At 51.7% G+C, this 68993-nt stretch overlaps 1 protein-coding gene across 1 annotated transcript; it reads left to right on the top strand.

Annotated features, from left to right (window-relative positions):
- Nucleotides 1-14019: 14019 nt before the first annotated feature.
- Usp53 (ubiquitin specific peptidase 53) lies at nucleotides 14020-68288 on the top strand. Its single transcript, XM_027952329.2, has 16 exons — nucleotides 14020-14197; nucleotides 30520-31177; nucleotides 38427-38519; nucleotides 40897-41031; nucleotides 42495-42608; nucleotides 42679-42761; nucleotides 44754-44859; nucleotides 45322-45468; nucleotides 46172-46321; nucleotides 47715-47877; nucleotides 49043-49198; nucleotides 50275-50421; nucleotides 51452-52166; nucleotides 53097-53173; nucleotides 63581-63677; nucleotides 65319-68288. The coding sequence occupies exons 2-16, from the start codon at nucleotides 31034-31036 to the stop codon at nucleotides 66205-66207; spliced, it is 3216 nt and encodes a 1071-aa protein (XP_027808130.2). The 5' UTR covers nucleotides 14020-14197; nucleotides 30520-31033; the 3' UTR covers nucleotides 66208-68288.
- The last annotated feature ends 705 nt before the right edge of the window (nucleotides 68289-68993 follow it).

Below are 68993 nucleotides of genomic sequence, written 5' to 3'. Positions count from 1 at the left end.
GGAGGGGAGAGGAGGGGAGGGAAGGGGAGAGGAGGGGAGGGAAGGGGAGAGAAGGGGAGGGAAGGGGAGAGAAGGGGAGGGAAGGGGAGAGGAGGGAAGAGGAGGGGAGAGGTGGGAGAGGAGGGGAGAGGTGTAGAGAGGAGTGGGGAGGAGGGGAGAGGAGGGGAGAGGAGGGGAGGGAAGGGGAGAGGAGGGGAGGGAAGGGGAGAGAAGGGGAGGGAAGGGGAGAGAAGGGGAGGGAAGGGGAGAGGAGGGAAGAGGAGGGGAGAGGTGGGAGAGGAGGGGAGAGGTGTAGAGAGGAGTGGGGAGGAGGGGAGAGGAGGGGAGAGGAGGGGAGGGAAGGGGAGAGGAGGGGAGAGACAGGAAGAGGCAAGGAAGAGGAGGGGAGAGGAGGAGAGAAGTGGGGAGAGGAGGGGAGAGGAGGGGAGAGGAGGGGAGAGGAGGGGAGAGGAGGGAAGAGGTAGGGAGAGGAGGGGAGAGGAGGGGAGGGAAGGGGAGAGGAGGGGAGGGAAGGGGAGAGGAGGAGAGAGGAGGGGAGAGGAGGGAGAGGAGGGGAGAGGCAGGAGAGCACTGTAGGGCAGAGGTGTCCTGCGTGCAGCGTGGGAGGACGTAACTCTCATCCTCTGGACTGAGAGTGGACCAACCTTTAAAGATGGCTACAAAAAGCATGTCCTTAGAAAGCAAGCAAGTGTTGTGTTAGTACCTGGCCTCACTGCAGAGAAGTTGAATAATTTAAAACATCTTAGGATGCATTTAAAAATATTTCTTGATTTATACATAAGTTTTGGGTTTTTTTTAAATAACAACATTGGCATCTGTGATAAACTTATATGTCTCTATTGTGTCATATTTTGCTTATTTTATTCTTAAAAATTTTAGTCTTACTTATTGTGTCTTCGTGTGTGTGTGGTACTAGGATTGAACCCAGAGCTCACCCACCTAGGCAAGTGCCCTAACATTGAGCCACACCTCCAGCCCCTTTTATTCTTTGAGGGAGGGCCTCCCTAAGTTCCTGGCCTTGAATTTGAGCTCCTCCTGCCTCTGACTCCTCTAAGGCCCTTGCTTAGCATCTGGATGGCCACCTTAAGTGACAGCCGCCATTTTAAGGACAAAGTTCCGCTTTCCCACCCAAGGGCGTTCGTTACTTACCTCTCCCTGATACCAACTCAACCCTAACCACCCGCCTTAGGCCCTGATTCCTGAGCCTGCCCCATAAAAGTCCCAGAACTCAAGCCTGTTTTGCCTCTCTCCGCTTTAGAGAGATGGCCTTTATTGCCAGCTCTCTGCCTGGTCTCTGTCTCACTTCTCGCTCCCCGTCTCTGGCTCCTGGCTCTCCCTTCACTCACCGCCGCTGGATCTTCCCGTGAGCCACTGTGCCCAGCTGTTATGCGTCCGACGAAGCAGTTCAGTTCCTTATTGGCATCTTGATGGGTGATGTCAGCGTGTCGTCCCACGTCTTCCCCAGTAAACTGCGGGCACTGCCTTCTCTGCCCTCCTGGAAGGCAGCCGCAGGACATGTCAGCTGCAGGGAAAGCCCGGGGCATCGTCAAGGGCTGTCGAGGAGGCTCTGCGGGCTTGTTAAAGGACGGTGGAGAGGGAGACAGAGGCTCACTCTTGCGCTTCTCCCGCTTCTCCCGGCTGACACCTGCGGAGGTGCCAACACCGATGGATTCAGAGGGGGCGTGGAGGGCTTCTCCATTGGCCTGAAACCAGCTGAATCTCTCAGTCAGAGGAACTTGGAACAGCGGGAGCACGGTGATACCTCTGTCTGCCTGCATTTACTGACATGGGACGTGGAGAGGGGACCAAGGCACGACAGTGCGTGCCCGCACAGCTCTGCCCAGGAGGACTCCGTGCACGCCTTACATGCCAGCTCCTTGGCCATCCAGACTGTCCCCTGAGGAGGTGCTACACACAGGCTCAGCTTCAGCCTCGGGAGGAAGACCCAGCCTCGGGGAACAGCCTCCTGGAGCGAGGCTTGTTCACAGGGAAGGAATTCGGAGCATCTGGCTCCAAAGCACAGGCTCTGAGAACCCGCAGTGCCAACTCCTCTTCCTGGAAAACCCTCGGACTCTGACCATCCGTGACCTGTACACAGATCATTGCATCTGTCACATGTAGACAAGTGATTTTATTTTATTTAGAAACATAGTTTTAAAAATCTCTAATTTGGGCAAATGTAGCTACAAACCGAGAGACCTTGGCACCCCCAGCCCAGGCACCCGTCGGGGTGCAGGAAGTGAAGTCAGAGGACAGCAGCTGCCCACCCCACGGCCTCCTGCTTCCCGGCGTGGGAAACGGAAGGAAAGAAGGGACAGAGGGGGGAAGCCAGGGCAGTGATAGCCAGAGGCCGAAAGGGGCCACCAGCGTGGGACACATGGGAACAGCCCTCAGGCGAAGAAGGACACTCTGTCTCCACCTGGCATTCGGCACGTGTCCCTCAGGAGGGTTCAGCTCCTCTTTCCTGAAGCCAAGGTCCTCCACACCTTGGCAGGACTGAGGAGCTGGGCAAGGGCCTTCAGGTGGACTCCAGAGCAGGGCCAGTAACCAGGCGCCAGCAGAAGACCACCCTGGCCCCAGCCTCTGCCTCCTGAGACCACTCTCCAAGTTCCTTCTTCCCACCTCCATCAACATCTGAAAGGTCAACCAGTTCCTGGTTATCTCAAAATCAAGCCACACGTAGACAATCCTACTAGTCCAGATCACCACTGGTGGCACCCATTTACAAGTTTGCGTTTCTTAAGTGGACACATTTATAAGTGTTTCGGAAGTGTGGAGTGGAGGCAGCCAGTCACTCATGCAAACTCTAAAACGCAGGAAAATGTCCAGTCCTGAGTTTGAACTTTTCAACCAGGGTACAGCTGTACCAGCAGACTTATTAATTCTGGGATTCCCTCACTGCTGCTTATGCAAGATAAAACTTGCGTGACATCACTGCAAATTTTGGACACAACTACGCTCCATTAGGCCTAGGAAAGTGTGGCTTTGAATACTCCTTTTCTCCATGAAAAACATATTTGCCCTCTTGGAGCTCCACCCCGCCCTGTGGAGGAAGGGCAGCTCACTCTATCAGGGATGGAAGGAGGCCAGGCCTGTGCCCCAACCAGCAGGGAATTCATGCCAAAGCACTATGCAAATATTTAAAAGAATCATTTTAAAAAGTATAATGCTTTATAAAGCTTAATTTTATAGAAATAAAAAAGAAAGCAGGTAAAATTGTGTGAGCCTTTCAACAACTTAAAATGAAATGTTATTAGACTGTTAAATATGTATTCCTATTTGGATTCCTTTAATAGAGGAGTTAGATTCTGACCTAGGATATAAACTTCCCCCGGCTTCTCAACACAGTGTGATCCTCCCTGGAAGATTCGGTAAATATGACAAAGAGAGAAAGGCAAGAAAGTAATTTCTCAGAGTTTGAAATCTGGATCCAAATAAAAATGTGCTTATTGTTCTGTGTTGTGTAGTGTTTTGAAACCCACTTCAACAGCGTCTCAGGCAATAGAGACGTTTCAGGAAACAGGACAAAAAAGTCAGGGAGGAAAAACCAATTCAGTGTTGTTCCCTAAACTGCTGACTGGAGATTTAGCCAGACACTGCTGGCTCACAGCAGAGCCCAGGGAGAGGGCCGGGTCCTAAGGAGGCCAGGGGAAGCAGGCCGGAGCAAGCACAGTCAGCGCAGGCCAGGCGGGCTCCAGGGTCGAGCCCCGCCTTCTGGCCTCCGCAGGCAGCCTCCGCCTGGAGGGCACACACAGGATGCTCCCCTCAGTCTCTGCCCTCGGTCACCAGCAGAACACACGGGCCCTGTGACAGAGCAATTCTGCAGAGGTATAGAGAGAGCGGGGAGCCAGCTGACCTCCAGGGAGGGTGTGGCAGTCAGACGGGGCCTCAGGAAGACCCAGTCCAGAAGCAGGGCACTCCTGTGTCCTCTGTGCCTGCCATTTGCCAAGAAAACAGATATTTGTTAAATAAAAGTATCTGAATTAGTGGATAACTAGTGATAAAAGAGAGAGAAAGGAAAGCCAAATGTGAACATTGGCCACATTTCCTTAAGAAATACTCTCCTACTTCTAATGCACAGAAAGAGGGGTAAGCATGTTGTCAACTAGTTACAGCAAGTTCCTCCTCAACCGCATCAAACACATCAGAAGCGTTAAGGTGTTAAAACCGTGGTGCTACACCAGAGCAGTACACGTTCCACTTCGGCATCACAGGGAATGCCACGTCCAAGATGCATATGTGTGTGCCTGTGTGGTCACGGCTGATGCCACAGTCATGAAAACGTGCGAGACCACGCTGTTTGTGCAATTCCACACCCTGCTGCCTACATAAATCCACTCTTGCTAGGATACAGATATGGTAGGGGATAAAGAGTCAGTTCTACTTGGCCGAGTGCAACCCACCAATGCTGTGTTAATAGCGCTGCAAAACACTCTCTGGTTTAAACAAACAATCATTTGCTTAGAACCAAAGAAGTTGAGAATTATGAGTTATCGTAAGACATTCTAGATCAATCTTGTCTCCAGAATGCACATGAAATTGGAGAAGGCTAGAAGCCAGCCACCTCTAATTCCAGGCCTGACGGCGCAGACAGCCGGCTCCTGCTCAGGCGTGCCCCACCGTCCCACTCTGCTTCAGCCTTGTGTGGAGCACACTCAGCCGATGACCCACACCTCCCCTGCCGGCGAGCCGCCAGCGATTTCATCTCTACGTGCGTGGACAGAGATGTGGCTTTGCATGATGGGTATGTGGCGTTCACTCACCACAGAGAAGGAGAACTGTGGATAGGACAACACAGGCAAGATGAGGAGCCACGGGCCAAGTCCTGTGGGCAATGCTAGGACGCCTACGCGACCACGTCCACAGGTTCAGATACTGTCGGGGTGTGTCCGCAAGAGTCTGGTCCTCAGTGTGGCGCCAGCTTTGCAAGGGGGGCAGGTGGAGGCAAGGGGCCAGGGCGCCTCCTCACACAGGGGTCATTGTGGTTCCGGGTTCCAGTTAGCTCCCGAGGATTGAGGAGTGGCCCTGCAACAAGGTGAGCTGGCCCCGAGTCTCTCTGGCTTCCTGTCTAGCCAGGTGATTCTTCTTCCCGCCCCACCATGTCACCTCACTGTGACACCACTGTGATGCCGCCAGTCACAAGGCCTTCACCAGAGGCTGAACAGACGAGGCTGCCTGATTATACTGTTAGCACCAAAGCCAGGAGCTAAATAGACCTCTTTTCCCATAAATCACCCAGCCTGAGGTATTTTGTTATAGAAATAGAAAATGAACTAGTACATAAACCACACCTGATCTATTTTTTCCTGTCTGGATGGAAGTAAATTTCCATTCTGTATGAAAGAGAAAAGTACACATTGCTCCTTCCAGGGAGACCTCTTGCTCCCTGTGTTTCAGACTACAGTTGTGTTTTGTTTAGGGGGCTAGAAAACAATTTGCTTAGCTATGATTAGCCGCTTTTTAAATGAAATACAATAAAATATCAGAAAATGTGAGTCACAGGGAGAGCATTTCATGAAGTCTTTGAACTCAGTTTTACACATGTTCACGTGCAGCAGGCGGTGGTATCAAGCACCCTCCTCCATGAGGGCTTCATTCAGGACGTTCAAACGTCCTACTGTCTGTCTGGTGCCAGTGGCTGAGATCTAAATGTCAGCACTGTTTTCAGCCACTGGCACGGCTTCTTCCTATCACAGTAAAACTATTCTAATTTGATAAAGAGAGTCATTCAGAATTAAAAGAATCTGACCCCAGCACCACACACACACACACACACACACACACACGCACGCACACACCCACACACACATGCACACACACCCACACACACAGAATTTGAAACATTGACAGAACAAAACTTGTAGAAAGCAATTGAATCAGAAAACTTTTATCTCAGAATGCACAAGAAGACTTTAATGCACACACCAGGGATATTACTTGCCCAAAGTCAGTTGTTGTTTTCCTGTGGGGCTAGTCTCAGAGATAAGAGGATGAAAGATTCGGGAACCCAAGGAGTTAAAAATTAGAAGTGAATTCAACAGGTCACTAAAGTTCTTCCTGCCAGATGTCAGTACTTGTTTGAAACGTTCCCATCACTGAATACTTTCCAGCCACATTTCTACATCACTAAACGTGAAGTCGTCCTTCACCCTTTTCCTTTCGACTGGGAAGTGAACTTCAACAAGGAAGCTCAACGTGGAAGCCCCATGTCCAGAGAATGGGCTCCAGGGCAGCTTCGGGGTTGGACTGTCAGCCAGTGGCGCTGAGCACGAGGCACTGTGTGGCTCCTCCAGGGCACCTCTCCTGGTCCAGGGTGGGGCAGGGGCACTCCGCTACCCAGTGACTCCCATTTACTTCTCATGTTGAGGCAGGGTCTTGCTAACTTGCCCAGGCTGGCCTCAAACTTCAATCCTCCTGCCTCAGCCTCCCCGAGGGGTCACAGGTGTGGCCCCTGCAGCTGGCCCACTATCGCACTTCTGACTTTCACAACCAAGTCTGTCTGAGATGTAGTGTGTGTGCACGTGTGCTACATGCGTGTACACGTCATAAAAGCTCCGACTTGCCAAGAGGTGTGAAACTGAGCTTGGTAAATCTCGATCACCTTATGTCCTTCATAACGTCAGAGTACCACAGATACCACAGCTCACAACAACGAGATCCCGTGGGCCATGCACCCTTGCCTGTCCTCCGACTAGCACGTGGGTGCCACTGAGTCTGTCACCGTCTCTGGATACAGGAGGACGGGGACTGCGCTTTGGCAGAGTCCCTCGTGAAGCTTCCTGACCCCCCAGGGGAGAGTTTCCTTGAGGCACGTCCAGGTGCTCAGGAGTCAATTCCACCTGGTTTTACCAGTGTCCACCGCCAGCCTGGAGACCCTGCTTCCTGAGCGCAAGTTTTCTCATCTGTACATCAAGGGAGGGAGGGAGGGAGAGAGAGAGAGAGAATTTTTTAATATTTATTTTCCAGTTTTCGGCGAACACAACATCTTTGTTTGTCTGTGGTGCTGAGGATGGAACCCAGGCCGCACGCATGCCAGGCGAGCGCGCTACCGCTTGAGCCCCATCCCCAGCCCCAGCAGCAAGGGATCTTAACAAGTAGGTCTCTGAGGCCCTTTCCAGTTCTGGAGTTATAAAGCTCGTTGGTAGAAGATTCCAGACAAGTGATCCTCCCACCCGACGTCCTGGAGCACGGCGTGATGGTGAAGGCCTGCCTGTCTCCGGCCTTGGCTCCAGGGGCTGCTGGGACAGCCAGGGCCTCTTGGCTCTGCCCAGAGAGCATGCTGAGGGGACATGTCTGTTCCCCAAGGGCCCCGTGTGCCCACAGCTCTGGAGGGTTCACGAGGTCGGGCTGCTGAGGAAGTGGAACAGTCTGCGTGCAGCACTTAGCTCCTGACCCCGACCAGGGCCAAGCAGCTCCTGCAGAAGGACACTGCCCCTCAGAGCGTGCAGTGTAGAACCTGCAGTGCAGCCCACCCCTCGGGGACTGAGAGAGGGGGAGGGTCACTCAGCGGCCCCAAGAGAGAGGAGAGCCCCAGACTCCTTCTGTCTATCGACCCCCGCCCTGGCCATTTCTTTCATTCTTTCTCTCAGAAAACATTGTCAGGAAAAATCTAAAAACCATGCAAATAGATGCCCACAGTGGCTGCTGAGTGCCCAGTCCTGTCAAAGCCATCCAGCTGGGGTCCACTGGGACACCCTGCTACCCAGAGGGGAGGAGGGGGTGGAGGAGCTGAGGGCTGTGCTCCCCACACCAGCAGTGAGCAGCCCTGGAGGAGGCCGAGCCAGGTCTGCGCATGCTCCGAGCTGTGCTTTCCAGGTAGTCCTGTCAGCGGCAGCCCTGGAGCCAACACAGGAGCGCAGCTTCCCCACACGTCCCTCCCTGGGAGCTCAAGTCCCTGAAGGCACCACCCACCCTAGCTCTTTAAGTAGGAGCAGTGCGGTGGGAGCATGGGGCACAGGGCCCGCCCGCCCAGGACACTGCGTGAGGCAGAGGGAATCAATGAGGGAATGAAGTGGCCGGGCACCATGGCCACCGTGGGATCCTGTGGTCTCAGGAGCTGGGGCAGGAGGATCACAGGTACCAGGCCAGCCTGAGCATCTTAGAGGCCTGTCTCAAAGAATAAAGGGTTGTGGCTCAGTGGCAGAGTGCTTGCCTGGCAGGTGCGAGGCCCTGGGTTCATCCTCAGCACCACATAAGACTAAATAAATAAAATAAATGCATTCTGTCCACCTAACACTACAAAAAAATTTAAAAAAAAAAAGAATAAAGAGGGCTAGGGATGGGCTGGGCTTGTGGCTCAGTGGTAGAGCGCTTGCCTGGCAGGTGCGAGGCCCTGGGTTCATCCTCAGAATTATAGAGAATAAAATCCATGAACAACTAAAAAATAGTGCTGAGGATGTGCTTCAGTGGTAGAGAACCCCAGGGTTCAATCCTGGAACCAATTTAAAAAAAAAAAAGAATGAAGAAGGTTGAAGATGGAGTTGCTTGTGCCCTCAGGCACCACGTGGTTGTGTCCAAAACACTAATGGCCTTAAGGTCGAGGAAGCCTGGCTTCTATCAGTTAGAAACTCGGTACTTTGAATATCCACTTGTGTTGGCTAACAAAGCAACAGAGTCAAAAACACTCTGAAGTGACCTTATTTGGACTGTCCCAGTAAGGACGACTGTTGGAACTGTGAAGGAGAACGCCCGCAGACACACTCCAGCTAACTGCAGCGTCTGGCTTTGGTTTCGAGAGCTGGATTTTTTTTCCCCCAAAAGTTGACAGCACAGTGCACCTTGAGCTCAGTCACGCAGAGGTGCGTGGAGGTTGTCCCTGCGCGGGCAGAGCCATGTCCGTGAACACAGGAGAGCCGCCATGAGGGAGCCTGTCTCGGGGCCGCCTGGGGAGGCACGCTGCAGCTGTGACCCTGGCCTGAACCTCCTTTCCACTGGTGGCTTGAGATCAGAGCCAAAACTGAAGCGGAAACAGGGGCTCGTGCATATTTCTGCTGTTTTGTTCTAATTCCTGACACTTAACTCACTTTAATTCCCTGTAATTCTGATTTTTCTTATTTATGCCTAGTCACTATTTTATATGATATGCTGGAATTTAAGAATTTTATATGAATAAATGAACGAATGAGTCTGATATACATTAGGTCTTCAAGGTTTTTGAGAGAACAGATGATTTTTAGCTTCAAAACACAAGATATATGGGGCTGGGGTTGTGGCTCAGCGGTAGAGTGCTCGCCTAGCAGGTGCAAGGCCCTGGGTTCGATCCTCAGCACCACATAAAAAATAAATAAGTAAGTAAAGGTATCGTGTCAACTACCACTAAAAAATATCTTTAAAAAACCTCAAAGTATATTTTCGATGTGAAGTCGTGTCTGGTGGAAAGAGAATAAACGGTTCTGTTGCTGCAAAGATGATGAGAACGTCCTACCAGTCAGGTAGAGAAGTCTTAACGGAAGTCGTGGGCTGTGCCGAGGAGCTTGGGCCTGCCTAGCTGGACGGTCCTCTGGGGACGGAGACTGGAAGCGGGTCCTGGGGCCGATCCTCCAGAGAAGGGGAGTCTGCACCCCACGAGGCCCAGCTCCCTGCACCCCTCAGCAGGTAAGCTGCACACGGCTTCCTGCAGCGCCCTGCCGTCATCTGTGACACAGGACGGATGACCATGACCAGAGCACTTTGCCCCTGCAGCTGCTTCCATCTGGAGCACCACCGAGGGGCATCGTACCTAAGAGCTGCTTCTCATCCCACTTTCATAGACCAGAAAACTAGGACGTTTCAAACTCCGATGACATAAGGGACGGGAAGTGGTCCGAGTCGACCACCAGCAAGCACTGCAGAGGCCACTGGTTCTGCCACAGCTGGCTACCAGCGGCAGAGGCTCGGGACTGGGACTCATGGCCAGTGGGACTCAGTCAAGCTGGAGCTGGTTCAGATGAGTTTGACCGTCGATGTCTAACAAGGTGCCGTGCAGCAGGGCTTCCAGGAGACCAGGCAGCTCCCCACAGAAGGCCAGAAGACCTCAGGACTCCTGTCTCCTTCCCACCCACCTCTGCCTGTTCTTTGAGGCCAGCTGCTCCGCATGGCAACGCACACTGAACAGCAGCTCTGGGCTCACACCCACTGTGCTCACAGTCCAAGAGAAAAGGTGCCTTTTCTAAAGGTTCTGACTTGGAAACCTCTGTGAAGGAGGCCCATGACCAGAAGCAGCTGTGTGCCAGTCCCAGTACCCAGAAGAGGGAGAAATGCCCCCCTGGGGGTCACAGCTGTGGGTAGCAGTGGGGTCTGTCACTACAGCAGGAAAGACAAAATGGTGTATGTCCACAGTAGAGATTTTCTTAGTTGAAAGAACTGAAGCATATGCATGTTCACCAGATACTTCCAAATATATTTGAGAAATAGATTATCTGATGTGCACACGAAAACTACATCATGATTTAATTTTTGAATCCTGTTCTCCTTCCTTTTCTTCCTGCCCAATTTTTCTCACCTCCTGGACAGATCCTGGTCACCACGTACCTCCACCTGTGGTTTCTGCTGTGAGGCGCTAGGGCCAGCATGGAAGGCACGTGGGGCCCAGGGTGCTGCTGGTCACGGCAGCCCTTCAGGGCCTCACCCTGCTCTCTTGGTAACTGGGTATTGTGATTTTACAGAAAAAAATGAAAGAAAGTGTTATCAGCAAGCTTCCTTTCAGAAACCTGTGGTAGATACTGACATGTTGAATAAGGCATCAGTGGGTACATGTGCCACTGGAGTCGATGTCACAGGTGAATGGCACGTCCCACGGCACCACTGTCAGATGGATGATGACCAGGAGTCATCTTCCCAGAGAGAGTGAACAGTGGCCAGGTGGTCACAGGTCATGGCTGCGGCCTGGCAGAGCCCAACGGGGTTCCAGGGCAAGGAGGCTTTCCTGAGAAGCTGACGCGGAGCAGGGGGCTGTCCCAGGACCGCGTGGCTCAGTCTCAGCTTGACGTTTGGGTTGAAAGATCCTTGGCTGAGGAAGGTGCCTTGTCTGCTGTAGGCTGCTTGGCAGCACCCTGACTTCAAGCACAGCAACTTCCCCGTAGGAGAGGAGATGGCCGGCTGAGGGCTACTCAAGGACGCAGGGAGGAGGACACACAGCACTCAGCACGGGGTGCTCAGGAAGGGCAGACCCTCAGGCACTGCTGGCCTGGAAGCAATTCTGGATTTCATTCCTAACTCAGGTTACGTCCTGAGCGGTTTCAGGTGGGAGTGACACGTCCACCCTTGAGACCACTTTGCTGTGAGAGAAGGATTTAAAACCACGAGGATCAGGAGGTTCGGATTGGCACGTCATGGTCATGTCTGAAGTAGATTGAAAGTGCAGGCTTGACAAGAGCAGCCAAGGAGGAGGAGGAGGACGGCCAGAGAGGAGGACATCAGGAAGAGTGAGGTGCCGTGCCCGGGAGGGCAGCTGTGGCCGCGGTGCCCTGGCAGGGGCATCCCAGCATGAAGGCGCCTCGCTTGCCTAAGGTCCCCCTATGCTTCCCGACATCTGCCTCCACAGGAATCACGCCATGATTCCACAAGGCCTCCTCCTCCCCCTTGCCCTGGCCCCTTCACCTCTTCCCCAAGCCTGGCTCTTCCAATCACATCTCTTCCTGGCTGCCTTCAAAGACACCTGCTTCTAATCTGCAAAGCTGGAGCGTCCGCAGAAGTCCTCTACAGCAACTCTGGCCACACAGAACTCTCAGAGTCAAGAGAACTTCCACCTTTCCCCTCTCCCCACACAGACACATGTGTTAAGCCTCTGTGCCAGGCACTGGGCTGTGCCCTAGGACTGCAAGTTAAAACGAGGCTTGGTCAGGAAATACTCGCTGGCCTCCTCACTAATACATCTGGAAGAAAGGACTTTGCCTGGTGTCTAATCCCAAATTGGCCCTTCAGCCACTGCTTCTCCCTGCTGTATATCACTCGGCCCCACCCGGCTCAGTCAGGGCTTGCCACACCTTCCACTGTTGCTTCGCTCCTGAAATCACTGGTTACAGCTCTTCAGAATGGAACACTGTGCACCAGTCATTAGTGGGAGGCTGGGTCTAGCCACAGGGCAACATGCTTCCCAAAGTCTGAATTGTCATCAATCCAGAGTAGCACTAAGAGGCCTGGGGCACATCAGTGCTGGTTCGTGAACTCTGCTGGATGGCAGCTGAGCACACTGGAATGTTCTTGGCACTCCAAGGAGGTGAACTCCCTTTCATACCTCTGCTTGCACGGGGTACAAAGATTGCTCTTTATATATGTGGGTCCACCCAGTCAGGAGTTACTGAATCAACCCCCAGGCATGTCCCTCAAGGACTGACAGTAACTCTGAGAGGTGATACATTTTACGTCTACAATGTGATCTTTCTGGGAGCAACTGTGATCTAGTTAGCAGCACAGTGTCAATGTCCCATCTTTTCATCTGCTTCAGACTTTACCCTCTATATGCCTAAATTGCAGAGAACTGGTAGAAAGTTTGAAACTATATGATGAAAAAAGTGTATAGTCAGGATTTAGACAAATTGTTCATCCAGGAAACCTGAAGGTATGCGTCTGTAATCTCCAATGAGGAAGGCAGGTTGTGAAAGGCTTTATTACCCACAGTTCATATTATTTCTCAAGAGTAGAAGTGGCGATTGCTGTCAGGCACACATAAAAATGATCTAGTACAGTGTGACTATTACAATAGAAGTAAGTCCAAAAGGGGTAAAGGAAGGACAAGTTCTGAAAGGACCCGTGGAGGAGGTAAGCACTCAACCGAGACTCAAGGAACTGAGAGAACCTGCAGGATGGAATGGTTAGTGTGGAGTCCAGGGGGAAGAACGGCAGATGAAGTCGGCAGCCGGGGGCCAGATCATGAAGAGCCCTACCTGTGATGGGTGGTCAGTAAAAGCTCTGGGCAGAGGAGCATCATCATCCTATTTTTTTTATCGCAGAAAAACCATGAGGGGAATGTTGGTTGCAGTGAAGAGGGGCTTAACTGTAGGACACAGTGTGACTATTCCAATAACGCAAGGGATGAGTCAGAGGAATGATAATTGAAAGATGGAAACACTGAGTGGAGATTGGAAAGAGGGGTGGATCTGAGCCACTTGGGGAGATGAGTCAATAACACTTGCTATTAGCATAGAGGGATGAAGATGTAACGGGCACTGGTGGATTTCTGACTTGGGCATCAGGGTGCCATTATTTGAAACAGGGAATGGACTTTGGGCTGAAGATGCTGGACAGGTGTCATCAGCAAGAAGTCATGGTGAAAATGCCCAGGGCCCTCTGGGACACCAAATAAAGATACTGTTGCCTAGAGGGGTGTGGCCTGAAATGGACAGGGGAGTCCTGCTTGCACAGGACAAGAGCAGAGGAGGTCCTAGAGGGAGAAGAGTGCCCAAGCAGACCTAAGGGGCAGTATTAAGCAGCTTCAGCATGTAGTACTGGGGCTAAGGTCACGTGGAAATGGACACCACAAGCAGGGGCTATGGAGCAGGAAGGGAAGCATTAGGGAAGCAGAGAACGCAGGCTTCCAAACGCCGGGGAAGTCCCTCTACAGCTGTCACAGCTCCAGGACAGGGCAAGTCACCTTAGGCGGCTGGAAGGACAGCAGAGCAGGTCCTCCCCCCAGGGCTGTAACAGCTCCCGGACATGGTAGGTGCTCCCACAGTAGTCTCCTTCGGAGTCCAGCTCAGGGAGGGCCGCCGCCTCTTCAGTTGCCTCATCCAACCGCACCAAGTCCCGACACCAGGAACCGGGCGTGGGCGTGCCAGGGCGAGGGGCGGAGCGACGAGGTAGGCGTGGGGAGCTTGGAGGCGGGGCGACGCGGCCGCTGCAGACGTCCGGGACAGGGCGTGGGCGGGGCGACGTGGGTGGGCGGGGCGGCGCGGCGATGCGGACGCTGGGAACGTCACGCGGGCGGGGCGGGGCGCCCCTGTGGGCGGGGCGAGCGTGAGGGGCGGGACCCCGGGGTGGGGCGAGCCCGGAGGGCGGGGCCGGCGCTGGGACCTGTGGGCGCAGGTGTCGCTTCGGCGGCAGGCTGTGCTTCAGCGCGTGCGCAGGCGGCGGGCGGCGCGGGGCGGCTCCGGGAGACTCCGGGAACTCCGGGAGGCAGAGCGGCTGGTGCGGTGCGGTGGGCTCCAGCGGCGGCTCTGCGGGACCGGGGCCACGCTCCACCTGCGCCTCACCTCCTGGCGCCCGGCTCGCGGCGCTCACGGTAGGTCTCAGGACGCGCCGGAGAGACCCGGGCCCGCGGGACGCTGGTCTGGCCGGGCCCGGCCCGCAGCCTCGCCCTCCCTCCCTCCCGTCCTCCGCTCCCGGGCCTCCCCGGCCTCCCGCTGGCGGGTCGGGTCCAGCCCTGTCCGGCCGGCAGCCTCGCCCTCCCTCCCCACCGTCCTCCGCTCCCGGGCCTCCCGGGCCTCCCCGGCCTCCCGCTGGCGGGTCGGGTCCAGTCCTGTCCGGCCCGCAGCCTCGCCCTCCCTCCCGACCGTCCTCCGCTCCCGGGCCTCCCGGGCCTCCCCGGCCTCCCGCTGGCGGGACGCGGTCCATCCCTGTCCGGCCCGCAGCCTCGCCCTCCCTCCCCACCGTCCTCCGCTCCCGGGCCTCCCGGCCTCCCGCTGGCGGGTCGGGTCCAGCCCTGTCCGGGCCGCAGCCTCCTCCCGCTGGCGGCCGGCGGCGCTCACCTGCGTGCGGCTCGCACAGGTGCGGCGGCCTCGAGGGCGTCCGGTTCCGCGGCGGCCAGGGCCTCTCCCTGCGCCGTGGGCGAGGTTCCGCGGCTCCCAGGGGAGGGGGTGTCGCTCCCGGGGGATTTCGGGGCCATTCTGCTGCAGTCGGCGTCCTGCGGTTTAGGAAGTTGAGACTGCGGTCTGTCTGGCCGTCCTTTTAAGAAGCCTTGCTGGTTTTCACCGCTTAAAAGGAGTAACCGAGCTGACAGTTCTGATTGAGATGAACTTCTGCTTGAGTAAACTGATGCTTACTTATTCAGCTTTATTTTTTGCCCTTTTCCATTCCACGATGATGGTGTAGGCTGCCCAGAAATTAGAAGAGAAAAATGAGCAACACTTACTCTGCAAGTAACATAGGCTTTATCTGCTGTTGTAAGAACTTCAAGTAGATTCACTGTAGGTAGGACTTACAGTCTGAAAGACAAGATTTTTGTGTAATATTTTAGAAGCTTTTGAAATGAGCTATTTTAAAACAATCTGTGGAGGTTTGTCATTACTGGTCATAAGCTGTGAAGGTGATTTAAAAGTTCATGAGTCACACTAACTGGGAGTTGGGTAGTTCTACAAGTGCAAAAAAGAAGAGACCAGGAACAGGTCTTTCCTTCTCCCTATGTATTTTCTTAAAAAATGGTTTATTTCCCTGAAAGATGCAAAAAATAGTTTTTTAAAAATTCCTCTTTTAATGGTATCACACTTTTCTACCTAGTTTATTCTTTCCCATAAAAGTCATAGTACTCTTAAGATTTCAGCATGTACTGTGACTCAAGATTTTTCACATGGTTTGGTTTCAAATGTTACACTGTATGTGTTCAAGAAATACAGTTTTGGTACCCATAGCTTGGAAGTTTGTTTCAGGAAGACACATTTGCAAAGAACTGTTTAGCTGGGTGCAGTGCTGTACACCTGTAATCCCAGTGGCTTGGTAGGCTGAGGCAGCAGGGTCTCAAGTTCAAAGCCAGTCTCAGCAACTTAGCTACTCGGTGAGATCCTGTCTCTAAAGTTAAAAAAAGAAAAAAGAAAAGGCTAAGAATGGGCTCAGTGGTTAAATGCCCCTGGGTTAAATTCCTGGGTACCAAACAACAACAATAACAACAACAAAAACACTTTTTATCTGTTTTAAGAAGCCAAGATCAGAGTCACTTTCCTGCTGGGACTTCTTGGAACCTTCTGAAATAGGGGAAGCATCCCTTTAACTCAGCTTCCCCCAAATGAATTTTTCTTTAGAGTAGTGGGTTAAGCTATCCTACAGAGATATTTAGCTACTAAAATACCTGCCAGATACTGTGGCTGGACAGCCTTAACTGAAGGTGCTGCTTAATTATAGACTTAGGGAAAGCTGGGCAGCTCCGAGTTGCACCAGGAGCACTCTGCAGCTGGGTTGGTGCTCCTGTTTGTAGCCCTGGTTTCAGGAAGGAAGTTAGATACGATGGACATCATCTTTGAGGAGCAGTATAGATGTTAGTGGTAATACAAATGTAGCATTAATTTACCGTTATTAATTTGGTACTGATAAAGTGATTTTAGAAATGATTTTAGTATATGCACATAATAGGAACAAGAGATGGCTGCAGCTTTTCCACATTTAAAACCTTTAGGGCTACTTAAATGTCCTGACCTTGGCAAGCTGTCACAGGCTCTATTAATAATAGGAATTCTAAGATCCTACATACACGGAATGTGTAGGCAAAAAGTATTTGCACTTTTTACCATTTAATTCAAATCATCTATCAGTTTGCCCATGATTACAACTGTGGTCATTGGTCAGAATCAAATTTTGATATATTTGTTTTTATGTGTGACCTGATGATTTGTCCTTTTTTTTTTTTTTTTTTTTTAAACCCTATGAATCTTACTTTATGCATCTAGAAACATTGTTCAGAGGAGGCCTTCTTGGACCACACAGTGTCTGTGTCAGGAGCAAAGGCTATAAGCTTTGGCCTGAGGTTGAAGAATCTTTGTTCTATATGGAACTTCAGAAAAGTTGCTTCATACTTGTAATTCAGCAGAAAACAAGGCTTTATTGCAACACAAATCACATTTCTCTATCTTTGCTTTAATGAACAAAATAGTTATCTGGGATGTCATAATATGAAAATAATTACGTTAGTTTTCTAATTTATACATTTTGACCTGCAAAGAAAAAAAAAAGGAACTTTTAAGAATATTGTTCTTTTGGAAGTTATTTCTTATCTGCTGTGATTTTCCAGGCTAGCAGTTTATGGAATGAACGTCTAGCAACCCACTGTGGTGTGCTAGGCACAGTGGGAGGCACGAGAAATTCAGGTATTAATAGGACAATGGAATTAGTCCTGAGTAAGAATCCTTCCTTCTCTAAGTCTCATCTCTGGCTGTTCTCAACCTTCCCAATTACATTGAGCTTTTGAAGGTAAAAGGGTCTTTCCTCTTCTACCCCGGCTGTTGTGGGATTCTGCTGCCCCTGTTGCAGAGGGCACGTTACCTCTCCTGCTCGCCTCTGAACTCTGTGTGTCCTTTGTCAGAGATTTATCCCATGTTGCGGCAGAGTGAGGACAGCAAGTACAAGCATCTCAAGATAGGTGGACTGTGGCTCCAGGGGCCAGGGACATGGGGCCGTGGCAAGCAGGGCCAGCACTGTCTTTCTGATGTATTAGCTTCTGACGTTTCAGTCACTGTCCCTTTCTCCTTAGTCCAAGAATCTTGTAAACCTTGATTTGAAATAGTAAACAGAATGAAGTGAAGGTTTCCCAGACTTTCATTTTGTAAGTTAGGGTCTTGCATATGTTAAATTTTCTTAAAGTGAGATAGTTCCGTGAACAAAATTGCTTATATCTACTGAGAACTGCTTACACATTTTAATATCAAGAAATTGACACTTTGTTGAATATAGACTTAAAGCTATAGTTAAGTTTGAGATTTAAGGAAATGGAGAAAGATAGAAAAATGAGACAAAATATAATACAGCTCTCTTTTCAAATCTTTGGGTCTACTGTTAAACTCATTATGCATTGAAGATAGCATTGTTATGATCAGCTCATGTTTGCTGAGTGCCTCCTGTGTTTGGGGTGCTCGTGGTATTTTACACATGGTTTGTGAGGGTCATAGTAACGGTGGGTACTTTCCGCGTGGAATGTGATCCCGGGTGAGGAAGCTGTGGACGTGTAGTGGTGGAGTGGCTGGGCAGGGTGTTGTGTGGCAGGAAGCCGTGTCAGAGGGAGCCTCAGTCGTGGGGTTGTGAGGTCTGTGTGGGACATGGGTCCAGCTTGTCAGCCCACTGGTATTCTTGCCATCCGATTCTGCTGTGACCATGCCTACACTGGCCTCCTGCACTGTCAGCTAGTGCCCACTCCCAGCAGCCTCCCAGGCTTGGGTGGGCAGGTTGCTGGAGCCCCGAGTCCCTCCTGTGGTGTTGCCACGGAGCAGGTGTCTGCACCGCTGCCTCCTCAGTGGAGCCCAAGGCCCAGCTGCTGGGCGACGCTGACTGCCCTGTGCCTGCGCCTGAGTGCCTGCGCATCCTGGCAACACTGACTTTGAGAAGGTCTGTTGGAGATTTCTCCTTACCTCCTGAGCTTCGTTCAGTAACTGTCTGCAAGTACTTAGCCTGTGCCGTGTGTTGTGCTAGGTGCTGGGATTTGCCTTATGTCCTAAGAGGATTGAGCGGAGAGGCAACAAGAAACGAGATCAGCTAGCTACATAGGAAGGTGCCGAGCAGCAAGAAATGTAAAGTGCTGGTGATCGCGAGCATGAGGGGTTGAGCATGGTGACCCCAGTTTTGAATAGGTGGGCTGCATGAGCTTGTAGAAGAGCGAGGCTCAGGGAAGACATAGTCCAGTCAGCGGAGTCGCACTGAGGCTTGGGGCTTGCTCATTGTACTCAGGAGTGACCAGCCTGTGGCTGGAGGGGAGAGTTCCACGTCAGGGAGGTGGGAGAGGCTGGAGGCATAGGTGGCGGGCAGAGGGATAGGGCACCTGCAAGTGAATGTCTGAACCCTGAAATTCACACGTTGATACCTAATCCCCAGGGCAATGCTATTAAGAGGTAGGGTTTGGGGGGTGATTAGGCCCAAAGGTGAAGAAAGCTTCTGAGCAGGATCAGTGTCCTCAGGAGAGGCTGAGGAGCCGCCCATCGCTGCCCACCGTGGTCTTGCACCTCTGCAGCCTGCAGAAAGGAGGGCAGTGGATGATTCTGTTGTTCACAGTAGGCCAGGCTGTGGACTCTTGTCATTGTAGCCGGGATAGGCTCAGTCCAAGGTCTTGGGGGGCTTACTTGTAAGGCTGTTTGGGTTTTAGTTGGAATGTAAGGGTCCTGAGTGCCAGGTTTTGAGCAGAGGAAGGATGTCCTGGTCTAATTTGGAGGCTTTCCTTGGTGGCACCTAGGGTGGACTCAGATCCTAGGTGAGGTGGAAGCTGAGAGGAAGTAGGCATCTCTCCTGGCAGAGCAGACAGGACCTGGTAGACTAGGTGCCCACTGGGACTGCAGGGAGTCAGAATCTGACCTGGGAAGATGGAGTTGCCCCCGTGGGTTGAGAGCCAGGAAGAAGGCACCTGTGAATCAGAGCCCAGTGCTGAGCCTCGTGCAGGCAGAGGAGGGGCTTCCTGCCACAGAGCCTGCTCTGCCAGGGGCTCTGGCATGTCCTCGTGGTGGGCTGCGGGGCTCCTGCTCCTGCACACACACTCCTGCCCCTCTGTTTCCAGCAGAGGTCAGGGAGAGGCAAAAGCAGTGGGAATAAAGGGCAGTTCTTATCCGGCTCACAGAAATAGAGCCCAAAGTGGAAGACATGGGACGGTACCTAAAGTTCTCTTGTTTTGTTGGTGGTGCACAGCACTTTCCTTATTTAACGTTATTTTCTTGCTTTATCAATTCCCTAACATGTTTCTCCACTCCTGAGCTCCTGGAGCAGCCCTGCTTCTGTGTGTCTGACTTACTCCTTCATGCTGTAGCCCCTCAGCTTTGTGAAAACAGAGGCGCCTCGGTGACAGGGGCTGCACAGCACTTGAGCTTGCCTCAACTCTGCCTGCTCCGTCCACCTGCTCTGGTTACCTGAAGTGACACCTGAAGTACTTTACCAGCAGGTGTCGGCATAACAGTGGCAGGACTTTTGTGACAGGTTTGTGAGGACACAGAAAGATACAAACCCACAGGATAAAAGCAGTAATACATTATAGTTTGTCATAATTAAAAACTTTTCATCAAAGAACTCTTGAGAGTCAGGGAGACATAGAGCCTGGGAAATAACAAGCAGGAGATTTGAACCCCCTTCCCCTGGACAGGTGACCTGAGTGGCACACGCGCATGTGTAAATTGCTGGGAACCAAGTCACGGTGTACATGCGTGTTCTGGTTCCTGTGAGTGGTGTTGGAAAGGTGGACAAGGTGGACGGTGCAGCTGCCACTCATGTGCGAAGGTGGGGCTTAGGAGAAGGAGATGCTCAGAAGCTTGGGAAAGCACCTTGGCAGTTTCTGGGAGCGAAGCATGCACGTCACCTGGCAGCCCAGTAGTCCCAGTCCTCGGTGTTGCCCAGGAGAGGGGAGAGCACGGACGAAGGACGGGGCCTGAGTGTGCATGGCTGTGTGCAGGTCTGCAGGTCAAGGGATGGATGTGTTGGTATGCCCACACAGAAGAATGGCGCTGTGAAATAAAGGCACGGAGAGCTGGCGATCTGTCCAGCAAATCCATGAAACAAGTTGTATCCCAGTGCTAGAAATCAAACAAAAGATGTCATCTGTGAGATTCTAGACAGGTTGAAATGGTAGGGACGGAAGGCAGATCGGTGTCTGCTCGGGTTGGCTGTATTAGTTTTCTGTTACTGTGTAACAGTGACCACAGATTTAGTGGCTTAAAGCGATGACATTATTTCACAGTTTTAGCAGGCCAGGCTGCTGATGGGCTCACCTGGGTTCTGGGCTCTGAGCCCCACAAGACTGAGTGTCTGGAGGGCGGCCTCTGAGCTCGGTCAGGGAAAATGCCTCCAGGTCCAGTCGCGTTGCTGGCCTGCAGGTCCCATTGCTCGTGGGCCCCAGGCAAGTCTTTGCTCGCTGTCAGCCAGGATCTGCTCTCTGGTCTAAAGGCTGCTCCATTTCTGTCCTGGGCCTCCAAGGAGCAGTGGGACATCAAGTCCATTTTGTCCATGGAATGTGAGATGTCTGGCTTTCTTTGACATGAGCCAGAGAAAGCTCTCTGCTTCTAAGGACTGTGTGATAAGATCAGGCCCAACTGAATACTCTCTATGCCAGGACCATCTGTGCCATACGGCAGTTTACCAAGGGGTTGGTGTCTCCTCTTAACCACAGGTTCCAGGGAATGGGGTGTAGACCTGGGTGGGGTGTGCACCTGAGCCTGCTGCTTCATACACGAGCATCACCCAGGATTTGGTGTTTCCTCTGAAACACAGGTTCCTTGGTGGAGTGTGCACCTGAGCCTGCTGCTTCATATGAGAGCATCACCTAGGAATTGGTGTCTCATCACAGTGTAGTGGGTGTAGACTGGTGGGGTGTGCACCTGAGCCTGCTGTCTCACGTGAGAGCGTCACCAAGATGTTGGTGTCTCATCACGGTGCAGGGGGGTGTGGACTTGGGTGGGGTATGCACCTGAGCCTGCTTTCTCACATGAGAGCGTCACCAAGGTGTTGGTGTCTCGTCACAGTGTGTTGGGGTATAGACCTGGGTGGGGTGGGCACCTGAGCCTGCTTTCTCACATGGGAGCGTTGGTGTCTCATCACAGTGTAGTGGGGTGTAGATCTGGTGGGGTGTACACCTGAGCCTGCTGTCTCATGTGAGAGTGTCACTAAGGCGTTGGTGTCTCGTCATGGCATAGTAGGCTCTGGACCCGGGTGGGGTGGAGTGCTCTTAGCATGGCCTTTGTGATGGACCAGGGAGATTTTCAGGGGCAGAAGCATTGTATGGCTTGGTGTGGGGGTGATGACATTACTGTGTCAAAGCTCGCTGAACTGTCCGCTAGAGGTGTGATTGTGTGGACTGACTTCTCTCCTATAAAAGCTGGTTAATGTTAAAACCCTAGATATAAAAGTACTGACTGAGAAAACTGACTTCCAAATTGTGTTTATCTTGTTGAGTAGTAAATATACCACCACATAAATAGGGTTGAGAAGAGGGGGCGAGCAGCTAGAGCTCTGGGTGTGAGGCGCTTGGGCCAGCAGAGGGAAGGAGAAGTGGCTGCTGACTGTGCCTCACCTTCTCTGGGTGCGTTCTCTGTCACGTCCTTCTCTCTGCTCTAGGTGCTGTGCTGGAGGTCCTAAAAACAATGATCTGAGCAGCTGTAGCCCCAGGCTGATCAGACCCAGGAGCATTTGAGCACAGCATGGGCTGCAGTGTGTCTGTCCTGCTGTCCTGCTGTCATGTAGAAGAGTGCTGACAAGAGGGCACCGTGCGCCACCCCAGTGTGGCGGGCATCTGCAAGCCTCTGTCCCTCCTGGAGAACCCTGCCTTCCCTCCTTTCCCTGTGGTCTGTTAGGTGTTTACGTGTCCACGACTTGCAGACCCATTGTCTAGCCTTGGACTTTTTGCCACGATGCTCTTGGTTACCTGAGCGTGTACTGGGCCTCTTCCTGCCTATTTCATAGAAATAGGTTCATCCTCTCGTGCCCGGGCCCTCTGAGCTGATATAGCCATCAGGGCAGAACCTGACCCTGTGCTTCCTTCTGTGCCCCATCTACTTCTCCCAGTTACTGCTCCTCCTGCACTCATGCAGGACCACGTTGTCTTTCTTCCATGTTCCTTAACCAGCCTTGAGGTCACCACTTTACGGTGCAGTCACTACTCTCAAATCCATCTATTCACTGACATGGTCTTTGCAAATAACAAGTGCAGTGGTCATTTCTGTGCTTCAAACAAACAAAAATGTACCACCACCCAAGAGGTGAGGGCTGTATGTCTTAAGTGACCTTCAAACCCGCAAGAGGTCCCTGTCTCTCCCTACCTTGTGCTGTGGGGTGCAGGCTGCTGGCTCCTCCTGTGGACCTCCTCACCTTGTGCTGTGGGGTGCAGGCTCCTGGCTCCTCCTGTGGACCTCCTCACCTTGTGCTGTGGGGTGCAGCTCCTGGCTCCTGTGGACCTCCTCACCTTGTGCTGTGGGGTGCAGGCTCCTGGCTCCTGTGGACCTCCTCACCTTGTGCTGTGGGGTGCAGGCTCCTGGCTCCTGTGGACCTCCTCACCTTGTGCTGTGGGGTGCAGGCTCCTGGCTCCTCCTGTGAACCTCCCCACCTTGTGCTGTGGGGTGCAGGTACCTGGCTCCTGTGGACCTCCTCACCTTGTGCTGTGGGGTGCAGGCTCCTGGCTCCTGTGAACCTCCCCACCTTGTGCTGTGGGGTGCAGGCTCCTGGCTCCTGTGGACCTCCCCACCTTGTGCTGTGGGGTGCAGGTACCTGGCTCCTGTGGACCTCCTCACCTTGTGCTGTGGGGTGCAGGCTCCTGGCTCCTCCTGTGAACCTCCCCACCTTGTGCTGTGGGGTGCAGCTCCTGGCTCCTGTGGACCTCCTCACCTTGTACTGTGGGGTGCAGGCTCCTGGCTCCTCCTGTGAACCTCCCCACCTTGTGCTGTGGGGTGCAGGCTCCTGGCTCCTCCTGTGAACCTCCCCACCTTGTGCTGTGGGGTGCAGGCTCCTGGCTCCTGTGAACCTCCCCACCTTGTGCTGTGGGGTGCAGGTACCTGGCTCCTGTGGACCTCCCCACCTTGTGCTGTGGGGTGCAGGTACCTGGCTCCTGTGGACCTCCTCACCTTGTGCTGTGGGGTGCAGGCTCCTGGCTCCTCCTGTGGAGCTCCTCACCTTGTGCTGTGGGGTGCAGGCTCCTGGCTCCTCCTGTGGACCTCCTCACCTTGTGCTGTGGGGTGCAGCTCCTGGCTCCTGTGAACCTCCCCACCTTGTACTGTGGGGTGCAGGCTCCTGGCTCCTCCTGTGGACCTCCCACCTTGTGCTGTGGGGTGCAGCTCCTGGCTCCTCCTGTGGACCTCCTCACCTTGTGCTGTGGGGTGCAGGCTCCTGGCTCCTGTGGACCTCCCACCTTGTGCCTCGCGTGGGGCTTCTTCCTATGTGGGTCTCTTCTTTCTGTGAATCCTACTCTGTTCTCCACGTGTGCATGAACCTGGTAGGTGTTCCCAGGGTGTGGCCCCCTGACTCCCGCTGGGGCCTGTGTCCCCACTCTGGCCCTGTGCTGTAAGGCTGCTGACTCCTCGTGGGCCTGTGTCTTGTTCCCTTTCTGGAGCTCAGCAGCTGCTGGCTCCGTGCTCCTTTGTCTGCGTGGGACAGCTCCTGTATGTTGCTCCTTCTCCTTCTCCTGCCTCTTTTCTTAGACACTGCTCTGTGTGTTTATTAAACGTCTTACAGTCTCCTGTCATGTCTGAGTTTCAAAGATCTTTGAATTATTCTTTTCTATGAGTCCTGTCTTCCTTTTTATTCAGCACTTATGTTGCTGTATGCAGAAGCGTTATGACTCTCCTGACACCACCTGGTTGGCCACCTGTGTCTAGTCTACCTTTTGCCATCCTGCCCGTGGTTCACGTCCGGCCTTCTCCTGCCCTGGGACACGCCTGGGCTCTTCCCGCTTCTGGGCCACGTCCTGGCTCCTCCAGCTCCTTGTCCACGTCCTGGCTCGTCCCTCCTGTGTCTACTTCTGGACTCCTCCGGCCCATGATCCACATCCTGGCTCCTCCCACTCCTAGTCCACGACTGGGCTCCTCCTGCTCCTGGTCCACGACTGGGTTCCTCCTGCTCCTGGTCCACGACTGGGCTCCTCCCGCTCCTGGTCCACATCCTGGCTCCTCCTGCTCCTAGTCCACGACTGGGTTCCTCCTCCTCCTAGTCCACGACTGGGCTCCTCCTGCTCCTGGTCCACGACTGGGTTCCTCCCACTCCTGGTCCACATCCTGGCTCCTCCTGCTCCTAGTCCACATCCTGGCTCCTCCTGCTCCTGGTCCACATCCGGGCTCCTCCTGCTCCTAGTCCACGACTGGGCTCCTCCCACTCCTAGTCCACGACTGGGCTCCTCCTGCTCCTGGTCCACATCCTGGCTCCTCCTGCTCCTGGTCCACATCCTGGCTCCTCCTGCTCCTAGTCCACATCCGGGCTCATGCTGTTCGTGGTCCATGTCTAGGCACATGTTGCCATTAGCTCTTCCTGGAGCCTCAGGGCGGTGGCCCAAGTGATCTCAGAAAAGGAATGCACCTACTATGGCCTTGACAGAAGGCAGTGCCAAGGATGGACTCTAGCTGTGGGTTGTGCAGGTTCTTGATGGTGTTGAGTCCCACAGGCCACTCCAGCAGGGCATCCCAGGGCCCTCTCCCACGGGTGCCCCGCCTCACACCGAGGGTGTCCTGACTCCAGGTTGACAGGGACAAAGCAGTGTTTTGTTTTAATCTGAGATTTTCTGTGGCTGAAAGGTATATTTGGAGCAGTTTCATTTTCTGGGTGGAGCTGTGGATATAGTGGGTCTCTGCCTGCTCTCTGGGCTGCTGTGTTTCCTGGAGGTGAGCCCCGTCTGCAGCTCTCTGGGCTGGTCACCCTGTGGGTGCTGTCACTGCAGCGCCTCATCTCATTCTTTTCTCTTTTTGGCGGGGGGAAGGATTTTGCCCTTGATTGTTTGCTTTTTGGGGTTTTTTTGGTAGTTTTTGCCTCCAGCTGATTTATTTTCAGTTCCTTGCTTTCTGTTATGATCAAAGCAGAATACCTCTGTTTGAACAGCATCCTCTAAGCTTTGACATGCATTGCTTTGTCATCAAGTTCTGTATAGTTGGTAATTTCCCTTATGTTTTTCTATTTAACCAAAGCGTCAGTTTGTTTACTTCTAATTTATACTCTAGACAACAGTCTGCTGCTTAGTGGCTGTGGGTTTGGGGGACCAGATGCCTGCAAGGTGCCTGTCACTGGGGGTGTGCTCATGATAGTATTCACCCCAGGACTCTCCTAGGCCTGTGTCCAGTTCCTTCCCCTATGACGGCTGCTCTGAGATCCCCAAGGGGTGGCAGGTCAGCTTTGAGGTGTTGGTTCAGCAAGACAGAAGAGGCCGCTCTCCAGAACATACTCAGTGACCACCCAGCTTCCTGGCAGACAGGGAGGGCAGCGGCCAGCAGCACATACACCAGCTGCAGGAGCAAGGGTGCCGAGGGGCTGTGGGCCAGAGCCCTCCCTGGGGCCTAGTGTTCCTCGGGCCTGGCGTTCCCTGGTAGGTTTCCCACAGAGTGTAACTGGTAGGCGTGGATCAATCTGGAGGGGTCCCCTGTGGTCAGGCTGTGACTGAGAGGGGTGCTCATGGTGTGGGGTCAGGAGAGAGGGTTTTGGAGGTGGCCACCAGGAGACCACTGGACAAGGTGGGTGTGTGGGCCACCACTGTGAGGATCAGGAGGTGCTGATGGCAACGTGTGTGAAGCCTCTGGGGTCCAGGATCCTGCTCGGACACCTGGTGGGCATAGTCTCTTAATGGGCACCTCTTTGTGTTCTTCATGATTCGCCCACTACCTAGAGTCTCAGTAAAATAGCACTTTCATTTTTGGGGGGATTCTTAGTGTTGGGTTATTGAGGCTGAAGTGAGTTTTGTTTTAATTGCTGTTGCCAGCGCCTATGATCATGGAAGCACCTATTTTACTAATCAGCATGAACGCAGGTTCCTCTCCCTGTCCCCACCAGCAGTTTCGCCTGGGGTTCCTGCTGTTCGAGGGGGACCAGTGCATGCGCACCAGCAGCCTCTGGGCAGGGACCTGTGCCCCCAGCTCGGTGGTGGCCGGCCTCAGGACTCAGTCGCAGTCATACTCTGCTCTGGTGTGTTTCAGTGAGGTATAAAATGGAGCCACACGGGACCCCCGGGCCCTTCAGCCGTGCCTCATGGTGACTGACGTCAGAGGGGACTCAGGGCCCAGCGTCTGTGCTGAGGTGGAATCCTGGACATCCTCTGCTAGGCACAAAACCAAAATTCTAGACTTGTAGGGAAACCAGAGAGTGGGATAAATCCAGTACCCGGTGTCGGTCAGTCCAACCCCGTGGCAGTCTCTGGCCTGCTGTTGTAGGCTTGCCTTTTCTTTTTCTTTCTTTCTTTTCTTTTCTTTTTTTTAGAGAGAGAGAGAGAGAGAGAGAGAGAGAGAGAGAGACAGAGAAAGAGAATTTTAATATTTATTTATTTTTTAGTTTTCGGCGGACACAACATCTTTGTTTGTATGTGGTGCTGAGGATCGAACCCGGGCCGCACGCATGCCAGGCGAGCGCGCTACCGCTTGAGCCCCATCTCTAGCCCCTTGCCTTTTCTTTTAAAAATAGCGTTATTGAAATACAATGGCATATACCATGCAGTTTAGCTGGGGGGACCGCTGGCCCGTGCTCACTTGTGGGGTGGGATCTGGATGCTGTCTTCCGTGGCTGGTTCCTGACACTAGCACAGGGTTTCAGAGCCTGTCCAGGCTACAGGGTGTCCACTCTGCACTGGGGAGTGACCTTTGTCAGTGTGCACACCAGCCTGTCACATGTGCCCATCCACGCACCTGTGATGCACGTTGGGGCTGCTTCCACAGTGAATGACGTCAACTCTTCTCTGCACGGTCTCCCCAGTGTTTGTTCAAAGAGTAAACATGGAATCGCATTTGCATTCCTGGAATAAACTCTGCTTGTCGTCATTTGCCCACTAGTGTGCCACTCTTGCACATCGGTGGACTGCGCGGGGGTTTAGCCTTGTGCCTCTGCAGTCACGTGTCCCTTGGTCTGAGGTTTGTGACTTCTGGTCTTACGTCGTGTCGGCTTTCCTGAGAAGATTCAGGAGTCCTCTAAGGTTGGTCTCCCCCGTGGTCTGCAGCAGCTGTTCAGAGCACTGGGTGAAGGGTCTTGAGCTTCGGAACCGGCTGTCATTTTCAGTGGGAGAGCTAGGTCTGCCTCCTTCCCAGTCTCTCCAACTCCCTGGTCGTGTCTTGGATGAACGTTGTAGTTGATGTTTACAAGCGACGGCCTGTCCTTGTAGACTTTCAGAGTCACCTGTGAGACTGAGCGGTCTTCTTTCATGGTCACTGTGCTACTGTGCCCGTGGTCACCTGTCTTATTGAATCCATTGGTGTGTAGATTCTCTCTTTTTTCCTTAGCCAGGCGTGCAAAGACTTTCGTCTCTTAGTCTTTGTGAACTTTTGTTTTGGATCCCTTCTCTGCTGTTCACGGCTCACGGTTCCAGCCCTGCTCGCCTCTTCCCCACATTGGAATATTGTTCTCCATTTTTTTTTTGCTCCAGTCATTTCAGTCGAATTCTAGGAAACGCTTAGTCCTTTGCAGAGTATCTGCTCGGCTTGCTTTTTTCCCTTTCCTTTCTAGAGATCCTGTTAGGTGGGTATGGATACTTTGATATTTTATCCAAACCTCTTTGCTCTTAAACATGGTGTTTTCTCTGTGTCTCTTTCCTTTTTTAGGACTTTGTAGGAAAACGCCTGAGCTTGACTTGATGCTCCCCGTGTTCCTCCCCGGTAGGTTCTGGTGAGCCTGACCGTGGACCTCTTGGCTTGAGATGGCCTGCCCATGCCTTGGTTTGCTAGGTTGCTGCGTCTCCTCCTGCAGTGCTCCCTGGGCCCTGCGGTTGGGGTGCTCCCGTTACTCTCTGTGTCCGTATGCCCGCCCAGCGATTCCAGGCAGAGGGCTGCGGGAGCGGCGCTGGTGAGCTGGAGAGGTCCCAGCTGCCAGTGGCCCTCTGTGGTGGAGGACATGGGCCTCACAGTCACTGTGCTCATGCCACCCCACTCTGCCGTGGCTGTGCTTTCCTGAGGCAGTGACAGATGGCCCCGCGGTGGCAGCCGTGGCTTTCTGTCATGTCGCAGAGTGGGATGGAGCCTGTCGTGGCCAGAAAGCTCTGCCCAGGCCTGGCCGGTGGTGCCCTCCCTGTCCCACAAGTGCGTCTGGTTGTCCAGGTCCCGTTCTGTTTCTCTGTGTGTCCTCAGGGCGGGGTGGCAGGGCAGGAGCAGTGGCACCTTCTGGTCTGCCGTGCTGGGCAGGATCAGGAGCCATGCACCTTAGTCTTCTGGGCTCATCAGTGACCCTCACCAAGCCGCGTGCCTCTGGGCAGTCCCTGTTCCACATATCTCAGCACTTCCGGACGGGTGTGTTCAGAGAGTGTCGTGCAAGGAGTCTTCTTCAGGAATGGAGCTGACTGCCGTGCTGAAGGCGTGAAGGCAGACCCGAGCCATTAGGAACTTGGTCTGCACAAAGGCTCAGGGATCCTTGAGGTCACTTCAGAGGTGGAAGCTGCAGTGTGACATGTGGCCTTTGATGCAGCGGGCTGTGCTGGACCCTGCTCTCTGGGTAGGAAGGGGCCGCTGTGAGGATCCTGGACCCAGGGCCAGGCAGTGGCAGGGGTGCGTGCCCTGACCTCGGCTCCCCACTCCGATGCCCTTCTTCATTCCCGGGTGTTTGGCATCCCCATGGGTGTTGATCAGTGACACTGCGCCGTTCTGTGTCACCCTCATGTGCTGTGAAAGTGCACTGATGACTGTTACCAATTTCAAAGCCACAGAAAGTGCTCTCCGAGGCCCTGAAACTCTGTGGTTTGTCCCCTTCCTCCCTGCCACCTGCCATCCTCGTGGGGGACATCTCCTGCCACCTTGGACTTGCCGCTCCCGCACTGTGCCATGTGTACACCAGCTCAGCATTTCTGAACGTCTGTTCCTTGCTCTCTGGAAGCTTCTCCACCCATCCATCTTCATGCAGGTGTGACCTTCTCAGCAAGGCATCCTCGGTGGCCACATGGCAGCACTGCATGCCCTTCCTCACCCGGCCCTTCTGTGGGCACTCACACAGCCTTCCAGCACACAGCACGGCCTACCGTACCTCCTGGGACGCATGGACAGCCTGTCCTGGTGTCCCCTAGGATGTCTGTCATGGTGCCACCTGGGACATGTGGCAGCCTGTCCCTGTGTCCCCTCGGATGCCTGTCACCGTGCCCCTGGGACATATTACATCCTGTCATGGTGTCCCCAGGAGGCACCACATCCTGTCGTGGTGTTACTCAGGGCACACTGCAGCCTGTCACAGTCCCCTAGGGCTTGCTATGGCCTCTCATGGTGTCACCTAGGGTACGCTGCAGCCTGTCACCGTGATCCTTAGGGCATGCTGCAGCCTGTGTGGTTCCCCTAGGATGACTGTCGTATGTCACCCAGTACACACTACCCTATCACGGTGTCCCTGGGGACATGCTACAGCATATTGTCCTGTCATCTTTAGGTCTCCACAGCATGTCGCAGTGACAAGACCTGCGGGCCTTCTCTGGCTGTCCTGGCTCAGCTCCAGGACCTGATCATGCATAGCTCAGTAAGAGTGTGGGGAATGCCAAAATGGGGCTTGTCAGGGATGAAGCAGAACTCTGTGGTACTCGGTCCAGAGGGTGAGCATTTGAAAGCCCAGTAAGCCAGGAGCATGCGTTCAGGAATAAGGTAGAAATTTATCTTAGTTCACTAAGATTTTTCAATTAATTTTCTGCCAAGTTACACATACCAATTTATGTAAAACTTGCTTCTTGAAAAATATGATTCTGTGTATAAAAGACAATAAGGAGTCTGTCTGTACGTATGTATGTTTAATAAACAGCAGCTTAGTATTGACAGGATACCTCCTGAGATCTCACTTAATTCTATTTTTGGGGAAATGTTTTCTTCATTAAACTATTCGTTGAACATTGAAAGCCTGGGGCAGGTAGTAATTCATGTCATATCAATGTTTTTAAAAACTCGCAATAATATTTTTCATATTTTAGAATGTTTTTCTAATCCTTTTTATGAGTTAATTCCATGCTTGATTTTCATGTTCAGCTGGCAAAGTAGGAATCTTCTTGAGCCACTTGTGCTTTTATTCAAGCATTTCTTTTCTTTCTTGTAGGTTTGCTCTGAGGCCACATTAATGAGACACGTGGAGTCACCTTTGACAACATCACCTGGGAGAGACTGATGTCTTAAAAAGCCACGTGGACCACAAATAGCGGAGGAGCCGAGTGCCAATGCTGCGCCTTTTAGTATCATCGATATGTTTGTTAAAGCGTCAAGACAGAGGATTTGTGCATGAAGAAAACAATTTGTTCAATAGTGTTATTTTTAGCAGCTTTTAAGAACTCTCATCTTACTGTGTACACCGCTCCTACAGCATCTAAGACGTAAAAGTCTCCACCTTGTCTAAGCAGCTTTCCTTTTGTTCCCGGGAACTTCATCGGCTGACCTGGTTCCTGCGCATCCAGGTCTTCAGAGGTTCTGCACCAGGGAGACATGGACTTGGGGGCTCAGGCTGCACTGCGGGGCTGCAGTGGGCTTCAGCGGACGGTTCGAGACGTCGCTCATCGCCCTCAGAGCCCTCGCCTGCGTGTGTGGGTCCTGGCGTCGGTGCAGACCGTGGCCTGAGCATGGCCTGGGTGAAGTTCCTGCGGAAGCCTGGGGGCAGCCTTGGGAGAGCCTACCAGCCTGGCAGCACACTGTCACTGGCACCCACCAAGGGCCTGCTGAACGAGCCTGGGCAGAACAGCTGCTTCCTCAACAGCGCTGTCCAGGTGAGCCGTGAGGCGTCTCCCCCGAGAGCAGAGGCGCTGTGGGACGGGTGGCTGGTTGGTGGTACTGTCAGTGGGGACACAGTGGGCATTTGGGCTTTTATGGTAAAGGGAGATGGTTTTTCACCAGGATGGGGTATGACTGTGATGTTATAAAGCACTCTTATTTAAAATGTTCAGTTCATTAAATATCACCTTGCTTTCCATCAGCCAACACTCCCTGCCTTTCAGAAGACATTCAGGGACGCCCCAGTAGAGAGGATCAAACGCAGCAGCTGTGTGGCTGCGAGGGTAATGGAGCTTTCTCAGTGGTCACACCCGCTCCCCCTCTGCCGTGGCCGTTCTGCCTGCTCTGGGGCCTTGACTTGAGCACCCCTGCACTGGGGACATTGAAGGTTGATCCTTTGGCTTCAGTTCTTGCAGAAGCTCTTTTAATTACAAATTGTACTGTCCTACTTTCTTGCCTCAGATAAGTGGCCTTTCCTAGGTGTACCCTGGTTCATATTCAGAAAAGTTCCAGACTTTTCCATCTTCCTGAGAACTGAAAGGAGCACTGCTTTAATAAGCAGATTGGGACTGTCAGGCATGGAGACACCTGTGTCATCGAGGCCCTCCACATGGGACAGATGTCACAGATTGTCAGGTGCACGGACATCTGACTGATACTTCATGTCCTGGTGGCCTTCCAGCTGAGAACAGACGTCAGGGACTATGTCAGGTGTGCAGAAATGTGACTGACAGCTGACTTCTCAGTGGCCCTCCACCTGAGAGCTCACCTAGAGACAGAAGATCAATGGAATTAAGAGAGCATTGGTCCTCATTTCCTTTAAGACCCCAAAGGAGCCACTGTTCTGTCCTGGCATGGAGATTTCTTCTGCTGAAGGGAACTGGGTGTGAGGAGATGTCCCATATCAAGAGACGTAGGGCCAGCAGCTTCAGGAAGGTGTGCTGCCAGAGGGTCTGCACATCAGACCTTCTCCTGCTCTTTGGTCTTAGCTCCTCCCTCGGTTTCTGTATTTCTCCTTAGTTCCTCCAAAACTATGTAGTTCAGGAAACAAGGCAGGTAACACGAGCAGATTCTCAGGATGTTCACAGGAGACAAACTCAAGGGCTTCCTATTCTGAGTTGGAGGACCCAGTCACACAGAGGTGACTGCTTAGGGACTCTCCTGTCTCCTCAGTGTTTCCTGTCCCCCTGTGGAGGACCCAGTCACACGGAGGTGGCTGCTTAGGAACTCTCCTACCTCCTCAGTGTTTCCTGTCCCCCTGTGGAGGACAGAGTCACACAGAGGTGGCTGCTTAGGAACTCTCCTGTCTCCTCAGTGTTTCCTATCCCCCTGTGGAGGACACAGTCACAGGGAGGTGACTGCTTAGGAACTCTCCTGTCTCCTCAGTGTTTCCTGTCCCCCTGTGGAGGACCCAGTCACACGGAGGTGGCTGCTTAGGAACTCTCCTACCTCCTCAGTGTTTCCTGTCCCCCTGTGGAGGACCCAGTCACACAGAGGTGACTGCTTAGGGACTCTCCTGTCTCCTCAGTGTTTCCTGTCCCCCTGTGGAGGACACAGTCACACAGAGGTGACTGCTTAGGAACTCTCCTGTCTCCTCAGTGTTTCCTGTCCCCCTGTGGAGGACCCAGTCACACAGAGGTGACTGCTTAGGGACTCTCCTGTCTCCTCAGTGTTTCCTGTCCCCCTGTGGAGGACCCAGTCACACGGAGGTGGCTGCTTAGGAACTCTCCTACCTCCTCAGTGTTTCCTGTCCCCCTGTGGAGGACAGAGTCACACAGAGGTGGCTGCTTAGGAACTCTCCTGTCTCCTCAGTGTTTCCTATCCCCCTGTGGAGGACACAGTCACAGGGAGGTGACTGCTTAGGAACTCTCCTGTCTCCTCAGTGTTTCCTGTCCCCCTGTGGAGGACCCAGTCACACGGAGGTGGCTGCTTAGGAACTCTCCTACCTCCTCAGTGTTTCCTGTCCCCCTGTGGAGGACCCAGTCACACAGAGGTGGCTGCTTAGGAACTCTCCTGTCTCCTCAGTGTTTCCTGTCCCCCTGTGGAGGACCCAGTCACACGGAGGTGGCTGCTTAGGAACTCTCCTGTCTCCTCAGTGTTTCCTGTCCCCCTGTGGAGGACACAGTCACACAGAGGTGGCTGCTTAGGGACTCTCCTGTCTCCTCAGTGTTTCCTGTCCCCCTGTGGAGGACCCAGTCACACGGAGGTGGCTGCTTAGGAACTCTCCTGTCTCCTCAGTGTTTCCTGTCCCCCTGTGGAGGACCCAGTCACACGGAGGTGACTGCTTAGGAACTCTCCTGTCTCCTCAGTGTTTCCTGTCCCCCTGTGGAGGACCCAGTCACACGGAGGTGACTGCTTAGGAACTCTCCTGTCTCCTCAGTGTTTCCTGTCCCCCTGTGGAGGACCCAGTCACACGGAGGTGGCTGCTTAGGGACTCTCCTGTCTCCTCAGTGTTTCCTGTCCCCCTGTGGAGGACACAGTCACACAGAGGTGGCTGCTTAGGGACTCTCCTGTCTCCTCAGTGTTTCCTGTCCCCCTGTGGAGGACCCAGTCACACGGAGGTGGCTGCTTAGGGACTCTCCTGTCTCCTCAGTGTTTCCTGTCCCCCTGTGGAGGACACAGTCACACAGAGGTGGCTGCTTAGGGACTCTCCTGTCTCCTCAGTGTTTCCTGTCCCCCTGTGGAGGACCCAGTCACACGGAGGTGGCTGCTTAGGAACTCTCCTGTCTCCTCAGTGTTTCCTGTCCCCCTGTGGAGGACACAGTCACACGGAGGTGACTGCTTAGGAACTCTCCTGTCTCCTCAGTGTTTCCTGTCCCCCTGTGGAGGACCCAGTCACACAGAGGTGGCTGCTTAGGAACTCTCCTGTCTCCTCAGTGTTTCCTGTCCCCCTGTGGAGGACCCAGTCACACGGAGGTGGCTGCTTAGGAACTCTCCTGTCTCCTCAGTGTTTCCTGTCCCCCTGTGGAGGACACAGTCACACAGAGGTGACTGCTTAGGAACTGTCCTACCTCCTCAGTGTTTCCTGTCCCCCTGTGGAGGACCCAGTCACAGGGAGGTGGCTGCTTAGGGACTCTCCTGTCTCCTCAGTGTTTCCTGTCCCCCTGTGGAGGACCCAGTCACAGGGAGGTGGCTGGGTCCTACCTCCTCAGGTGTTCAGGCCTCTCTGGAGGCATCCGTCTCACGTTTTTGGGTTGCTGAAGTTGCCCCACAACCCACTGATGGTTTCCTTCTCTCCTGACCTTGTGTTTCTCTTTCATTCGTGTCTTCTGTGACTGCCTTTCGGGTTCATTCATCTTTTCCTTCCTGACGTCTCATCTGCTGTCAGTCCCATTAATTTCCTATCTGTCTTTGATGCTGCAGGTCTCACTTCTGGAAGTGTCCTAACACCCTTCTCCTGGCTCTGGGTTCGTGTTCAGTCTTACCTTTTGCCTGTTAAGCACATGAAATCAGGTGTGACTCTTCTTGTGCTTTTCTGTCAATAGTGCGAATACTGGATGAGTTTCGGTGACCCATTTTTCCAGCTGCCCTCTGGGTTGTTTCTTTCCTTGGCAGTCTGGTGATCTTTTACTGCAGGTGGGACAGGTTTTGCCTGTTGAGTCGTGGTGTTTTCACTTCCTCACACTGTCTTGAACCTTGCATCTGTTTGGAAGCAGTTTGGCCACTTTCCTGCCAGTGGTGATTTGGCAGGATCAGGTCCTGCTTATCTGGCCTCAGTTTCTCTAGAGACTGCATTTCTTCTTCAGCTAATGTTCTCTGAGTCTTGCAGTTTTCGGGGGCCCCTGGGAGCAGCACATCCCTGGTCCACGGAGTTTTGTGCCTTGCTCCTGGAGTCCCTTCAGCTCTTCCCAGCTGGAGACAGGCACCAGCTCTGCCTGTAGCCCAGCCACCGGCCAGCTCCCCCGGCTTCCCGAGGCTTCTCCTGGCTGCAGAGCCACCTCGCTGACAAAACAGCACTTCAGATGGACTTTCTGTCATTTTAAAATTCAGCATTCATGTTAGTATGCAGTCTGGGAAATGTTTTTAAATACTACTAAGAAATAAATTGTTTGTGGCATACATTTTGTAAGAAAATACTAAAAGCAGACATTATTAAAGTGGATGGGTTTCAGCTGGGCACAGTGGCATGTGCCTGTGATCCCAGTGACTTGGGAGCCTGAGCAAGAGGATCACAAGTTCAAGGGCAGCCTCAGCTGGTAAGCAAGACCCTGTCTCAGAATATAAAAAGGAAAAGCACTAAGGGTGTGGCTCCTTGGTTGGGCACCCCGGGTTCAATCCCTGGTAAGGAAGGGGGGTCTCGGTACGTCAGAAGGTAAGTTCATACGCCACTTCTCAGTTCCAGTCTTTAAGTCACTGTACTGAGGAATTTGACGAAAGGTCTGTGTGTCTTCATTAAGTGTGTGTCTGTATATTGACGTTTCAGGAATGAGCAATATGTACATTAAATGCATTGATTTTTTTAGTCTCCATGTTACATTGCTGTGTGAAGGTGATGAGAAACAAAAGTTCATATTGCTAAACAGGAGTCCACCAACTAGTTTAGACTTCAGATTTTTTAATAGCGTAATATCATCATTTAAAAAAGAAACAGGATACAGATTGACTACTTAGAATGATTATTTTTGATAGAGATTAGCGAAACAGGCTTCACACATTCTGTACATTATTATGTTGAATCATGTACAGAGAAGTTTTTGTTTAAAAAAATTTAAAATGCTTTTTCTGTGACTTAAAATTCTCCTACTGCGTCCAATGGCAGCACTTGCCTTGGAGCAGACGCGGGGGCTGCCTGTCCTCGGGGTGTGCACCTCTGCCAGGAGGCGCAGCAGCTGGGTGGACTCGCGGCCTGAGAAGCCGGTGGGTGAGCCGAAGCCAGCTGTCTGCCTCTGCCTCTGCAGGCCAGAAAGCCCACCTTAGCACTGGCAGCCAGTCAAGGCAGGGGTGCCTCCGAGGGTGCAGGGGCAAAGCTAGGTTCCTCTCCACTGCTGTGGAGCGACCTGCTGGCAGCTCGTCATGGGGCCCTGCCCTGCAGTGCTGCCACAGACCTCAGCAGCTCACTGCCCATTTCCGCATTTTGCCTCTCAGATTCAAAGAATGAAATCCACGGACAGTCACGGTAGGCAAAAGTGAAAGGGTAGGATTTACCAGAGAAGAAAAGAGGAACTCCCACAAGTTGAGAGGGGACCTGGTAGCAAGCACATTTCCATCCAGTGTACTAGAGCAGAGGCTGATGTAGCTCTGGGAAAGGGCCACGATGTGGCTGATCAGTTCTTGGAAAAGTACCGATGCTCTTGGTCAAAATCTGTGCTAAACTGGTATTGAATAAGTGCCACAACTGTTGGTCAGAATCTGCACTAAGCAGGTCTTGGAAAAGCACTGGTGCCACTGGTCAAAACCTGTGACAGAGGACTTGGAAAAGTACCAGTGCTGTTGGTCTGCCGCGGTCTTCTAACTGGCCGTGCCCTTTTAGCCCTTGAGTTTGCACTCACCTGGAACCTCTGCTCGGGTCCACCCTGTGCCTGGAGAAAGGGTTGGCTGGAATGTTTGGGATGATTCTACAGGTTAACCTCATGAAGTGGCCTTAATATTCAAAAAAAGAAAAGAAACCAGAACACTTAATGGGGGCCCATACTTGTCCTCCCTTACCCCTGGGGAGGTGTGAGCAAGCGGGAAGCAGCTGGTACGGTGGTGTGCGTGTATGGTTGCTGATGCACATCTAGACAGAGCCACGGCCTGTAGTCCATAGGGCTGCTGACGCACATGGTGTCCACACTGTGCCTAGTCCCAAGTGACCCAGTTCAGTCTTCACAGAAGCCCCTAGAGTAGATATTGTGTTTGTCATCAATTTACTGAGAAAACTGAGTCTTAGGAAGTATTTTGCCCAAGTCTGACTTGAAGTTGGTAGTAGTGAACAAGAGTTGGAAGCTGAAGGCCTGCCCTTGGGGTGCTGCTGACCGTAGCTGCTCTGCATTGGCAGCTCCTGCCCTCATCCCAACCTCCTTGTGGGCGGAATGGGTTCAGTGTGGTTTGCTTTATAGTGTGATGACAGATGACAGGAAGGGAAGTTTCTAAACATTACCAAGGGCTTAGCAAAATAGTTAAGTTTTTATGATTGATAAATGGATTAATCATATTGCGTTAGTTTCAACCACTATGAAAGGCAGTGTGGAGGTTCCTCAAAAGACTAGTCACGGAACCACCATCTGGCCCAGCTACACCGCTCCTCGGTATTGATCCTAAAGAATTCAAGTCGTCATACTACAGAGTATTTGCACACAGTGTAGCAGCACATTTCATGGTAGCCCAACTATGGAACCAGCCTAGGTGTCCATCAGTGGATAAATGGTAAAGAAAATGTGAAAATACACGACGGAGTTTTATTTATCCATTGAGTGAAATTATGTCATTTTCAGGAAAATGGGAGGAACTTGAGACCATTGTGTTTAAGTGAAATAAGTTAAATTCAGAAGTGCCAATGGCCGTATATGTTCTCTCATATGTGAAAGCTAAAAGAAAAGAAAGATGGGGGAAAGAGACGCTCATGAAAATCAAAGGGAGAGCAGCAGAGGAGAGGGACCAAAGGGAGGAGGTGGGAGGTGAGGGGCAGGTGCTGGGGAGGAGTATTAGCTGGGTGGTATTGTCATTTTGTGTGCAGGTACAGCATGTAACAACAAATCCCAGTGGATGCACAACTAAAGTACACCAATGAAAAGCGTGGAGAGAGAAAAGGCAACCTTCAAAGGGAAATTCTGAAATACTCCTTTAGTTAGTGAGTCGTTGAAAACGTAGGTGGCGTTCTGTGCGTGTGCCCACCATGCTTCTGTCACCTCTGTCCTGGCCTCTGCAGGCCACCTCCACTCAGTCCACCTGGCCTTATGGTCTGCTGTCTGTCCTCCCAGAGTGCAGTTGTTCCAGGTGTCGTCCCCACCTCCTCGTCCAGGTCGCTGCCAGGCCTTCCTCTTAGCACCCTGCGCTGCTTGTTCACAGTAGGTCTTGACCGCTCGTGAGTTCTCCGCTGCTCTCTGCCTGTTTTGATTTCTCCGTGAGTCAGTGAGCGTGTTCTGCTCCATCTTCTGTGTGCACACAGTGGGTCTTATACTTGCTGCTGTTCAGTGGTTGTGCACCTCTGTTTATGTACGGAGATGAAGAAGCTACTTATCAACCTTTTGCATCTCTCCAAATATCCAAGTTTTTCACTGTGAGCAAAGTCTCACTGCTCCTTTTTCCTTCACCTCTGTTCTTTAGGTCTTATGGCAGTTGGACATATTCCGACGAAGCTTACGGGTTCTGACTGGACATGTTTGTCAGGGAGAAGCCTGCATATTTTGTGCACTGAAGGTAACATTTTAATAGATATGAAAAATTATTATCAATTATTTCTCCAAAAATTTAACTTTGATAGTTGACATATTTGGTCAGTCCTTGGCAATGAGAGTTTGTGGTCAAGTGGGCTTGCAGACACCTCTGCGGGTGTTTCTGCTCCTTCCTGCCCAGAGTGCCTCCTGGAGCAGGGCCAGGCTGCTGCCTGACCCCCACAGCCCCCACCCTGCTGTCTGTTGGGGCCGCGTTCTTGGGAGGCAGGCACCAGGCTGTGAGGAAGCCGAGCCTCTGAGGAGGCCTCGGGTGGGTGTTCTGGATGTCACCCACATGGACCTGCAGACCCGAGAGAGCCGCTTTATGTGATCACAGGTCCTGCATTCAGACCGTCCCCAGGAGGGAGTCCGTGGGGGGCAGGGTGAGCCATTCACCTGATTGCAGAGTCCCATCAAAGCAAGCGTTTTCAGGGCTCAGCTTGCAGAGTTTGTTGAGGGTAGTCAACATCTGTCCTGAGCTCAGGTTGCGCAGGGCTTCCAAGGCCCTGATGCAAACCATGGCTGCCTCTGGTGGGTGGCCAGATACGGGGTCACTGCACGGCACGTGAAGCAGGCTGTCTGGCTGGGATGGAGAGAAGGCAGATGATGGCAGAAACAGGGTCCTGTGGACAATTCATTTTTGTAACTGAAAATTTTTTGCCCAAGAATTTAAGATTGGATGAACACATTTGAAAGATAAATGTTTTTTATTCTTTTAGGTTCTAAAATATTCTTAATGAAGACACACACATGTATACATAGGAACATAAAATTAAAAACAAAACAAAAAAATTCCATGTCTTAGATTTTCTTGTTCCTGAAAAGGCTTTTTGAATAAATGGCCCCAAGAGGACCTGTTATATTGTCTTCTTTCAAATGTGGTAGGGTGTCCTTGTTACAAGGCAAAGAATCAGCCTCGTCAGATCATGGTGTCAGTTTATTTACTCTGCAGGGCGTCTGAGCATCCTGCTCTCTATGTCACCGAGTTTCCACCCTCCCCTGTCCCATGCCCCCACCCCCAAGCACTGGCTGGCCACTGTGGCCACTGCCTGCTGACCTTTTCTGCTCCTGGGATCACACGCTGCTTTCTTGGTGCATTTCCCCAGGTCCCCTTCTGTCAGTGAGGCCTGCCTGATGGCCCTGGGCAGGAAAAGCCGTGTCCCTAACTCGCCCCCACCCCTCCCCCAGCAGGCCTCAGCTGTCACCCTGCGTTCCCTTCTCTCTCTGCATTTTTTATTTTTATCTGCCCTTTCTTGTCCCACTGTTATATGTGATGGCTCATTTGCAGTTTGCTGCCATGACTGGACGGCAGCTCCTGTGCAGATGGGACCCATGGACACTGGCAGGCAGGAGGGCAGGTCACAGAAGGCCTAGGGGACCAGCACCTCAACCCAGAGTGCTGCTTGCCTGAGTCCAGCACTCATGATTATAGCTGTTAGAGTGTCTTATGTAACTGTAGTCCTGGCTGCCTAATAGTATTTGAGTCTTTATTTTTAAGTTTCTTATTCTATTAATAAAATTTTCAGCAGTAGAGAACAGGTTAAATTTTTTTTTTTTTTTTCTTTTTGGTGATGCTGCTGGGGATTGAACTCAGACCCATGCATTTTAAGCAAGCAGTCTACCGTTGAGCTACAGCCCTGGCCAGAGCAGATTCTTTAATTACTTGCCTGGCCTGACTGTGCATTGGCCTTGGAGAACTGGAGGGACCAACCCCTGAGCTTCGGCACCAGAGGGGCTCTTATTCAGGGGTTGCCTCTGCAGATCTCTGCTCTGCGACCTCCTTCCCCAGGAGTTGGTCACCGCAACTCAGCTTACTCACAAGCTTGTCTTTTTTGTTTATTTTTTGCTTAAATTCAATAAAGAAAATAGAAATCTAAAGTCATACCTACACTTTCACATTCTTGAATGATGTTTTATTGCTTCTTGGGTTTATGTTAAAAGTCTTCTCTAAGACTGGAAATTGACAACTTGGGGTTGCTTTTCTTAAGTATTTAAGTATTTAAGCTCTTTTCTGACTCTTACAAAATGCACTGTTGCATTTTTGAAAGTAGGTTCCTGCTCTTCCTGGCTGGCGGGTTCGGTTCCACCGTGGGTGCATGGAGCCTGTGGGCGCAGAGCAGCTTGTCTCTGCCTGCTCCTGCCGGCTTTCTGCTGGGCCGTGGGCGGGTTCCTCTGCTGCCAGTGGACCTTTGGTGTGGAAGCCGCCAGCCTACGCTGCGTTTCCCCAGTAACTGATGTGTGTGTGGATCTTGGAGCAAGCGGCAGTTCTGTGTTTCGCCTGAGTTTCTCCAGGTCGTAGTGACACTGCTCGGTGCTCGTGGTCCCTGGCACCAATGCACCGCTGTCCTCGCTGCCTCTTGCAGACGATGTTCGCGCAGTTTCAGCACAGCCGGGAGAAAGCCCTGCCCTCCGACAACGTCAGGCATGCGCTTGCAGAGAGCTTCCGCGATGCCCAGCGCTTCCAGCTGGGCCTCATGGACGATGCCGCCGAGTGCTTCGTAAGTGCTGCGGGGTCCCACCGCGGGGGGTCTTCCTACAGGGTCCTCCCGTGAGGTCCTCCCGCGAGGTCCTCCCGTGCAGAGTCGCCTTCACCGTCAGCAGGCGCAGCTGAGACAGGGCTGTCAGTGTGTCCACGGAAGGCCCATCTCAAGGCTGACTGTAGGTCCCCCTGTGTTTTCTGTTAAGCATTTGGTTCTGATTGTTTGTGCTACTCTAATTTTTACGAGTGTTAGGCCGTGAAAGTACTGGAAACTTTATCCACTGGAACACAGACCTTTGTAAGCCCTGTGCCTGAAGCAGGCGTCCTGCCTCGGGCCTCCCTGGGCTGCGTCGCAGCAGTGACAGGTCCTCACGGGCAGCGATCCCCTGGCCATCCCCTGGCGAGGAGAGGGCTATGGCCGCCCTGGGGAAGCAGCTCGGGCCTCACAGCAGGGGCGCGTCCTGGTTGCTCTGCAGAGCCTCCCTGGTGGGGACGCTCTGGGGCGTCACAGCTCTGTTCCTGTGCTCGGGATGTCGCCGTTTCTTCTCCCTCGTTCCAGTTTCTGTCCAACACACTCTGTGGACTCTCCTGGGACAGACCCCACGGCTCCTTCCCATGTTTCCTTAACAGCCATATTTCACCTTCCTTAAATAGGACTTTCTTTATCTATCATTTTGTCAAAGATCAAATTAAGACCTACTTATCAAGTAGTGTCTGCCCAAAGCACTCCAGTGGGTGCCCCGAGTTCCTGTGGAATATGGGGTTGGGGCACAATTGGCCTATGCTGTCAGGTCTCCATCATGGCAGGAGCCAGCCTGGCCTTGCCTGCTCCGCCGGCCTGTGTCAGAGGCATGCTCAGGGATGGGCACTCTTGGTGTTTTTTATTTATATTTGACCCATTTCTTAAAACAAATGTTTTGTACAATACTGAACTTTAGTTTTACTTTCTTTTAAGTGAAGTTTACTCATACATGCTCATCAAAATTCATAGTGTCCAGAAATCAGGGCTTCAATAATTGAACAGTTTCAGATGTCTTGGGGCAGAGGAGGGAGATGTGGGCTCACCCAGGTACAGTTAAGAGAGTGAATGCACGTGGTCAGTTTCTCAGGATTCCTGTGAGTGGGTGTCCCTCTCCACCATCAGTGTTTCAGGCTGTATCCGCTGGCCAGTGGGTCCAAGCAGGATTTTTAAAAGCTCCTGAGTTTCTACAGGTGAAGAAACCAGGAGCAGAGACTGCAGCGTTTTCTAATATTAAATCCAGGTCAGCCGCCAAGGGTCACTGCAGGTTGGCTCTGGAAGGACTTTGAGATCTTTGCTTGTGAGACTTCTCCTGTTACTTTTCCCCCCGGGTATTGGGGAGTTGATTTGTGAGGAACACGGAACTGACTGTCCCAGCTCCCGTGTCACACTGGACGGTTCAGCAAGAGTGAGGTTTTGCAGTGCTCCTGCAAGGGCAGCCCGAATGTCTGTTTTTGAATTAGGAGAACATCCTGGAGCGGATCCACTTCCACCTGGTGCCGAGCAGAGACGCAGACATGTGCACCTCCAGGTCCTGCATAGCCCACCAGAAGTTCGCCATGACCCTGTATGAGCAGGTGAGGCAGCAGCTGCCCTTCGGGGGCCCTCGCCTGGTCACTCATGGACTAACCTGTGTGTCACCCCTAGTGCGTGTGCCGCAGCTGTGGAGCCTCTTCAGATCCTCTGCCTTTCACGGAGTTCGTGCGGTACATCTCCACCACAGCCCTCTGGTAAGAGCCTGGCAGCCGTGCCTGCTAGCGCCCGGTATTGATTCTGTAAGTCACGGTGTGTGGACTGCTGTCCAAGTGATGGCTGCTGTGCAGCTGGGGTTAGAGCACCTCTCCTCAGTGCTTCCTCCAGCCTCTTGTGGGTGGTTACCCTACCCAGACTGCGTGGGACCAGATGTTTGGATTTCAGAGTTTGAACTGTCTGATGTACATCGTGAGCATCTGGGAGAGGGACCCAGTCTAAACAACAGATCCCATTCATGTCCATATACCTCTTGCACAGCCCGAGTGGTTCTACAAGTGTTCTCCAGTGCCTGAGCTGCAACTGTGCCCTGTCGTGTGAGGTCAGGCCTGGAGTTTTCTGTTGGTGGCACTATGTCACTGCTCAAGAAGCGTTGGAGTTTGGAGCATTTCAAATTCTGGATTTTCAGATTAGGGTGCTCAGCCTGTGTGTGTCAGTGACATGCGCAAAATATTACTCAAAAAACTCTGTTTATATTTCTAGCAAGGTCTTGGGACTGTGAAGGGAGATAAAATGGCAAACTCTGGTCAGCGGAGTGCAGACAGTGTCTTATTCCCCTTCCTGAGGGAGGGAAAATGGGTGCCAGAGCGTCCTCACCCAGGGCATCTGGGGCCTCAGCCTTGTCACCAGCCTCTGCCTGCTGCTCTTCGACTTGTCTAAGGATCAAACACTGGTTACAGAGGTGGCCGATGACCCTGGGAACTATCTGCCCTTTCCCAGGTTTCTGAGAGCCCAGGTGCTGTGTGGTGGAAAGTGAAGAGACTCAGAAGGTGGTAGCAGAAGCTTCTGTGGGGCAGGTGTAGCCAGTCAGGGCACCGGCCAGGCCTGGGCAGCGTGAGCACAGGCCCTTTGCTCCCACCTGAACTCGCAGCTCTGCAGTGTCTCTCGGAGGGCATCCTGTTGAGTGTCTCACATGCACCCACGAGCAGGGCTGGGAGCTCTGGTGGGGCAGCAGGCTCTGAGGTCTGGTTGGTCGCAGTGGGTGGTCAGTCCACTGTCAGTGTGCACGCAAAACTGAATGGCATTGGAGTGGGGAGAGACCAGGAACTAAAGGCTGCAAAATCTTACTCTGCTTCTAAAACGGCACAACCCCAAGCAGCAACTAGATACGGAGACCCCATCAGTGGTCCCACTGGCTCTCAGACTCGGAGCCCACTTACGCCTGTGCTTGTTTAGAGCGCCTCTCTAGTTGGGAGTGAGTAGTGGACGTGGACTGTGTGTGCTCGCCACATGCCAGGCTGTGTGTGAGTTGTTGATTTTGATCTCAACAGCAGCAGAAGTGGGCAACTGGGGTTGATCTGGCAAGAGCTTGAGTCAGGATGGAAAGCTGGTCTGCCGCTGCACAGCGACCTCAGGAGTGTGTGGTGGGCCCCTGCTCCTGGAGGGCGCTGAGGTCCAGCCGTTCAAGCCCCATGAGCTGTTGGCTGTGCAGAACAGGACTCTGGGATGGAGAGCAGGTGGACAGTGCTGCCTTCGCGTCCCTCTGAGCATGTTAGAGAGCTGTTCTGGTGTTCACCTCCCCATGTGAGGAGTGACTCTGGGGAGGTGAGTGGCGACACCCTTACCCACATGGGGGGCCTGTGGGCTCCGTCAGTGTGACCAGCCTCCCCAAGGGAGCCAAAGCCAGGCAGGTGGTGACTCTGCCTTCTTCTGAGGGTTCTGTGCAGTTGGTGTCCTTGTCTCTGGGACTGGGGCCCAGAGCCTGTCCTGAGATCTTGCTCTCTTGTTGGGCCCAGCATCTGGGCCCTGTGGGGGGCCCAACTTCACGCCCATGCCCACCTGACCTGGCTTTTCATCACGCACCTGCTGCAGTTTCCACCACGTGGAGATTCACGTGAGGTTGATTGTCCAGGCTCGGCCCTGGTGAGGTAGGGAAGCGGCTGCACCTGGGCCAGCTGCGTGATGTTCCTGGGTCACGTACTGATCTGTTTTCAGTCCACAGGCCACATTGGGACTGCTGCTTTTTTTTGTAGCAATGAAGTTGAGAGAATGCTGGAGAGGCACGAACGCTTCAGGCCTGAAATGTTTGCGGAACTGCTGCAAGCAGCCAACACAGCCGGCGACTACAGGAAGTGCCCCGTGAGCAGGCTCTGGGTGTGGGCCCCGAGCAGGGTCAGCTGAGGGGTGCAAGTCGCATGCTGGCTCCACACAGGAGCCATTGTCCTAGCTCTGTTTCTTTTAAAAACTTGTATTGTGGTCAAGAGATTTAAAGCAGCACATGCCATTCAATTTTTTTGGAAGTTCTGGGATTTAGCACTTGAGTTTAAAGAGGTTTCTCTTCTTTCTTTGAATAGACATGATAAATGATATTCTTTTCTCATCTAATATTGGTACTAGCTTTTACCTGCTTTCTTTAGGCTACATTCTTGTTTTAACACATCTACAAAAACACCAAAGAATATTTTGATTTGAAGTAAACTTCCTTTTTAATCAGTTATTAGAAGAGATCAGCAATTTCTCAGGGAAAAAAATGAGTTCAGATGGTCTTTATATAACGTAAATTGCATAATTTCAAAACTTGCCTTTTGTGTTTTTCTTTAGAGTAATTGTGGCCAAAAAATAAAAATCCGCCGTGTTTTAATGAACTGCCCAGAGATTGTCACGATCGGTTTGGTCTGGGACTCAGAGCATTCAGACCTGACTGAGGACGTCGTCCGGAACCTAGCAACACACCTCTATCTTCCTGGGGTAGTGTACCTGTGTTCCTTCTTTTCCCTTTTATTTTAAATTCCTCTAAACACCTTCGTGTGTTGTGATACACATAGTTTTGCTTTTTAGAACCTAGATTCTTTTAAAGAAAATACTGATATTTCTGGGTAGTGTGGCACAGACAGATCTCGTTGGCTCAGGTGAGAGGATGTTTTTCTCACAAAGCTCAGAATGGCTTTCAGTTGCAGACCAAACTCCGTCATGCCTTTTGCCCTGAATGACAGTGACAGTGTGGTTTCATCCATAGTCAGTGTTTACCTGGAAAAGGCTTTAAGATATAAGATTCAGGGCTGGGGATTTGGCTCAAGCGGTAGCGTGCTCGCCTGGCATGCGTGCCGCCCGGGTTTGATCCTCAGCACCACATACAAACAAAAAATAAATATTAAAAATTCTCTCTCTCTCTCTTAAAAAAAAAAAGATGTAAGATCCACCTGTAACACTGATCTCTTGATATGCTTCACTGTTATTCTCTTAATATATTGTAGCTGGTTTATGTTACAGTTAAGATTTTAGACAGGTGTACTTCAGGAAATACTTTGACATCTGTTCACGTGTGTGGTTTGCCGGGAGTGCGATGGAGCTCTCGGTCTGCACAAACCACCTGCACTTGATGGAGCACAGTCTCCACAGACTCATGAGTCTTAGGACTTAGCGGTGAACGTGCCAACCGGTTTCTCAACAGCTGTTCTACAGGGTCACTGACGAGAGTGCCCGGAGCAGTGAGCTGCACCTGGTGGGCCTGATCTGCTACGCCAGCCGGCACTACTGTGCCTTCGCCTTCCACACCAAGAGCTCCAAGTGGGTGTTCTTTGATGATGCGAATGTGAAAGAGGTGAGGCTTTCACTAGCTGGGAGAACTATTTTGAGAGTTCTTTTTAGGAATAAGTGACATAACTATACGAAATGATGGAATCATCACATGAAGTGATAGTGAAACCGGGTTTGAGATGAAACCAGATTCTCTGCCTCTGCGGGCGAGCGGCTCTGCCCGAGCCGCGGCCTCTGTGGCTGAAAGCTCTTTGGTGTTGGCAGCCAGTCCCAGCAGGAAATGCCTGCTGGCGCCAGCTCCACCGGCCACAGCCAGCAGAGCCGGACTCTTCTCCACGACAGTGTTGGGCTGTGCCTGTTGGGATTGAAGCAGACCCCAGTAGTCTATCACCAGTTTCTTTTTGGATTCTTGTCTCCTAGAATTCAAAGAATGAAATCTATAGACAATGAAAGAAAGGATTTATTTAAAGTGAGAAGGAAAAAGCCTGGCTGGGCCCGAGGGGGCCATCTGACAGCAGATTACCACTTAAGTGCACTAGTCTAGGGGCTTGTATAGCCACTGGGTAGGGGCACTGATCTGTGCTAATCAGGTATTGGAAGATACCAAGGCTGTTGATCAAGATCTACACTGATCAGGGATTAGAAAAGTGTTAAGGCTGTTGGTAAAAATCGTTTCCAGTTGGATTGTCGTCTTACTAATAAGCTGGAGAAATTCTTTATTCTCTACACCAGTTCTTTATTAGGTTTTTATTGCTTATTTTAAAGCTTAGCAGTGTGTCTTTGCAAGAGCAGAAGTTATTGATTAATTTTAACAAAGTCCATTTTGTTAAAATTTTCTTCTACCGTTCATTTGGTTCTAATCTTTGCTGTCCACATGTTGTGAAGATTTTCTCGATATTTTTTTCTGGACGCTTTGTAGTTGGAGTTGGTTTTTCCTTGGGGCCGTGGGCCAGAGCTCTTCTCCCCTGGCTGGCTGTCCAGCTTCCAGCCCCGTTTGTGGAGCAGACCTGCTTCTGTTTCTCCACCGAGTGGCCTTGAATCCTTGTCAAGTCAGTCAGCCTGACTTACAGTGTCAAATATGCGAGGATGCCAGTCAACCCTGAAAATGTTACTTATTCCATATATTTGAGGATGTATTTTATTTCCCATCCAGGAAATAAAAGAGATACAGCAGCAATGATTAAAAAAAAAAAAAAAAGATCAGCCACTTACGTGGAAATCTTTTTAAACTTTAATACACCTCTTCAGATAGAAAGCCTATCGAGTCACCCCGTCAAATTCCAGAGGAACAGGCGTGACACCCTCTGTGTGTCGTCCTTGCAGGATGCTGGTTGGTATGCCAAGGGGCTGCTGGCTCGGAACGCCTGCAGTGCTCTTGAGATGCTTGTCCAGTCCTGCTCCGTGCACTCACTGACCACGGGCCTTCCTTTTGTTTCTGTCCCTTGCGCTCTGCCAAGGTTGGAGCTAGGTGGAAAGACGTGGTCTCCAAATGCACCCGGGGTCACTTCCAGCCGCTGCTCTTGTTTTACGCCAACCCAGACGGCACGGCAGTTTCCACTGAAGATGCGCTCAGGCAGGTGGTCACCTGGTCACATTACAAATCTGTTGCAGAAAATATGGGTAATTCTTTTAAAAAACTTTTTGGTGTTTTTCTATTATCAGAATCAACTAGGAATATTTACACTGGATATAAGTGAACATTGAGCCCGGGTATAGTGACCTCTTTTATGACCCCAGCTACTCAGAAGGCCGAGGCAGGAGGATCGTGGGTTCAAGCCAGTCTCAGCAACTTAGCAAGGTTCTGTAGTCAATATAAAATTAAAAACGGCAGGTGGAGGCTGTGGATGAGGCTCCATGGTAGAGCATCCCTGGCTTCAGTCCCCAGTGCCTGTGTGTGTGTGGGTGGGGGGGAATAACTTGAAAACTGAGTTTCAGTGATGGGGTTCAGGGCCTTCTAGCGTGCTCTGTTCATTTTTACTATTCTTATTTACAGTGCTAGGGCCGGAACCCAGGGCCTTACGTGCCAGGCAGGGCTCTGCCACTGGCCACACGCAGCCCTTTGTTAGCCTTTAGAAGGAGCCTTTGTGTGTCATTGGTCCCATAGCACATTTAGGGGTTACTACTCTCTGGTGGCTCTGGAACACCTAGGGGTCACCCACCATCCATAAGTGGCCCTAGGTCACCTGTAGGGTCACCCACCATCCCCTGTCAGTGACCCCTGAGCAACTATAGGTCACCCACCATCTCCTGTCAATGGCCCTAGGCACTTGCAGGGTCACCCATACTCCCTTTAGTGGCCCCAGGGCTACTGTAGGGTCACCCACCATCATCAGTGGCACCTGGAGGATCACCTGCTCTCCTGGTCACAGGTGCCTAGGCTGCCTCGCTGGTCGCGCCTCCTAGTGGTGAATATTGAGCTTTCTGTTGATTTGGTAGACTGGGCCTAGGGCCCTTCAGAGTGTGGAGCAGAGAAGTGTGAAGTAGTTCTGCCCTCAGTGCTGACAGTGTCTGCAGGAGTGAGCAGGCAGCTGGGCACGGGGGCGCATGCCTGTATCCCAGTGGCTCAGGAGACCGAGGCAGGAGGATCATGAGTTCAAAGCCAGCCTAAACAAAAGTGAGGTAGTAAGCTACCTAAATAAAATACAAAATAGGGCTGGGGATGTGGCTCAGTGGTGGAGCGCCTCTGAGTTCAGTCCCTGGTACCCACCCCCCAAAAAAGTGATGCCAGCATCTTTTCTCCTGATGCAAAGGAAGAAAATGATACATTTTTGTTTCTCTTTTTAAGGATGTGAAAAGTCTACAATTCGTAAGTCAGCTAGTTGCAAAGAAAATGAGTGTACCGATCACGGTCACGGAGAACTGAGAGGAGGTCAGAACCCTCAGAGTGAGGTGTCGTCATTTAATCGGAGCCCTGTTCAAGCAAGCGGAGGGAGAGGAGCAGGTACGTATGTGGTGGCCCCTCTCCTCTGGTTTCCCCCATCCTTCTCACCGAGTTCCTGAGACATGGTGATTGGTGCTCAGCTGGCCTTCGTGGCCCGGGAGAGACTGGCGGGTAGACTCCAGGCTGGGCCAGCTAAGACTGGCAAGTTGCTGGACAGCTGTGACTGGGCCCTCCTCAGGCCCAGGCCCAGACAGTGGTATCCCAGGCCCTCAGGTGCTGTTGGCGAGTGCAGCCGAGGGGCGGGGTGCGCATCACTCTGCCTGTGTTCACTCCCGCTTGTCGTCATCCATGATTTTGATTCCCACAAGGCACGTCTTGCAATTTTCGTCCCAAGTAAAACGTCTGGCAAGCTGCTGCTGCTGCTGCTGCTGTACTATGTGTAGTTAGGATTTAGAAATAGGAAAACCGAGTCCTGTGGACGTTCAGGGGGACTTAGGAGCAGCTTCTAAACATGCTGATGAAATCAAGTCTGCCAGTGCCTGTGGCCCTTCAGCTAGGAAGGGGCACCTGGAGTCCTCCGTGGGTGGCCCTGGGAGCCCTTACCCGCAGCACAGCCTGGGTCCCCCCCAACCCTTTCTCCGTGGTCAGGATGGTGTGGTCTTCGTGTCTTTTGGTTCTCCTAGGGCACCTCCGTTAGCCGCGTGTGCTGAAGCAGCCAAGCGTGGTGCACGCTCTGTTCTCGAGCTGTATGAAGGTGGACTCGCTTCTGATTTCTCAGGCTCCATTTCCTTAACTGAGATGGGGATAGTGACTCTGCCCATTTCAGAAAATGCAGAGAGCAAGACCTGCAGAGCCGTGCCCACTAGCGGGGGCCAGGCGGTCACCTGTGTCCTTATTATTTTGATGGCACGTTTCTTTTTTCTTTTCACTCACTCCAGGGTCTCTCTAAGAAGTGTTGAAAGAAACTGTCTCCAGAGGTCAGGAGTAGTCAGCAAGTGTGTAGTCAGGCCGAAAATGAGTTCATTGTGTACTCGAGGTGGTGGTTTTAAATATAGGATCAGCGATTTTAGCTGAATGTCTACTTTTGTTGAACAGTTTGAAAATGATGTGTCACTGTAGGAATGTTTCTTTTGCAGTTAAGCTAAGCCATGGTGATCAAAGGGAAAAGGTAAAAGACCTCTCCAGAGAATGTGCTCTGAGAGCCGTCCAGCAGAGGAGCTTGCTTTCTGCCCAGTGGAAAGCTCTCGAGCAGGCACAGAGGAAGGACACGGCCCGGCACCGAGGTGAGTCCAGAGTGTGCGCTTCCCTTGAAGGCACTGCCCGAAGTCTCGTTCTGAAATGGAATTCTGCAGCTTCGGGACGGCAGTCGACCTGTGCCTGTGTGCACGTCTTGTGTGTCGCTGTGTTTCTCAGCACGAGTTCTTCAGTACACCTGTACCCAGAAGGCCCACTCAAGCCTAAGCTGGGACTGAGTGTTCCGGTTCCGATGTTTTAGCCTTTCGTGGTGAATGTGCTCCCTCAGGTGGCACGTGAGACTGCGAGGGGTTACACAGGGACAGCTCTGACCCTCCCTGTGTTCACCGCCTTCACCTCTCACGGGCTGCTCTTTGGCTTTGTGCTCTTCCTTCTGCACGTGGCGTCCTTGAGCTGCTGCTGACAGACGCACACAGGTGCTCTCCTGCCGCCTTGTGTGCTGCTCACTGAGTGTGGCACCTGGGGAGTCGCCGTGGCAGCTCTGCCCGGCCTGGTGGGCGGCCACAGCTGCACTGCCCCCTGGACCCCACGGCCTGCACACTGGCCTGAGCTCCGTCTCCGCTCACAGCAGCAGCAGCAGCAGCAGCTTGCCAGATGTCTGGGGCTTGGCAGTGTGTGAGATGGAAAGTATTAGGACTTTTGTTGATTGTGAGATATTTTTTTAAAAAACTTCTTTGTGATCCGCCTTGTGGCCTTTTTTTTTTAGTTTAGTTTAGTTTTTAGTTGTAGAAGGACACAATACCTTCGCTTTATTTATTTATTTTTATGTGGTGCTGAGGATCGAACCCAGGGCCTCACACGTGCTAGGTGAGCGCTCTACCTCTGAGCCACAACCCCAGCCCTTGTGGGCCATTTTAAAAGTCCATCTCTTTTATAAGTGCTTCTCAGTGAGCATGAATGAGCACTGATGAAGTCCTTGAATCTCACAGCAGATTGTGACTGACTGCCGTCCTCCTGCTGACCACCTAGCATTTCTTTTTGAAGGGTCCTCGGCTTGTGACTGCAGCATTGCCGTGTGGGGAGGGCCATTCATGTCTTTGACTGTGGTCACTTTTTAAGGTATGTCTGACGAGGATCTCTCACATGTCAAGCCTGGGTCACCACCTGCCTCCAGTGACTTCAGGCGACAGGGCAGCGCTCAGCTCTGCCACAGTCAAGGGAAGGAGCCCTGTAGACAGGAGCGAGCGGCCTCTCAGAGTCGAGCTGCTGGGCAGACAGTGAGTCCCAGCAAGCCCCAGGCGCCTGTTCCAGGAGAGAGAAGAGCCAGCAAGGTCAGCGGTGCTGGGTGTGGCCCAGACAGCAGCCAGAGCTCTCGGGACAGACATGGTGGCCGGAGCCGGGGCCGAGGGTGGAGGCCCCTGAGGGAGGCCCTGAATGTGGACAGCGTTTTCAGTGACAGTGGGAAGAGGCAGCACAGCCCACGGCGCAAGGCGGACATCAGCCATGGACCCCAGGGGGGCCAGGAGCAGACCTGTGGCAGTTGGTCCAAGCAGAGCACAGAGCAGAAAGGGCTGGTGACCATCTTCGAGGACGAAGGGAAGCTGGAGACGGGAAGCAGAAGCTCCCTGGACTCTGGCGGGAAGGGAGCAGAGAGCAGGGCAGGCCCTGTGGAGCGCGGGGTTCCTGGTGACGGCTGGCAGGTGCAGAGGACCGAGTCTGGGTATGAAAGCAGCGACCACGTCAGCAACGGGTCTGCCAGCCTGGACGCGGCAGCTGCCGACGGGGGTGGCCCAGCAGTGGCCAGCGGTGCTGCCGCTGAAGCAGGGACTTGCAGGTAACAGACCCGGGGGCTCCCTCCACCCTCTTCTGTCCCTGGTGTGAGGCCATTTGTTGGGGGTCAGTTAAGCATAACAGCAGCTGAGCATAGAGAACGTGGCTTGGCTCTTCTTGCACACTGAGGACCCGGGGCTTTGGTAGGTAGTTACCGACTCCAGAAATAAGAACTGTTTATTTTTAGGAAATTTGAAAAGTATGGAAATGTACCAGGGCTTCCATCCCTGTTCCTTGTGAGTTTCTTCTGTGGGTCTTGCCTGGGTTATTTTTGTTTGGGGGGTGTTTTTAGTTATAGATGGGTACCTTTATTTATTTATTTATTTATTTATTTTTGTGGTGCTGAGGATCGAACCCAGAGCCTCACACATGTTGGGCGAGTGCTCTGCCACTGAGCCACAACCCCAGCTCCCTGGGTTATTAAGTCGAAGCTTTAATTCTGAAGTCTGCGAGCCTTGTTATCTCATCTCTAACACAGCTCAGAGCTGGGCTGTTCTTGCTGTCAGACTAGTTCCGGAAGAGTCGTCTCCTTACCACTGTGACAGGACGCGGCTCTGCTCGACGCCTGGGTTTCATAGAATTCAGCAGCTTGGGTTTTATTAAAAGAATTATTTCTGTAAGGAGTTAAGGACGCTTTGCATGGGGAGTGATTTTATTAGACCTCTCAGGAGAGGTGGCCAGATGGGTGGGAGGAGGGGACGTGCAGCCTCGCCTCTGCAGCAGGGGCTCCTGAGTCTGCTTCCGCGCCCCATCTCCTGCTAGAGGCTGAGGGTGATCCCAGCCTTGGCGCCTGCTGAGGTGTGGGTTGGATGGAGCACCCTGGGCCCTGACATAGCGCGGGGAATGGGACTTCACCATGCTCCTTCCTTCCCTTCCTTTAGATCAAACCAGGGTCCACAGTAACCCCGTGTTCCACACGTGTTTTGTTTTCTAGTGACCAGATCACGAGGAGCAGCCCACAGGCAGGGCATGCGGACTGTACCTCCCATCAGAGCAAACGGCACGCAGAAGGTGAGTGTTGTTTAGTCTGTGAGAGTTGCAGTAAGACGTGATTAGTTAATGTTTTCTGTTACCATGTACCTAAAAGGAAATCCTATATGGTCATAAAAATTATTTTAAAATAAGTTTGAAATATCAATCATGCCTTTTTTATAAGTTTATGTATCACGTTGTAATAGGAGCAAAAAGGAGACTCGACCTTCTTACATGTACGTGGTCTGTTGCTGTGGTTTTCACACCTGTGGCCCAGACGTGGCTCTGGCTTTCAGTCTCTGCAGCTGGTAACCCAGTGTCCTCCGCTGGCGGCTCCCTGGCTGTGCTTGTCAGCACATCTCTGTGCCTCCTAAGCAGCTGGCTCAGGCATGAAATGCTCAACTCTCTTCCCTGGTGGCAGCTGCACTGGGCTCCTGTGTGGGGGGCCCTGGGAACCTTGCTGTGGTCCTGGCCCCATCTCCCAGGCTGGACTGGCCATGGCAGGAATGCCCCTGAGCAGCCTCTGCCACCTGACCCTTCCTCGAGGGGGCATGTTTCTGTGTTTGCCAAGGGGAAGCTCATGATCCTCTGGTTTAAGGGCTGTGGCCTAAGGACTGTTGGTCTTTCTGATTTACCATCCCCCGTTTCTCAAAATAGCAGGCATGTGAGACAGGCAGAGTGTCCAGGTCTCCCCTGGAGTAAGGATAAAGAGGGTAGGCAGGGCCAGCAGGGCGGGGTTGAAGGCTGTCAGAGCAGGAGCAGGAACAGCTGCTGCAGGCAGAAGATGGGGGGGGGGGTCGGCAGCTGGGTCAGGCACACGGTGAGGCTGCTGGAGAGCTCAGGTGTTGACCGTCCTTGGCGTGGTGTGGCTTCCTGGGCAGCGCTGGGTCCAGGCTCATGGGGGCCGGTGGAGGAGGTGCCGTGTGGAGAGCCAGCTCCCGTCCAGGAATGCCTCTCTCCGCTCACGTCCCACTGGCGAGTCTCACAGGCAGCCTGGGCATCAGGATGGAGGGCAGAAAGTGCAGGTTCATGGCCGCGTGAAGGCCAGCCGGGGCGGCGGCAGCAGCTCCAGTGAGGGGTAAGGGGACATGGGGACAAGGCTGGTGGCAGCTTCAGGGCGAGCGAGATTGGGAACAGTGAGCAGTGGTGGGCGTCTGTGTGGGTGGCCTGTGGGCTGGGAACGGATCCTGGAATGCTGGCAGCTGTGGGATGGCCTTGGGCCCAGCACTGCCTGAGCTGCAGAGGACATGCCTCAAGGTTCAGAACTTAGGAGGGGCAGGCTTCCCACAGAAGCAGACAGCTGTGGACAGTGTGTGGTGAAGGCCGCGCCTTAGCCCTCCCTACTGTTTCTGTGGCGGGGTTTCCCCAGGTTGAGCGCGATGACTCCTTAAATCATCTTGCTTTCACCATGTGGATATCATCAGAGGAAACCCGTAGTCAAGGTGCTGTAGGGACAGACGAGGCCAGGCACCGAAGGTGTCAGAAACAGTTTTATTTGGCTGCAGCAGGCTCAGAGGGCACAGCTTTTGCTGTAATCAATCAATCCCCTGAACCCCGAGTTGAGGGAGTTTCAGAGTTTCATACCCAGTGTGCAAGGGGAGGGGCTCAGGAGTCCACAGTCTGCAGAAGTTCACAGCTTTTCTTTCACTGTTCTGGGCACGTTAACCCTTCAAGGACCACACCTGAGAAGGGGAGAGCTGCTTCCCCTCTCTTCCCTCCCCTGCCAGCTGTCACCAGGGAGCCCACTTGTAACTTATCTTAAAACTGTAGACACCTCTGTGAAGCCCAGCTCAAGGCCAGAGGCCCTCTTTGCACACTTCTTCAACTAGTAAGGGGTGTCCAGCACCTGGAGTGCTGGTGTCATCTCGGCCAGTGGCCAAGTAAACAGGGCGACACGAAAATAGGAAGGTTGTCTACATTGGGCTCTTTTGCTGACAGTCCTAAAATCAGCTGGGCGAAGATTTCTGGAGAGGCCCAGTTAAGGCTTTTCAGTGGAGAAAGGGGGAGCCACTTCAAAGGCAGTGACCGTCCATGTGACGGCCTCCCGGGTGCAGCTCTGATAGCAGTCTCCCAGTCTCACGAAACGGCAGGATCCTGCTGCTCGGGCTACACCCTGCAGATGGCAGCACTGCCTGCTGGTCCTGGCCTGCACCTCCCTAGCCACTCTCTGTCCCCATGAGCCAGACACAGTTCTGTGACCGTGTGTCTATCACTGTCGTCCCCCTGAGGCAGATGCACTTCTGAGTGACCGTGTGTTAATCACTGGCTGTCCCTGTGAGGCAGATACACTTCTGAGTGACCATGTGCCAATCACTGGCTGTCTTCGTGAGGCAGACGTGCTTCTGAGTGACTGTGTCATCCAGTGTTTTTTTATTTCACTGCAAGTAAGTCTGCTGTCATTAGCCATTTCTGGAATCAGTCTTTTTTTTTTAATACCTTTATTTTACTTATTTATTTTTATGTGATGCTAAGGATCGAACCCAGGGTCTCATGTGTGTGAGGCAAGCGCTCTACCGCTGAGCCCCAGCCTCAGCCCTGGAATCAGTCTTTCTGGACTGGAAGTCCCCTGGGGGCAGCAGGAGACCACAAAGTCAAGGAGCCTTGCGAGTGTCTGTCTTTTATGTTTTCTGTGACGTTACACAGCTTTAGTATTAGAGTGCCCGTGGTGGTGGAGAAGTGGAGTCCGTAGTGTTGCCCAGTGAGTACTGCATGTTTTCACAGTGCGGCTGTCACATCACCTCTGCAGCCTGCGCAGGTGTGGGCTCTTCTCTGCCCGCCCAGGTGTGGGCTCTTCTCTGCCCGCCCAGGTGTGGGCTCTTCTCTGCCCGCCCAGGTGTGGGCTCTTCTCTGCCCGCCCAGGTGTGGGCTCTGCTCTGCCCGCGCAGGTGTGGGCTCTGCTCAGCCCATGCCAGTGGATTCTGCTTAGACCCTTCTCGTGCTGCCTGGAGCCGTAGCAATGCTTGAACTTCCCACAGCGCATGTGAGATATTTTAGCCTCTCTTTTAAAATGAGTTTCTAGTGGAAAGAATTTCAGGTGCCTTGACCTACAAGAAGGAGAAGGATGGAAGGATGAGGAGATAGCATGTTAGGAAGCAGCAGGTCAGGGAGCCCTCCTGTGCTTGCAGAGGGCCGTATGTTGGCACACACCAGCTGGCTGGCACATTTGGGTGTCTTGGGGGACGGCAGGGGCTCTGGGGAACCAGGCTGGCTGGGCGGGCGCTGCAGTTCACTGGGTGGGCCGGCAGGCCTCCAGGCAGGACACTGGCATGCCCTGACCTTCACCCCAGGAGAGACTGCCTGGTGGAGACGTTGGCGAGGCGATGTGCATCCCAGCGGAGAGCTGTGTCCACAGCAGCGAGTTGGGAGGCTTCAGCACTTGTGCCGTTTGCTTTTGTGACAGTCATAACAGCGTGAGTGACTGGAGGGAAGCAAGCCTCGTGGGGCGCTCCAAAGCTGGTTCCACCTGCCACATGGTGATACAGGAAGAGGAAGGTGGGAGGCCGTGGCCTAGGTAGGCTGATCCCACGAGGCAGTTAGGAACCTGCTCTGGAGGTCGGGAGGGCTTGGGGGTCGTGGCAGGGCCATAGCTGGGGCACTCGGCAGAGCTGGAAAGTGTGGGGCAACCCAGACAGTGTGGGAGGCTGGGCATTGCTGAGGAGGAGGCGAGCATCTGCAGCGCCCACCGTGGGGGCCAGAAGGTCCAGGAGCGCACGGGAGAGGGAACTTCTCCGGAAAAATCCCATACGGAGGCTGGTGGAGAGCGGGCTGCAGGTCTGCGTGGCCTTGGAGGGGAATTCCCTGTGGGGCAGCAGGAGCCGTGGAGGCACATCAGACGTGGAAGTAGCTGAGGCAGAACGGACGTGTGGCCGTGAGCCCGTGGTGTGTGGTTCAGGCAAAAATGTGAAGTATTCACGTTAGGTGATTCTGGGTAAAAAAACAGGTTTCCGTCATGCTGGTTTTCATCGTTAGACTTTTGTGAACTTTTGAGCTACTCCCAAACAAAAAGTTAAAGGAAAAAAGAGATTACAGTAAAATTAAAAGGAGATAAAAGGGAAGAAGTGGGTTTTGTTTGTCAAACCTTTGCTCTGCGTTGCAAAGAGACGGTCCTAGAGAAGCTCTGTCCGACGCCTAGGCGAGGCGCCAGGCTGGGTTCACATGGGGAGGCCAGGCACCAAGAGTGCGGAAGAGAGGGAAGGAAGCACAGATGTGGAGGAGGAGAGAAGGGGAGAGGGCCGAGGCACAGCAGAGCAGTGCGGAGTTACAGCGCTTACTGTAGCTCGCGAGTGCTTAGGGTTTGTAGTCGTAATGTGAAACTAATAATTGCCACTGTATTCTGAAATATCACTGTCCAAGAGTGAAGCTTGCATTATCCAGACTGAAGTTAGGTGTTACTGCTCAGAGACCTTTTAACTTATAAACTCATCTTTTTAGATAAAAGATACCTTTTGATTTCTTGAGTATTGTGCTGTAGAATTGTTTTGAATGCAGTTTCAAGGTAGCATTAGTTAGAGCCCCCGTCTTAACACTGAAGAATCTTCTGGCCTGGTGTTTCGATCAGATTCTCTGGGTTTGCAGGGCAGAACAACGTGTTGATGTTAAGCCGCTGGGATTCTGAAGGCACTGCTCTTGGAGCACACCTGCCAGAGCCCTACAGCCATCAGTGCCTCCTGCTGCCCACTGTGCTGTTACCTTGGTAAAATTAAGTCATCATTTGTAAGGATTTGTAATTTTCTTTTTAAAAAATTTTATTACATATTGATAAATTATAGTGCTTTATATTTATTGGGTACAAAATTATTTGGGGTTTCCTAGTACAACGTAAAATGCTCAAACCAGGCTCCATAACTTCTTAGCTTGTTTCTTTTTTTGTGGTATTAGGGATTGAACCGTGGTGCTTTACCACTGAGCTACATCCCCAGCCCTTTTTATTTTGTGACAGAGTGTCAGTAAGTTGCCAAGACGGGTCTCAAACTTGTGATACTCTTACCTCAGCCTCCCAAGTAGCTGGTATTGCAGATGTACAACGCCACACCCAGCTTCAGTTTATTTCTTGTCAATTCTTCCAGGATTTAATTTCAGAGTCTGATCATAATCAAGTGCAGATTTGCTGCATCAAGTAATTTTTATATCTTTTAGTCAATTATATGTAAACTGCATTTGAATTTTGAGGGACTGCGTTTTTTAAGGTGCCCAGAGGACCAACTTAGGGATCACAGAGCATCTAAGGTAAAGTTCCCTGTCACGTGTGAAAGGATGACCACTGCTCTGCAGCCCCGGGTTTGCTCTGTTTGCCCGGCCAGCGCAGATGGAGGGTCTCAAGTGGTCAGCCTGGGGAGGGCTGCTGAAGGCACAGGAAGGCAGGTCTGCACAGAAGGGCTGCAGTTGCTTGGTGGTCAGCTGATGCTGGCCACATGGCACCTGCTTATGTCTATGCCCGTTATCTGATGCCAGACCAGCCGCCGGGTGTCAGTAGAACATGTCAAGAGCCACCTTGTGGGCATGCATGCAGCAGGCACTGCTGGGCTGGGGTGTGGTCTGGGCTTGCGCTGCTGCCCACTGTGTAGCCATGGTCACGACCTCCCTGCCGCGGCTCCGTCTGCCTAGCAGGACCCTCGTGAGGCAGGCTTCAGGACAGCCCGACAGTCAGCCAGAAGAGCATTCTCAGGCCCTTTGGCTTCTGGGTCTCTTGGCACTGTGAAAGAGGATTGGTGACCGCAGAGGACTTTTGTTTCTGTGGATTAGGTCATTAGTATTTGCTCTGTGAGACATTAGGAAATACATGTGGAGAAGGATAAAGCTGTTACATGCTGACGTAAATAACATTTCAAGTGGAAAATAACTGTTTCCAAGGAAACACTACCAGTGAGATGACTGGGGTTGATTGGCAGTCTTCCGCCCCCGAGACACCTGGCATGACCACTGCGTCTGCTGCTGCTCACGCCTGCTGTAGCCGTCACCTGCTCTGGTGCTCATCTGTCCACACATGGGTGGGAAGACAGTGGTTCTTGGTTTGCAGCACGCCACCACAGGCAGTGCCCTCCAGACTGGCTCAGAGGGCTCTGGACCCACAGGAGGTGACTCTGATGCTGCAGCTCAGTGACAGATGCTGGCCTCCCTGACACCCTGGAGGCCATTCTGCTGCACAGCTTCCAGCCTCTGTGTCGTCCCCTGAGAAACCCGTCTTGCCAGGCCACGCTAGTCTGCCGGTGCCAGTGCTGTTCACTGAACGGTCTTTTCAGAACCCCGTTGGTTAATGTCACCACAGCTACCAGGCACAGTTGGTAAGCCCTGGAAATTGCTGTGTCCCCACTGTTAAAAAGGCAGTCTGACTTTCCTCCAGAGGCTCGAGTCGTCGCTGCGGTGAACTGCAGCAGCCCTTTCCTTTAGGTGGCATGTTCGCTTCCTTCATTTTCAAGAGCATTTCTGCAGAACCCAAGTCTGAGTGCCCAGTTTGTCTGCACCTCCTGGGGTAGAAGTGGGTTCCATGGAGAAACCTGCTGGGTGCAGCTCACTGCTCAAACTGTCCCATGAGTGCTGTTCCTGAAACAGCCGTCATGTCAAGATAGGCACCAAGGGCACTTCGTGCAAGCCCACCGTGCTGGCACGCCTGTGATGCTGTGGCTCAGGAGGCACAGGCAACAGGAGCAAGGTTCAAGGCCAGCCTGGGCTACCCCGTGAGGCCCCATCTCAAAACAAAACACTGGGGATGTGGCTCCGTGGTAGAGCATGCATGCTTGGGTCCAAACCCCAGCACCAGAAAAGAGAAGCAAAAAAAAAAAAAAGCGCTTTATGTATGCTTCCTTCTTCCATGCACCCAAATAATTCAAAACATATAGATTAACTAATAGAATGAAGCATTTTGTCGTGCTTCGTTAAACGTGCTTCAATGAGACTGGCTTTTTGAAGACCACAAGTGTGTGGCTGTGAAGGCCACAGTCCCTGCTGCTGGGACTCGCTCCTCTCTCACGCTGGCAGCCTTGTCTGACTGGTGTGCTCTGCCAGTGTGAATGTCAGCGCGCTTGGAGACAGCTGGCCTCTTGGGGGCAGAGTGAGAGCAGTTGGACTGCGTAGCCTGGGAGGGGGGTCCTGGCAGCCCTCGTGGCCACACTTTGGAAACTCCTGCATTGGGTGATGTGACACTTGGTACATCCTATACCTTCTGAAAATTGTACTAATGTTGTAGGAACATGGCTCACTCTGCAGTCTCTGGGTTTGGTTTCCAAGACAGGTGAGTGGTGTGGCACTCACAAATTTATCACACTCCAAAGTTACTTCTGTGTTGCTTTTATACCCTGGTTCAGGCAATTTTTCTGTCCGTGAACGGTAGCTGCAGGTCCCTCCTGCTTAGCAAATGAAGGAGTTGATTCTCATATATGAAGCCTTTGCTGTCCCAGAAACTGGGATGCTAGTGTTATAGTTAAAGCTTCGTCCCAGGGTTTCATAAACCGACTTCCAGACCACTCACATCAGAAAAACAGAGCCCCGTTACCCTAGTTACAGAACAATGCCCCATTAGGTAGTTGCTAATGTTAAAGGTTTCTATAAGAAAAGGAAAAGAAATCTTGCTCCAGGCCTGACCCTTGTAGTTGGCATGGTTGTTTTACAGGATGAAGCCATAAAACAAAATGGAGTCACATTTGCTCCTACTATCACACTAGTAGGTGAAACTCCTAAAAAATCCAGATGTTTCCGCTCCCTTCATCTGTACCCCATGAAACAGTCCTTAGTTCCCACAAGTGTGATGGGTCGGATCTACTTCACCTATGACAAGGAAATTAGTTTCATTTAGATGTATTAAAATCATTTTTCGAGAGCTGTTTTGAAGCACTATTTTGTAGAGCGAGGTCTTGATGTGGGTAGTGTTTTCCTCTGGGCATTGACCTTCTGTGGACCCTCCTCCAGGGCCCTGCAAGGGCAACAGCAGCAGGGTGGCTCCTGTGGGAGGCCCTGGTCCTAGAAGCTGTGGTTAAAAAGGAGGCCGCACGCAGGTGAAATGATGGGTTCTGAATCTGAAACCTCACGGCCTACCAGGCTTGGATTCACGAGTCCAACTGCATATGATTCTCTTGTGACTTTATTGAAACTCATGTCTAACTGGTTTGGTGCCTGTTGCCCATCAGAGCTGGGGCCTCAGGGTTCCTTGGTGGCCGTGAGATCTTGGATCGCTCCTTAGCCTGGCTAAGCCTCTGATTCCTCATGTGCAAAACTTCTAGGATTCCTTCATAAGGTTGCTGTAGATATTAAGTAACATAAACTAACAGGGGTGACTGCCAGCGTCTCGTTGGGGGGTTCTTCTTCCTGCCAAGAAAGGTGTAAGCCGCCTGCAAACTTAGAAGTCTAAAATGATTAGAGAGGAACAAAACACAGAGTCAGAAAGTATCAACAAAAGCGGAGCCCCTGATGCGTCCCATCCACCCGAGAGCTGTGATGCGGCGGGTTACCGGTGACTCCCGTGCTGGAGTCTGACTTTAGAGAAGCACGCGGAGGCAAGCATATAAAGCAGGGTTTATTTAAAAAGGGGAAACAGACTTCTCCAGGGAGGGAGAAGGGGGCCATAGCTGGTGTCCTGGTGTCCCAGGAGGCGAGGTGTTCGCCCTTGTTGTATGTCCTAGGCGTCTTTTCTTCTCCTGCCTTTTCTCCCTTATCTTTCTCCTTCCTGCCTCCGTGACTAGGCCCAGGAATGCCCAGTGGGATGGCCAAAGGTGAGAAACAGGTGGGCCGAAAGGGGAAGGGCAGGGTGGACCGCCCAGGACACTAACAACCTGGGGGCATTCCTGGGGCAGGCGACCTTAGCTACCGGCTGGACGGTGGAGGGTGGAGGAAGGGCCCTGAAGGAGTAACATCTCAACCCCTGGGCAAAACTGGCCTGACTCACCTGAGCTGACCTGATTTTCCTGTCTATACGACCGATTCTGGCTTCAAGTGGAACTAGACTAAGGAAAGAGGCTCCTAGGGCTGATGGAAGCTGCTCATCCCAGGCGGGGATGAGGCTTCTGGGCCCAGTCTCCTGTGTGGTGTCTTGCAGTCAGCGGGTTGATTGGCCTCTTGGCCGTCACACCTGTGAGACAGGCAAGGGGGGCAGCGACCAAAGGAGGCAGGTTTAAAAAGAGCCCTGAAGGAGGCTTTACTTGAGACTCATCCCCGGGTGGAATTCAGTCAGACCGACAGAGTGGTCAGGGAAGGGCCTAAGGAGAAACTGTGTGGGATTTAATGGGGCTCATGGCAGGAAGGGAAGAGCTGGGGACAGGAAAAGGGATTTTTAGGGTCCCTTGTCCCACGGGAGTTGGGCAGGGGAACTGGCTGAACTCCAGGATTGGCGTGAGTCAGGATAGAGATTCACTGTGTGTCTGGGGAAATGGCCAAAGAAAATGTTTACTGGTCATTCCCAGACACCAGATGTCTCTATCCACTAGGCTTTGGTGTGCGGTGACCCACACGCAACCCGTGGACAGCTGGTGACTAGTAGCTCCTGGGTGCTGGGGTATCTCTCTGTAGTCATAGCTCCGTCCCACCCTGTAATTCACTGACCCTCCCCAGAATCTGTGAAGCAGTTAAAGTGTGTTATCATCCGTTCCATAAAGGAGGAAACCGTGGATGAGGAAGAGGCTTGTGTAAAGCTACCAGCCCATAATCAGAGGATTCATAGTGAGCCGGGTCACCTGACCTCAGCACTGTTGGGGTGGGGTGGGAGGCTCCCCAGAGCGCCTGCGAATGCAGGGGTGCTCAGAGGAAGGGGCTGTGAGAGCTGGCGCCTGATCAGTGCAGGCCAGCGTTGACCCACTGGGTGGTGGCCGTGGGCAGGTGGGGCCCGGCTGTAGAGGGGGTCATGGGGGCATCTCCCTGAGGGGAGCAGTGCTGCCCCATCACACCCTGCTTCTGAGACCCACTGCCTCGCCTGGGGCACAGAGCCGTGCACTGGCCGAGGAGGACTAAATGTCCGGGAGTGGGTGCTACCAGGAGCCTCCCTCCTCCTGAGCTGCTCTTGTTGGGCATTTTGTTCACAGTGATGCAAAGCTGACTGACGGCACTTCCTCAGTAAAGATCCTGTAAGGGAACACAGAGTTCCACGTGACCCAGCAGGAATACCCTCCAGCGCAGGGATCACTGATATCGCAGAAAGGAGTTAGTTCAGAAAAGGGGTGATGCTTTCAGTTAAGTCTCCAAGAATTCATTTTTGTTTGTTTTTAAATTAGAAGAGAATTGCCTGGTTTACACAAAAACTTGACATAAGTATAAATGGGATAGGGCTGGGGATGTGGCTCAAGTGGTGGCGCGCTCGCCTGGCATGCGCGAGGCACAGGTTCGATCCTCAGCACCACATGAAAATAAAGATATTGTGTCCACCTAAAACTAAAAAATAAATATTAAATAAATAAATACATGGGATGATTTCTATAAGACCATGTAAATAATTTTGTTTTCCTCTTTTTCCCTCTCTCAACCCAGGTTTTAGAAGAGAACATAAGGACTTGGAAGCAGGCTGTAAATCCCGTGAGCTCCACCCAGGACCACATCTGCAAGTAAAAAGTCATTTGGTGAAAAGGTGATGCTGACGCTTGGGAATGCCAAGCCCTTTCCTCGCGGATGCCCGTGGTATAGGGATTCTTCGTTCATCAGGAAGGCATAGATCTGCCTTTCTCCCCTAGAACAGTGGGACTCACCGGAGGGTTTGTACCCGTGGGCGGCGGGCCTGCAAGGTGCCAGGAGCAGCACGTCACTGTTCTGACATGGTGTTCTTGTGAGGAGGGGCACAGTGGCCCCTCACGGCCAGGGCAGGAGGGTACAGGATCCCACCCAGTGAGTGCCCAGAACCTCACAGAGCACCAAGCTCTCCCTCCACACACTGCGCTTCTCTTGCATATACCGGGCGCTTGTCATGCCCCCATGGCTGTGACTTTGTTAGAGATGTGACAGCAAAACCAGCACGACTTTGTTTCCTTCGAGATTGTACAGAAGAGTCTAGATCATGGCAACCTCAGACTGATTTCCCTGAAGGAGACGTCCTGCTCCCTCCCGTGGCCAGCGCCTTGCTGAGCTTCAGAGCCCACGTGTACCTGCACCGAGGCAGACCGAGTGCTCCGGGCACTGAGGCACTGAGGCTGAGCAGACTGGGCAGGCCGGCCCGGGGTCTTCACGCTGCTCACTCAGGGGTGTGCGGTTTAGAACTCACAGGTCATTTATTTTAGGAATATTCTAGTCAGTGTTTTCAGACTGACGTCAACCGTGGAGGAGGGGGAACTGCTGTATCTTACAAATGAGAAAATTTGAGGTTGACATTAAGTAATCTGCTCAAAGCAGTGGAGCTGAGATTTGATAACTGCATCTACCTAGCCATTCCTCTCTAGTTCAGTTCTATGAATTCATAGGAAAAATTCATAGGAGAAATCATGAAACAAATAATTTGCAGCATAGCCGGGTGCGGTGGCCCACGCCTATAATCCCAGTGGTTTGGGAGGCTGAGGCAGGAGGATCATGAGTTCAAAGCCAGCCTCAGAAAAAGTGAGGTGCTAAGCAACTCAGTGAGACCCTGTCTCTAAATAAAATACAAAATAGGGGTGGAATGTGGCTCAGTGGCCAAGTGCCCCTGAGTTCAATCCCAGCTACCAAAAAAAAAAAAATCTGAAACATACGATTTATCTCCACCTTAGGAATTAGCTATTACTTTATCAAAGATAATTTTGATTAAGTTAAATTAATTATTCACCATCCTTAAAGTGTTGATATAAGATCTTAAACATCTTCATCCCTGTTGCCTTTCAGTATTAGAAAGGGGCGAGAACAATGTAGAGTATTGAATTGTCTGTAGCATTTTCCGTAAGTTCTGTGCTGTATTTCATCACTGATAAATGTAATTTCAGTGAAATGAACTTTAAAGTACATTTCTAACGGTGAGAAATGTGATTTGCGGGTGGAAGTGCAGCTCAGTCGCAAAGTACCTACCCAGGGCCCTGGGTTCTGTTCTAGCACCACACAAAAAGAGAAGAGAAGAAATATGAATCTGGTAATGATGAGCATTTCTGGTGAGCATTAGCATATTGTGGGTGGCATAATATTTCCCATTTCTATTGTGTTGCAAAAATAATATAAACCATGCATTGGAAAAACCCAAATAGAGAAATGTTTATTCCCTAGTTTCACCTATTGCATAAGGTGTTTCAGCTTTGCTTTTATCTTTGTATGTTAGGCCACATGCCCGTGAAACCAGTGGAAACTGCCTTCCTTCACCTGGCCCCCAAATACTCAAGGACCACACTGAGCACACCCACCAGTCAGGTCATCGGGAATCTGAAAAACCGAATGGAGGCCGCTTGTCTGAGTGGCTTAGTAGAGAACATTCTGAGAGGGCAGCTTTGCCCTTTCACCTCGGTGACAGTTCGCCTGGAAAGAGAGTGAACAGTAGTGAAGTGGCCTCCCCGTCTTCATCCTGTTCTGCACGTTCCAGGGCTGTCGGCCCAAAGCCGGATGCTGTTCCGCAGCAGACCAGGATAGAGCCATGCTACTATGAGAACTCTCCTTCCACGGGACATGTGGCTCAGCCAGCCTGCCGATGTGATGGTTGCCAGGGGCCAGAACTTCTTTGTCAGCTTCTGCCACCCGCATTGCCGCCAAAGAAACATGCTGTTACTAGTGTGCCACAGTCGGAGAGGAGTGAGTCTGTGCCTGACGTCAGACTTTCAGGGGTGTTCAGTGGTCCCCCGAGGCCAAGCGCAGTGTCAGAGCCAGGTTCAGAACTCAGTACACATGCGGACCACCTGAGATGCAGAGAGACCCTTCAAGTGAAGATGCGCACGGGCAGCAGAGCCCCCTGCCTGTTCAACACTGCAGCTTGTGGGTTTCCGGCAAACTCAACTACAGTTGCTGATGCACTCTGCCAGCCAGAACTGGACTCTAGTTCTCCGTGCCCAAGTGAGACCGTCTCATTAACTACCTATTTTTCAGTTGACAGCTGCATGACTGATACGTACAGACTGAAATACCATCAGAGGCCCAAGCTCTGCTTTCCAGAGAAGACTGGCTCTTGTCACAGCCGTTCACCAACTCAGAGTGATAGAAGCGTAGGACCTGTCACATGATGGCCTTGGCCCACCCTGTCCTTCCACAAGTCCAGCATGCACTGTAGCAGGTACATGATGGAGTCCACCAGCTTATTCTTAGAGGCCATGAAGATATTCCTAGTGACCAAGAAAATCAAATCTGTGGCATTTTAAAAATCATATATATACATACACACACACAAATGAATATAATGTTAAAATGTTTTGCTCTATAATGATCAATTATTGGATATTTTGGAAATTCACTTTGAATATCGTGGCATGCCTTGAAAAATAGCAAGTCAGGGAATATATAATACTATTTGCCATATATAACAGTTGAATAAAAATTAGATTTGTCCCCGTCTAACATGGCTAGTAGACCCATAGTATCAAACTGACCAGTTCCACGGGAACTGCCCGTCTGCATGCCAGCAGCACATGGGTTGTCAGGTCAAAGCAGAGTCTGCCTTTAAGAGCACTTTTTGATGGTAGCCTAAAGGTTTCATCAGTTTGTTCCCGATTTCTTCCACACCTGGGCCCTTCAAGTGTCTTAAAAAAAAAAAAGACCTTGAGTTTTGTAGAATCTTGGGGAAAATTGCCTTAATGATTAACACTTTTTAAAATTTCAAGGTCAGGACTAATTTTTCTCCTTAGAACATATATCTTCAGAGTATCTGGCTAACGTAAATAGGCCTTTAACCATTATATGTGTTCGTAAATATTAGCCACGAGCTGAGAAGTCAAAAGTGTGAACTTAAGTATATCTATTTATCTTGTTACTTTTTTTTTTTTCTTTCTGATTTTACGTGAAATGTGAAAGACTTTTATTTTGGTTACATTTGCTTTGGGCTGCTAATAACCAATGTTAGGAATTAACCTTGAGTCCTCTTAATTGGGACTGTCAAACTGCCCAAGTTCTCTCTGCTCCAGTCTTACACTCCTAGGTTGTCAACTCATTTTACTACGCAGGCTTCCAGGTTAACGTTGTCTTCCATATAGAGGGTTTAATTTTAATGAAATGGGTATCTAATTTGGGCACCCTTCCAAAAATTTTTTCTTTCTCAAATCATTTTACCCCGGCTACCTTCATGGAGAGGGCTTTCTTTAAAAATCATAGGGATTTTCATATGGTGAACTTAGGAGCGAGAACAACTCCCTTATCTCCTTAGTTGTCAGTTTATTTTATACTAAGCTGATAACCTGATTGGGATTGAGAATAGTTTTATAGTGTCTATTCCAGAGAATTGAGAATTTATAATTCAGTAAACTAATAAGTTTAATATCTTGTCCAATTCCATAAATTGTGTTAAATTTTTCCAAAATGTTAAGTGGTTAAAATGAATACTTTTAGATAATTGATTATAAAAGCTAACCCTAGCCCTTTGACTTTGGCCACCAAGACTGTCTTCTGCCTATAGAGAACTTCTCACCATCCTTTTTTACCTTTTTATATGCTCTCAATTTAGAAATAGTTGAATATCAACTCAAATTTTTATCATCTTTTAAGAAAACTTAAGTTTTTATAATGGAAGGTTTGTAAGTAATGTAAGGTTTATAGAACTGTATCTGAAATGTCAGTGTTTTTCATTGCTGCTTTGATAATGTAAAGTACTAAAGATGGGGGCTTCAAGTATTTTTTAATAGCTTTCAAAAACTGTGGGCTCGTATTAACTTCTATTTGGTCAAGATGTTCAGTTTGAAATATATTAACTGAAACATTTACACTAATTTCTGATTTTATAAGTTAAATGTACCTTTTCAACATCCGGTTTAGTTGCAAACATTAAATAGCAGTATCCAATTTTGCCTTTTAACCTACTATTCATTTTTTAAGAAACTTCCCCATTTGGTACTAAACAAATCAGAAACCATTTGGTTTTGTTGATTCAGCACTCCAAGTAGATTCAAAACATACATACTATCTAATCATTCCCCTGTAAAGTCTCTACTTCTGAGGTGCCTGTTAATATTTTTATAGATATTTTCATGTTATAACTTTTTATAATACAGGCAAGCATTATTGAAATGTTTAAAATACTTGTCTTCAGAATTATATTTTCATGTAAAATCATTTTCTTTTGGTTCAAAAGTTTTTAAGATAAAGTGTTTTAAGTTAACATGGTTGAATTTTGCATTGGTGAATTGTCTCTCCCCACTCCCCTTCCCGTGCGTCCTGTTTAAGGGAAATGGAAGTCAATTTAAAGTTCAAGGGTGCTTGGAATCACTGCTCATGTCACCCCAGGTGTTCCTGATTAAACCTGTCCAGTCTAGAGTGTAGTGCCAGAGCGACAGCAGACTTCCTAGAGCCAGGCAGTGAAGGACAGAGGCTCTGGGTAGCAGCTGGTCTCACTGTGCAGCCCGGGGCTCCTGCAGTGACAGGGAGCACAGATGGCATGCACAGGGAAGGGCATGCTGCTCTAATAAGCCCCAACCCTGGAATTGGATTGCTGGTTTTCCTGTGGAAGCCTTTGATTCCTCTCATTTTGAAAGGTAAAAACCATTCTTAGCTTAGAGGCTTTCATCATAAAAACAGGTAGTGAGCCCGATTTGGCCCAGTGGCCCTGGTTTACCTTGTCTTTGAGCACCACCTACATTACATACCCTCACTGACCATAGACATCTGGGGTTTCCAAATGCAATTCCCTACCTTCTAGGGTCATTTGGTATTTTTTTTTTTTTATTGTTGATAGACCTTAGTTTTTTTTTTAATTCATATATGGTGCTAAAAATTGAACCCAGTGCCTCACACATGCCAGGTAAGTGCACTACCACTGAGCCATAGCCCCAGCCCTTGGTGCTCTTTATATGCTAAAATTTTCAGG

This window comes from Marmota flaviventris, chromosome 7, assembly GCF_047511675.1.
Source record: "Marmota flaviventris isolate mMarFla1 chromosome 7, mMarFla1.hap1, whole genome shotgun sequence".
NCBI lineage: Eukaryota > Metazoa > Chordata > Mammalia > Rodentia > Sciuridae > Marmota > Marmota flaviventris.
Note: the sequence above shows the minus strand (reverse complement) of the source record. Positions and strands in the feature narration are given on the sequence as shown.

Coding starts and splice junctions, on each gene's coding strand:
- Usp53 (XM_027952329.2), top strand. CDS start 31,034: ATGGCCTGGGTGAAGTTCCTGCGGAAGCCTGGGGGCAGCCTTGGGAGA. Junction 44,860..45,321: donor GCGACTACAGGAAGTGCCCC/GTGAGCAGGCTC, acceptor GTTTTTCTTTAG/AGTAATTGTGGCCAAAAAAT. Junction 46,322..47,714: donor ATGATGCGAATGTGAAAGAG/GTGAGGCTTTCA, acceptor CGCTCTGCCAAG/GTTGGAGCTAGGTGGAAAGA.